Source organism: Mesoplodon bidens (assembly GCF_964165515.1).
Source record: "Mesoplodon bidens genome assembly, chromosome: 6".
Classification (NCBI taxonomy): Eukaryota; Metazoa; Chordata; class Mammalia; order Artiodactyla; family Ziphiidae; genus Mesoplodon; species Mesoplodon bidens.
Window position 1 is genome coordinate 78,483,140 of NC_138162.1, and position 72,089 is coordinate 78,555,228.

Genomic DNA, 72,089 nt, shown 5'->3' on the forward strand with positions numbered 1-72,089 from the left:
TGTTTGCTTTTGAAATTTAATTTTTATGAATGATCAGAGCAAATTTGATAAAAATGTAGATTCTCCTGGGTGTACAGTTTCTGGTTCATCCTATCAATGTATCTGTCTATTCCTCTTTGGATCCTTTCCCATGTATGTTATTATAGAGTGTTGAGTAGACCTCTCTTTGTATTCCATAGGTATTTTGTGATTATATATATATATATATCATATGCATTAGTACATGTCTGTTGAACCCCATAACCTAATTCATACATTCCCTACACCTTTCCATTTGGTTATACATAATTTGGTTTTCTGAATCTATGCGTGTCCTTCTCTTGGAAATTATTGCATGGGTATCAAGTTTTAGGTAACACGTATAAGTGATGTCATAGGATATCTGTCTTTCGGTTTCTTTCTTCAAGTTGGGTGATTATCTCTAGATCCTTCTGTAGTGGTGGCAACGGCACTGTTCCATGCTTTTTCATGGCTAATATTCCATTGTGTACATGGACGACTTCTTCTTGGTACATTTTTCTGTTGGTGGACATTTTGGTTTCCTCCAGGTCTTGGCTATGGTACATGTTGCTGAATTGAAGGCCTGGCAGGCTGTGTCTTTTTGATTCTGGTCTACTCAGGTGATAGGCCCATCAGTGGGCCTACCAGATCACATGGTAGCTCAATTTTTACCTTGAAACGCACCTCCGTTCTGTTCTCACTACTGGCTCTTACCAGGTTACATCCCACCAGCAGCTAAAGGGTATGCAGTTCTCTAAAACCCCTTCAGCACTTATTTTTTGTAGAGTTTTCTTGCTGATGATCATTCTGACGGCTGTGAGGTGAACGTTTTGGTACACTGGATTTGCATGGCTTTATTAATTCCTGATGTTCAGCCTTTTTCCATTCCCGTTTTTTTAACGAAAGAAAGAAAGAAAGAAAGAAAGAAAAAGAATCATAAGACAAATGTGCATAAAATATGCCTCTTGAAACTGTCGTTTTGAAATGTGGACGTCTTTCGAATTTTTTGGTCGATATACGGCCCCAGGATTTGTTTTCAGGGCAGGTGTCATTTACACGCCTGCAATTATTTTGAATATCAACTGACCATTAGCACTGGGTTAAAAGCTGCTGTTGTGTGAAACGGCCACAAGGTGGCAGCAGCTGTCCTTTACTAAATCTGGTTACTAGGGCAACAGAACGTCAATGGAAGTCGTGTTCTAGGTTGTAATTTAGAATGGAATTTGCCAGGAAAAAGCCCCTTAAGTTTATGTCCCTACTTCTTGTTCGTTTCTTTAATTGAATTTATATTTTTTATCACAGCAAGTTTGATTACAATGCTTTGCTTGTTCTAGGTGTGCAAGATGTGGTTCTTTTACACATATACCTATGTCTATTCTTCCTGGGATCCTTTTCCCATGTACGTTATGAGAGAATGTTGAGTAGTCTTCTCTTGGTATTCCGTAGGTTTTTGGTGATTATATATTTCACCTGTGTTTGTATGAGTCTCTTAACCCCAATGACCGAATGTATCGAATCCTCACACCTTTCCATTGGTAAACCATAAGTTTGTTTAATGAATCTGTGATTGCCCTTCTCTGTGGAAATATCTTCACTGGTATCAATTTTTAGGCAACACCTATAAGTGATACCATACAATATGTGTCTTTCTCTTTCTGACTTACTACATGTTGCGTGATTACCTGTAGACTCATCTACAGTGCTGCAAATGACATTGTGTCCTTTTTTTCCTTGGCTAATATTCCGTCTGTACATGTACCAGTTCTTCTTTGTCCACTCATCTGTTGATGGACTTTTTGGTTGCTTCCATGTCTTGGCTATTGTAATACTGCAGCAATGCACATTTGCCTGCCTGTGTCTTTCCAATTCTGTCTTCTTACGTTATAGGCCCAGGAGTGGGCCTGCTGGATCTTATGGTAGCCAAATGTTTACCTTATAACGGCACCTCCATTCTGTTCTCATTAGTGGCTCTTACCAGGTTACGTCCCACTTCAAGGTGAGGGTACGCACTTCTCCACAACACCTTCAGCATTTATTGTTTGTAGTTTTTTTGCTGATGTTTATTCTGACTAGTGTGAGCTGATACCTCTTTGTGGTTGGATTTGCATGCGTCTCATAATCCCTTGAAATTGAGCTTTCTGGCATGTCCTTTTTTCCTTGAAACTGTGAGTACAGCCTAGCTCTTCAAATTGTTTTCTTGAAGTATGTGTGACATTTTGAACTATTTTGGCCATTACTTCCCTCAAGACACTTTGAGGGCAGGTTTCATTTACAGCCCTCCAGTACTGGTGCATAGGAAGTGACCCTTAACACAGGTTTTAAAGCTGCTGTTGCAGGTAACGGCCAGAGGGCGGCAGCATTTCTGCTCTTCCCAATCTGGTAACTAGGGAATCCGACCTTCCTGCCAGTGTTGGTCCTCGGTTATAAATTAGAGGGGAATGTGCCCGGATAAACCCCCCAAACCTGATGTCTCCTTACTTATCTTTGTTTTTTAAAATGAATTTATATTTTTTTATTGGAGTCATATTCCGGTGTGTACATGGACCACTTCTTCTTTGTGAATTCCTCTGTTGATGGACATTTTCATTGCTTCCAAGTGTTGGCTATGGTAAATATTGCTGGAGTGCAGGATTGCCGGCCTGTTTCTTTATTATTATTCTTATTTTTTGCGGTACGTGGGCCTCTCACTGCCAGGGCCCCTCCCGTTGCAGAGCACAGGCTCCCGACACGCAGGCCCAGCAGCCATAGCTCATGGGACTAGCCGCTCCGCCGCATGTGGGTTCTTCCCGCACCAGGGCACGAACCCGTGTCGCCTGCATCGGCAGGCGGACTCTCAACCACTGCGCCACGAGTGAAGCCCAGGCTGTGACCTTTTGATTCACATCCTCTCAGGCGATAGGCCCAGAAGTGGGTATGCTTGATTGAATGGTAGCTCAATATTTACCTTTTCAAGGCACCTCCTTTGTGTTTTCATTACTGGCTCTTACCATGTTCCACGTTGAACCAAGGGTAGGCGTTTCTCCACAACCCCTTCAGCATTTATTGTTTGCAGAATTTTTGCTGATTGCCCTTCTGACTGGTGTGAGCTGATAGGTTTTTGTAATTTGGATTTGCATGTGTTTAATTATTCCTAATGTTCAGCATTTTCCACACCGTTTTAAATTTCTGTTAAACAAACAAACAAAACAAACGGTGAGTACAATAGACCGGTTGAAATTGCCTTCTTGGAAGGTGGCCCTATTATGAATTTTTTGGTCTATTTTCGACCCAATGTTTTTTTTTTTGGGGGGGGGCCGGTGTCATTTACAGGCCTGCAATGAGTGTGAATATTTAGTGACCATTAGCCCTGGGCTTAAAGCTGCTGTTGTGGGAAACGGCCACAAGGCGACAGCATTTCTCCATTCCCAAATCTGGTTACTAGGGCAGCAGAGCCTTTCTGGAAGTCCTGTTCCTAGGTTGTAAATTACAATGGAATGTGCCAGGAAAAACCCCCATAAGTTTATGTCACATTAATTCATGTTTTAATTTTTTATCGCGGTAATGATTAGAATATTGTTTGTCCTAGGTGTACACAATCTGGTTCATTTGTACATTACATATACATGTTCACGTACAGATCCACTTCCCATGTAAATTATTGCCGAGTGTTCCATAGACCTCCCTTGCTATATGTTCGGTCTTTTTGATATACGTATTTAATAGGTATCTGTACACGTATGGTAAGTGTACTCTTAATTTTTCCATTCCCCCCACCTTTCTTTTTAGATAAGCATAGTTTGTTTTCTAAGTCTGTGAGTGTCTTTCTCTGTGGAAATATGTTCATTTGTGTCAGTTCTTAGATAACGCCTATAAGTGGTATCATAAGATATGTCTTTTGCTTTCCGACTTACCTCATGTTCTGTGATTATCTCTAGGCTCATCTATGGTGCCTCAAAGAGAAGTGTTTCATTGTTTTCCATGGCTAATATTCCATTGTGTACATGGACTACTTCTTCTTTATCCATTCATTCGTTTTATGGACATTTTGGTTGCTTCCGTGCCTTGGCTATTGTGAAAGTTCCTGCAGTGCAGCTGTTGAAGCCTGTGCCTTCTCGACTCTGGACTTCTCAGGTGAGAGGCTCATCGGTGGGCCTGCTGAATGGAATGGTGGCTCAAGTTTTACTTTTAAACGCAGCTCCTTTCTGTTCTCAGTATTGGCTGTTACCACTTTACATCTCACCAGCAGCTAGAGGGTACACAGTTCTCTAAATCCCCTTCAGCATTTATTGTTTGTAAACTTTTTGCTGATGGTAGTTGACATGTGTGAGTTGAAACCGTTTTGGAGGTTAGATTTTCATGAGTCTAATGATTCCCGATGTTGAGCTTTTATCCATTTTCCTCATTGTTGAAAAAGAGTGAGTAAAACTTTCCCCTCCATACTATCTCCTTGAAAATTTTGCCAGTTTTGAATTTTTTTGGCCATTCCCTACCTCAGGACATTTTTTGACGGCAGGTGTCCTTTAGAGCCCCGAGTCCTTGTGAACGTTAAGTGACCATTAGCTGTGGGTTTAAAGCCGCCCTTGCGGGAAACGGCCACAAGGCGGCAGCGTTTCTTCATTTCCAACTCTGGGATTTGGGGCAACAGAGCTTTCCTGGAAATCATGTTAGAACGCTGCAAATTAGAGTGGAATGTGCCAGCGCAAACCCCCAAGAGCTTATATCTCCTAAATTGTTGTTTGCTTTTGAAATTTAATTTTTATGAATGATCAGAGCAAATTTGATAAAAATGTAGATTCTCCTGGGTGTACAGTTTCTGGTTCATCCTATCAATGTATCTGTCTATTCCTCTTTGGATCCTTTCCCATGTATGTTATTATAGAGTGTTGAGTAGACCTCTCTTTGTATTCCATAGGTATTTTGTGATTATATATATATATATCATATGCATTAGTACATGTCTGTTGAACCCCATAACCTAATTCATACATTCCCTACACCTTTCCATTTGGTTATACATAATTTGGTTTTCTGAATCTATGCGTGTCCTTCTCTTGGAAATTATTGCATGGGTATCAAGTTTTAGGTAACACGTATAAGTGATGTCATAGGATATCTGTCTTTCGGTTTCTTTCTTCAAGTTGGGTGATTATCTCTAGATCCTTCTGTAGTGGTGGCAACGGCACTGTTCCATGCTTTTTCATGGCTAATATTCCATTGTGTACATGGACGACTTCTTCTTGGTACATTTTTCTGTTGGTGGACATTTTGGTTTCCTCCAGGTCTTGGCTATGGTACATGTTGCTGAATTGAAGGCCTGGCAGGCTGTGTCTTTTTGATTCTGGTCTACTCAGGTGATAGGCCCATCAGTGGGCCTACCAGATCACATGGTAGCTCAATTTTTACCTTGAAACGCACCTCCGTTCTGTTCTCACTACTGGCTCTTACCAGGTTACATCCCACCAGCAGCTAAAGGGTATGCAGTTCTCTAAAACCCCTTCAGCACTTATTTTTTGTAGAGTTTTCTTGCTGATGATCATTCTGACGGCTGTGAGGTGAACGTTTTGGTACACTGGATTTGCATGGCTTTATTAATTCCTGATGTTCAGCCTTTTTCCATTCCCGTTTTTTTAACGAAAGAAAGAAAGAAAGAAAGAAAGAAAAAGAATCATAAGACAAATGTGCATAAAATATGCCTCTTGAAACTGTCGTTTTGAAATGTGGACGTCTTTCGAATTTTTTGGTCGATATACGGCCCCAGGATTTGTTTTCAGGGCAGGTGTCATTTACACGCCTGCAATTATTTTGAATATCAACTGACCATTAGCACTGGGTTAAAAGCTGCTGTTGTGTGAAACGGCCACAAGGTGGCAGCAGCTGTCCTTTACTAAATCTGGTTACTAGGGCAACAGAACGTCAATGGAAGTCGTGTTCTAGGTTGTAATTTAGAATGGAATTTGCCAGGAAAAAGCCCCTTAAGTTTATGTCCCTACTTCTTGTTCGTTTCTTTAAATGAATTTATATTTTTTATCACAGCAAGTTTGATTACAATGCTTTGCTTGTTCTAGGTGTGCAAGATGTGGTTCTTTTACACATATACCTATGTCTATTCTTCCTGGGATCCTTTTCCCATGTACGTTATGAGAGAATGTTGAGTAGTCTTCTCTTGGTATTCCGTAGGTTTTTGGTGATTATATATTTCACCTGTGTTTGTATGAGTCTCTTAACCCCAATGACCGAATGTATCGAATCCTCACACCTTTCCATTGGTAAACCATAAGTTTGTTTAATGAATCTGTGATTGCCCTTCTCTGTGGAAATATCTTCACTGGTATCAATTTTTAGGCAACACCTATAAGTGATACCATACAATATGTGTCTTTCTCTTTCTGACTTACTACATGTTGCGTGATTACCTGTAGACTCATCTACAGTGCTGCAAATGACATTGTGTCCTTTTTTTCCTTGGCTAATATTCCGTCTGTACATGTACCAGTTCTTCTTTGTCCACTCATCTGTTGATGGACTTTTTGGTTGCTTCCATGTCTTGGCTATTGTAATACTGCAGCAATGCACATTTGCCTGCCTGTGTCTTTCCAATTCTGTCTTCTTACATTATAGGCCCAGGAGTGGGCCTGCTGGATCTTATGGTAGCCAAATGTTTACCTTATAACGGCACCTCCATTCTGTTCTCATTAGTGGCTCTTACCAGGTTACGTCCCACTTCAAGGTGAGGGTACGCACTTCTCCACAACACCTTCAGCATTTATTGTTTGTAGTTTTTTTGCTGATGTTTATTCTGACTAGTGTGAGCTGATACCTCTTTGTGGTTGGATTTGCATGCGTCTCATAATCCCTTGAAATTGAGCTTTCTGGCATGTCCTTTTTTCCTTGAAACTGTGAGTACAGCCTAGCTCTTCAAATTGTTTTCTTGAAGTATGTGTGACATTTTGAACTATTTTGGCCATTACTTCCCTCAAGACACTTTGAGGGCAGGTTTCATTTACAGCCCTCCAGTACTGGTGCATAGGAAGTGACCCTTAACACAGGTTTTAAAGCTGCTGTTGCAGGTAACGGCCAGAGGGCGGCAGCATTTCTGCTCTTCCCAATCTGGTAACTAGGGAATCCGACCTTCCTGCCAGTGTTGGTCCTCGGTTATAAATTAGAGGGGAATGTGCCCGGATAAACCCCCCAAACCTGATGTCTCCTTACTTATCTTTGTTTTTTAAAATGAATTTATATTTTTTTATTGGAGTCATATTCCGGTGTGCACATGGACCACTTCTTCTTTGTGAATTCCTCTGTTGATGGACATTTTCATTGCTTCCAAGTGTTGGCTATGGTAAATATTGCTGGAGTGCAGGATTGCCGGCCTGTTTCTTTATTATTATTTTTATTTTTTGCGGTACGTGGGCCTCTCACTGCCAGGGCCCCTCCCGTTGCAGAGCACAGGCTCCAGACACGCAGGCCCAGCAGCCATAGCTCATGGGACTAGCCGCTCCGCAGCATGTGGGTTCTTCCCGGACCGGGGCACGAACCCGTGTCGCCTGCATCGGCAGGCGGACTCTCAACCACTGCGCCACGAGTGAAGCCCAGGCTGTGACCTTTTGATTCACATCCTCTCAGGCGATAGGCCCAGAAGTGGGTATGCTTGATTGAATGGTAGCTCAATATTTACCTTTTCAAGGCACCTCCTTTGTGTTTTCATTACTGGCTCTTACCATGTTCCATGTTGAACCAAGGGTAGGCGTTTCTCCACAACCCCTTCAGCATTTATTGTTTGCAGAATTTTTGCTGATTGCCCTTCTGACTGGTGTGAGCTGATAGGTTTTTGTAATTTGGATTTGCATGTGTTTAATTATTCCTAATGTTCAGCATTTTCCACACCGTTTTAAATTTCTGTTAAACAAACAACCAAAACAAATGGTGAGTACAATAGACCGGTTGAAATTGCCTTCTTGAAAGGTGGCCCTCTTTTGAATTTCTCGGTCTATTTTCGACCCCAGGTTTCTTTTTTGAGGGCGGGTGTCATTTACAGGCCTGCAATGAGTGTGAATATTTAGTGACCATTAGCCCTGGGCTTAAAGCTGCTGTTGTGGGAAACGGCCACAAGGCGGCAGCATTTCTCCATTCCCAAATCTGGTTACTAGGGCAGCAGAGCCTTTCTGGAAGTCCTGTTCCTAGGTTGTAAATTACAATGGAATGTGCCAGGAAAAACCCCCATAAGTTTATGTCACATTAATTCATGTTTTAATTTTTTATCGCGGTAATGATTAGAATATTGTTTGTCCTAGGTGTACACAATCTGGTTCATTTGTACATTACATATACATGTTCACGTACAGATCCACTTCCCATGTAAATTATTGCAGAGTGTTCCATAGACCTCCCTTGCTATATGTTCGGTCTTTTTGATATACGTATTTAATAGGTATCTGTACACGTATGGTAAGTGTACTCTTAATTTTTCCATTCCCCCCACCTTTCTTTTTAGATAAGCATAGTTTGTTTTCTAAGTCTGTGAGTGTCTTTCTCTGTGGAAATATGTTCATTTGTGTCAGTTCTTAGATAACGCCTATAAGTGGTATCATAAGATATGTCTTTTGCTTTCCGACTTACCTCATGTTCTGTGATTATCTCTAGGCTCATCTATGGTGCCTCAAAGAGAAGTGTTTCATTGTTTTCCATGGCTAATATTCCATTGTGTACATGGACTACTTCTTCTTTATCCATTCATTCGTTTTATGGACATTTTGGTTGCTTCCGTGCCTTGGCTATTGTGAAAGTTCCTGCAGTGCAGCTGTTGAAGCCTGTGCCTTCTCGACTCTGGACTTCTCAGGTGAGAGGCTCATCGGTGGGCCTGCTGAATGGAATGGTGGCTCAAGTTTTACTTTTAAACGCAGCTCCTTTCTGTTCTCAGTATTGGCTGTTACCACTTTACATCTCACCAGCAGCTAGAGGGTACACAGTTCTCTAAATCCCCTTCAGCATTTATTGTTTGTAAACTTTTTGCTGATGGTAGTTGACATGTGTGAGTTGAAACCGTTTTGGAGGTTAGATTTTCATGAGTCTAATGATTCCTGATGTTGAGCTTTTATCCATTTTCCTCATTGTTGAAAAAGAGTGAGTAAAACTTTCCCCTCCATACTATCTCCTTGAAAATTTTGCCAGTTTTGAATTTTTTTGGCCATTCCCTACCTCAGGACATTTTTTGACGGCAGGTGTCCTTTAGAGCCCCGAGTCCCTGTGAACGTTAAGTGACCATTAGCTGTGGGTTTAAAGCTGCCCTTGTGGGAAACGGCCACAAGGCGGCAGCATTTCTTCATTTCCAACTCTGGGATTTGGGGCAACAGAGCTTTCCTGGAAATCATGTTAGAACGCTGCAAATTAGAGTGGAATGTGCCAGCGCAAACCCCCAAGAGCTTATATCTCCTAAATTGTTGTTTGCTTTTGAAATTTAATTTTTATGAATGATCAGAGCAAATTTGATAAAAATGTAGATTCTCCTGGGTGTACAGTTTCTGGTTCATCCTATCAATGTATCTGTCTATTCCTCTTTGGATCCTTTCCCATGTATGTTATTATAGAGTGTTGAGTAGACCTCTCTTTGTATTCCATAGGTATTTTGTGATTATATATATATATATCATATGCATTAGTACATGTCTGTTGAACCCCATAACCTAATTCATACATTCCCTACACCTTTCCATTTGGTTATACATAATTTGGTTTTCTGAATCTATGCGTGTCCTTCTCTTGGAAATTATTGCATGGGTATCAAGTTTTAGGTAACACGTATAAGTGATGTCATAGGATATCTGTCTTTCGGTTTCTTTCTTCAAGTTGGGTGATTATCTCTAGATCCTTCTGTAGTGGTGGCAACGGCACTGTTCCATGCTTTTTCATGGCTAATATTCCATTGTGTACATGGACGACTTCTTCTTGGTACATTTTTCTGTTGGTGGACATTTTGGTTTCCTCCAGGTCTTGGCTATGGTACATGTTGCTGAATTGAAGGCCTGGCAGGCTGTGTCTTTTTGATTCTGGTCTACTCAGGTGATAGGCCCATCAGTGGGCCTACCAGATCACATGGTAGCTCAATTTTTACCTTGAAACGCACCTCCGTTCTGTTCTCACTACTGGCTCTTACCAGGTTACATCCCACCAGCAGCTAAAGGGTATGCAGTTCTCTAAAACCCCTTCAGCACTTATTTTTTGTAGAGTTTTCTTGCTGATGATCATTCTGACGGCTGTGAGGTGAACGTTTTGGTACACTGGATTTGCATGGCTTTATTAATTCCTGATGTTCAGCCTTTTTCCATTCCCGTTTTTTTAACGAAAGAAAGAAAGAAAGAAAGAAAGAAAAAGAATCATAAGACAAATGTGCATAAAATATGCCTCTTGAAACTGTCGTTTTGAAATGTGGACGTCTTTCGAATTTTTTGGTCGATATACGGCCCCAGGATTTGTTTTCAGGGCAGGTGTCATTTACACGCCTGCAATTATTTTGAATATCAACTGACCATTAGCACTGGGTTAAAAGCTGCTGTTGTGTGAAACGGCCACAAGGTGGCAGCAGCTGTCCTTTACTAAATCTGGTTACTAGGGCAACAGAACGTCAATGGAAGTCGTGTTCTAGGTTGTAATTTAGAATGGAATTTGCCAGGAAAAAGCCCCTTAAGTTTATGTCCCTACTTCTTGTTCGTTTCTTTAAATGAATTTATATTTTTTATCACAGCAAGTTTGATTACAATGCTTTGCTTGTTCTAGGTGTGCAAGATGTGGTTCTTTTACACATATACCTATGTCTATTCTTCCTGGGATCCTTTTCCCATGTACGTTATGAGAGAATGTTGAGTAGTCTTCTCTTGGTATTCCGTAGGTTTTTGGTGATTATATATTTCACCTGTGTTTGTATGAGTCTCTTAACCCCAATGACCGAATGTATCGAATCCTCACACCTTTCCATTGGTAAACCATAAGTTTGTTTAATGAATCTGTGATTGCCCTTCTCTGTGGAAATATCTTCACTGGTATCAATTTTTAGGCAACACCTATAAGTGATACCATACAATATGTGTCTTTCTCTTTCTGACTTACTACATGTTGCGTGATTACCTGTAGACTCATCTACAGTGCTGCAAATGACATTGTGTCCTTTTTTTCCTTGGCTAATATTCCGTCTGTACATGTACCAGTTCTTCTTTGTCCACTCATCTGTTGATGGACTTTTTGGTTGCTTCCATGTCTTGGCTATTGTAATACTGCAGCAATGCACATTTGCCTGCCTGTGTCTTTCCAATTCTGTCTTCTTACATTATAGGCCCAGGAGTGGGCCTGCTGGATCTTATGGTAGCCAAATGTTTACCTTATAACGGCACCTCCATTCTGTTCTCATTAGTGGCTCTTACCAGGTTACGTCCCACTTCAAGGTGAGGGTACGCACTTCTCCACAACACCTTCAGCATTTATTGTTTGTAGTTTTTTTGCTGATGTTTATTCTGACTAGTGTGAGCTGATACCTCTTTGTGGTTGGATTTGCATGCGTCTCATAATCCCTTGAAATTGAGCTTTCTGGCATGTCCTTTTTTCCTTGAAACTGTGAGTACAGCCTAGCTCTTCAAATTGTTTTCTTGAAGTATGTGTGACATTTTGAACTATTTTGGCCATTACTTCCCTCAAGACACTTTGAGGGCAGGTTTCATTTACAGCCCTCCAGTACTGGTGCATAGGAAGTGACCCTTAACACAGGTTTTAAAGCTGCTGTTGCAGGTAACGGCCAGAGGGCGGCAGCATTTCTGCTCTTCCCAATCTGGTAACTAGGGAATCCGACCTTCCTGCCAGTGTTGGTCCTCGGTTATAAATTAGAGGGGAATGTGCCCGGATAAACCCCCCAAACCTGATGTCTCCTTACTTATCTTTGTTTTTTAAAATGAATTTATATTTTTTTATTGGAGTCATATTCCGGTGTGCACATGGACCACTTCTTCTTTGTGAATTCCTCTGTTGATGGACATTTTCATTGCTTCCAAGTGTTGGCTATGGTAAATATTGCTGGAGTGCAGGATTGCCGGCCTGTTTCTTTATTATTATTTTTATTTTTTGCGGTACGTGGGCCTCTCACTGCCAGGGCCCCTCCCGTTGCAGAGCACAGGCTCCAGACACGCAGGCCCAGCAGCCATAGCTCATGGGACTAGCCGCTCCGCAGCATGTGGGTTCTTCCCGGACCGGGGCACGAACCCGTGTCGCCTGCATCGGCAGGCGGACTCTCAACCACTGCGCCACGAGTGAAGCCCAGGCTGTGACCTTTTGATTCACATCCTCTCAGGCGATAGGCCCAGAAGTGGGTATGCTTGATTGAATGGTAGCTCAATATTTACCTTTTCAAGGCACCTCCTTTGTGTTTTCATTACTGGCTCTTACCATGTTCCATGTTGAACCAAGGGTAGGCGTTTCTCCACAACCCCTTCAGCATTTATTGTTTGCAGAATTTTTGCTGATTGCCCTTCTGACTGGTGTGAGCTGATAGGTTTTTGTAATTTGGATTTGCATGTGTTTAATTATTCCTAATGTTCAGCATTTTCCACACCGTTTTAAATTTCTGTTAAACAAACAACCAAAACAAATGGTGAGTACAATAGACCGGTTGAAATTGCCTTCTTGAAAGGTGGCCCTCTTTTGAATTTCTCGGTCTATTTTCGACCCCAGGTTTCTTTTTTGAGGGCGGGTGTCATTTACAGGCCTGCAATGAGTGTGAATATTTAGTGACCATTAGCCCTGGGCTTAAAGCTGCTGTTGTGGGAAACGGCCACAAGGCGGCAGCATTTCTCCATTCCCAAATCTGGTTACTAGGGCAGCAGAGCCTTTCTGGAAGTCCTGTTCCTAGGTTGTAAATTACAATGGAATGTGCCAGGAAAAACCCCCATAAGTTTATGTCACATTAATTCATGTTTTAATTTTTTATCGCGGTAATGATTAGAATATTGTTTGTCCTAGGTGTACACAATCTGGTTCATTTGTACATTACATATACATGTTCACGTACAGATCCACTTCCCATGTAAATTATTGCAGAGTGTTCCATAGACCTCCCTTGCTATATGTTCGGTCTTTTTGATATACGTATTTAATAGGTATCTGTACACGTATGGTAAGTGTACTCTTAATTTTTCCATTCCCCCCACCTTTCTTTTTAGATAAGCATAGTTTGTTTTCTAAGTCTGTGAGTGTCTTTCTCTGTGGAAATATGTTCATTTGTGTCAGTTCTTAGATAACGCCTATAAGTGGTATCATAAGATATGTCTTTTGCTTTCCGACTTACCTCATGTTCTGTGATTATCTCTAGGCTCATCTATGGTGCCTCAAAGAGAAGTGTTTCATTGTTTTCCATGGCTAATATTCCATTGTGTACATGGACTACTTCTTCTTTATCCATTCATTCGTTTTATGGACATTTTGGTTGCTTCCGTGCCTTGGCTATTGTGAAAGTTCCTGCAGTGCAGCTGTTGAAGCCTGTGCCTTCTCGACTCTGGACTTCTCAGGTGAGAGGCTCATCGGTGGGCCTGCTGAATGGAATGGTGGCTCAAGTTTTACTTTTAAACGCAGCTCCTTTCTGTTCTCAGTATTGGCTGTTACCACTTTACATCTCACCAGCAGCTAGAGGGTACACAGTTCTCTAAATCCCCTTCAGCATTTATTGTTTGTAAACTTTTTGCTGATGGTAGTTGACATGTGTGAGTTGAAACCGTTTTGGAGGTTAGATTTTCATGAGTCTAATGATTCCTGATGTTGAGCTTTTATCCATTTTCCTCATTGTTGAAAAAGAGTGAGTAAAACTTTCCCCTCCATACTATCTCCTTGAAAATTTTGCCAGTTTTGAATTTTTTTGGCCATTCCCTACCTCAGGACATTTTTTGACGGCAGGTGTCCTTTAGAGCCCCGAGTCCCTGTGAACGTTAAGTGACCATTAGCTGTGGGTTTAAAGCTGCCCTTGTGGGAAACGGCCACAAGGCGGCAGCATTTCTTCATTTCCAACTCTGGGATTTGGGGCAACAGAGCTTTCCTGGAAATCATGTTAGAACGCTGCAAATTAGAGTGGAATGTGCCAGCGCAAACCCCCAAGAGCTTATATCTCCTAAATTGTTGTTTGCTTTTGAAATTTAATTTTTATGAATGATCAGAGCAAATTTGATAAAAATGTAGATTCTCCTGGGTGTACAGTTTCTGGTTCATCCTATCAATGTATCTGTCTATTCCTCTTTGGATCCTTTCCCATGTATGTTATTATAGAGTGTTGAGTAGACCTCTCTTTGTATTCCATAGGTATTTTGTGATTATATATATATATATATATATATCATATGCCTTAGTACATGTCTGTTGAACCCCATAACCTAATTCATACATTCCCTACACCTTTCCATTTGGTTATACATAATTTGGTTTTCTGAATCTATGCGTGTCCTTCTCTTGGAAATTATTGCATGGGTATCAAGTTTTAGGTAACACGTATAAGTGATGTCATAGGATATCTGTCTTTCGGTTTCTTTCTTCAAGTTGGGTGATTATCTCTAGATCCTTCTGTAGTGGTGGCAACGGCACTGTTCCATGCTTTTTCATGGCTAATATTCCATTGTGTACATGGACGACTTCTTCTTGGTACATTTTTCTGTTGGTGGACATTTTGGTTTCCTCCAGGTCTTGGCTATGGTACATGTTGCTGAATTGAAGGCCTGGCAGGCTGTGTCTTTTTGATTCTGGTCTACTCAGGTGATAGGCCCATCAGTGGGCCTACCAGATCACATGGTAGCTCAATTTTTACCTTGAAACGCACCTCCGTTCTGTTCTCACTACTGGCTCTTACCAGGTTACATCCCACCAGCAGCTAAAGGGTATGCAGTTCTCTAAAACCCCTTCAGCACTTATTTTTTGTAGAGTTTTCTTGCTGATGATCATTCTGACGGCTGTGAGGTGAACGTTTTGGTACACTGGATTTGCATGGCTTTATTAATTCCTGATGTTCAGCCTTTTTCCATTCCCGTTTTTTTAACGAAAGAAAGAAAGAAAGAAAGAAAGAAAAAGAATCATAAGACAAATGTGCATAAAATATGCCTCTTGAAACTGTCGTTTTGAAATGTGGACGTCTTTCGAATTTTTTGGTCGATATACGGCCCCAGGATTTGTTTTCAGGGCAGGTGTCATTTACACGCCTGCAATTATTTTGAATATCAACTGACCATTAGCACTGGGTTAAAAGCTGCTGTTGTGTGAAACGGCCACAAGGTGGCAGCAGCTGTCCTTTACTAAATCTGGTTACTAGGGCAACAGAACGTCAATGGAAGTCGTGTTCTAGGTTGTAATTTAGAATGGAATTTGCCAGGAAAAAGCCCCTTAAGTTTATGTCCCTACTTCTTGTTCGTTTCTTTAATTGAATTTATATTTTTTATCACAGCAAGTTTGATTACAATGCTTTGCTTGTTCTAGGTGTGCAAGATGTGGTTCTTTTACACATATACCTATGTCTATTCTTCCTGGGATCCTTTTCCCATGTACGTTATGAGAGAATGTTGAGTAGTCTTCTCTTGGTATTCCGTAGGTTTTTGGTGATTATATATTTCACCTGTGTTTGTATGAGTCTCTTAACCCCAATGACCGAATGTATCGAATCCTCACACCTTTCCATTGGTAAACCATAAGTTTGTTTAATGAATCTGTGATTGCCCTTCTCTGTGGAAATATCTTCACTGGTATCAATTTTTAGGCAACACCTATAAGTGATACCATACAATATGTGTCTTTCTCTTTCTGACTTACTACATGTTGCGTGATTACCTGTAGACTCATCTACAGTGCTGCAAATGACATTGTGTCCTTTTTTTCCTTGGCTAATATTCCGTCTGTACATGTACCAGTTCTTCTTTGTCCACTCATCTGTTGATGGACTTTTTGGTTGCTTCCATGTCTTGGCTATTGTAATACTGCAGCAATGCACATTTGCCTGCCTGTGTCTTTCCAATTCTGTGTTCTTACGTTATAGGCCCAGGAGTGGGCCTGCTGGATCTTATGGTAGCCAAATGTTTACCTTATAACGGCACCTCCATTCTGTTCTCATTAGTGGCTCTTACCAGGTTACGTCCCACTTCAAGGTGAGGGTACGCACTTCTCCACAACACCTTCAGCATTTATTGTTTGTAGTTTTTTTGCTGATGTTTATTCTGACTAGTGTGAGCTGATACCTCTTTGTGGTTGGATTTGCATGCGTCTCATAATCCCTTGAAATTGAGCTTTCTGGCATGTCCTTTTTTCCTTGAAACTGTGAGTACAGCCTAGCTCTTCAAATTGTTTTCTTGAAGTATGTGTGACATTTTGAACTATTTTGGCCATTACTTCCCTCAAGACACTTTGAGGGCAGGTTTCATTTACAGCCCTCCAGTACTGGTGCATAGGAAGTGACCCTTAACACAGGTTTTAAAGCTGCTGTTGCAGGTAACGGCCAGAGGGCGGCAGCATTTCTGCTTTTCCCAATCTGGTAACTAGGGTATCTGACCTTCCTGCCAGCGTTGGTCCTCGGTTATAAATTAGAGGGGAATGTGCCCGGATAAACCCCCAAAACCTGATGTCTCCTTACTTATCTTTGTTTTTTAAAATGAATTTTTATTTTTTTATTGGAGTCATATTCTGCTGTGTACGTGGACCACTTCTTCTTTGTGAATTCCTCTGTTGATGGACATTTTCATTGCTTCCAAGTGTTGGCTATGGTAAATATTGCTGGAGTGCAGGATTGCCGGCCTGTTTCTTTATTATTATTATTAATTTTTGTGGTACGTGGGCTTCTCACTGCCGTGGCCCCTCCCGTTGCAGAGCACAGGCTCCAGACACGCAGGCCCAGCAGCCATAGCTCATGGGACTAGCCGCTCCGCAGCATGTGGGTTCTTCCCGGACCGGGGCACGAACCCGTGTCCCCTGCATCGGCAGGCGGACTCTCAACCACTGCGCCACCAGTGAAGCCCAGCCTGTGACCTTTTGATTCACATCCTCTCAGGCGATAGGCCCAGAAGTGGGTATGCTTGATTGAATGGTAGCTCAATATTTACCTTTTCAAGGCACCTCCTTTGTGTTTTCATTACTGGCTCTTACCATGTTCCACGTTGAACCAAGGGTAGGCATTTCTCCACAACCCCTTCAGCATTTATTGTTTGCAGAATTTTTGCTGATTGCCCTTCTGACTGGTGTGAGCTGATAGGTTTTTGTAATTTGGATTTGCATGTGTTTAATTATTCCTAATGTTCAGCATTTTCCACACCGTTTTAAATTTCTGTTAAACAAACAACCAAAACAAACGGTGAGTACAATAGACCGGTTGAAATTGCCTTCTTGAAAGGTGGCCCTCTTTTGAATTTCTCGGTCTATTTTCGACCCCAGGTTTCTTTTTTGAGGGCGGGTGTCATTTACAGGCCTGCAATGAGTGTGAATATTTAGTGACCATTAGCCCTGGGCTTAAAGCTGCTGTTGTGGGAAACGGCCACAAGGCGGCAGCATTTCTCCATTCCCAAATCTGGTTACTAGGGCAGCAGAGCCTTTCTGGAAGTCCTGTTCCTAGGTTGTAAATTACAATGGAATGTGCCAGGAAAAACCCCCATAAGTTTATGTCACATTAATTCATGTTTTAATTTTTTATCGCGGTAATGATTAGAATATTGTTTGTCCTAGGTGTACACAATCTGGTTCATTTGTACATTACATATACATGTTCACGTACAGATCCACTTCCCATGTAAATTATTGCAGAGTGTTCCATAGACCTCCCTTGCTATATGTTCGGTCTTTTTGATATACGTATTTAATAGGTATCTGTACACGTATGGTAAGTGTACTCTTAATTTTTCCATTCCCCCCACCTTTCTTTTTAGATAAGCATAGTTTGTTTTCTAAGTCTGTGAGTGTCTTTCTCTGTGGAAATATGTTCATTTGTGTCAGTTCTTAGATAACGCCTATAAGTGGTATCATAAGATATGTCTTTTGCTTTCCGACTTACCTCATGTTCTGTGATTATCTCTAGGCTCATCTATGGTGCCTCAAAGAGAAGTGTTTCATTGTTTTCCATGGCTAATATTCCATTGTGTACATGGACTACTTCTTCTTTATCCATTCATTCGTTTTATGGACATTTTGGTTGCTTCCGTGCCTTGGCTATTGTGAAAGTTCCTGCAGTGCAGCTGTTGAAGCCTGTGCCTTCTCGACTCTGGACTTCTCAGGTGAGAGGCTCATCGGTGGGCCTGCTGAATGGAATGGTGGCTCAAGTTTTACTTTTAAACGCAGCTCCTTTCTGTTCTCAGTATTGGCTGTTACCACTTTACATCTCACCAGCAGCTAGAGGGTACACAGTTCTCTAAATCCCCTTCAGCATTTATTGTTTGTAAACTTTTTGCTGATGGTAGTTGACATGTGTGAGTTGAAACCGTTTTGGAGGTTAGATTTTCATGAGTCTAATGATTCCTGATGTTGAGCTTTTATCCATTTTCCTCATTGTTGAAAAAGAGTGAGTAAAACTTTCCCCTCCATACTATCTCCTTGAAAATTTTGCCAGTTTTGAATTTTTTTGGCCATTCCCTACCTCAGGACATTTTTTGACGGCAGGTGTCCTTTAGAGCCCCGAGTCCCTGTGAACGTTAAGTGACCATTAGCTGTGGGTTTAAAGCTGCCCTTGTGGGAAACGGCCACAAGGCGGCAGCATTTCTTCATTTCCAACTCTGGGATTTGGGGCAACAGAGCTTTCCTGGAAATCATGTTAGAACGCTGCAAATTAGAGTGGAATGTGCCAGCGCAAACCCCCAAGAGCTTATATCTCCTAAATTGTTGTTTGCTTTTGAAATTTAATTTTTATGAATGATCAGAGCAAATTTGATAAAAATGTAGATTCTCCTGGGTGTACAGTTTCTGGTTCATCCTATCAATGTATCTGTCTATTCCTCTTTGGATCCTTTCCCATGTATGTTATTATAGAGTGTTGAGTAGACCTCTCTTTGTATTCCATAGGTATTTTGTGATTATATATATATATATATATATCATATGCCTTAGTACATGTCTGTTGAACCCCATAACCTAATTCATACATTCCCTACACCTTTCCATTTGGTTATACATAATTTGGTTTTCTGAATCTATGCGTGTCCTTCTCTTGGAAATTATTGCATGGGTATCAAGTTTTAGGTAACACGTATAAGTGATGTCATAGGATATCTGTCTTTCGGTTTCTTTCTTCAAGTTGGGTGATTATCTCTAGATCCTTCTGTAGTGGTGGCAACGGCACTGTTCCATGCTTTTTCATGGCTAATATTCCATTGTGTACATGGACGACTTCTTCTTGGTACATTTTTCTGTTGGTGGACATTTTGGTTTCCTCCAGGTCTTGGCTATGGTACATGTTGCTGAATTGAAGGCCTGGCAGGCTGTGTCTTTTTGATTCTGGTCTACTCAGGTGATAGGCCCATCAGTGGGCCTACCAGATCACATGGTAGCTCAATTTTTACCTTGAAACGCACCTCCGTTCTGTTCTCACTACTGGCTCTTACCAGGTTACATCCCACCAGCAGCTAAAGGGTATGCAGTTCTCTAAAACCCCTTCAGCACTTATTTTTTGTAGAGTTTTCTTGCTGATGATCATTCTGACGGCTGTGAGGTGAACGTTTTGGTACACTGGATTTGCATGGCTTTATTAATTCCTGATGTTCAGCCTTTTTCCATTCCCGTTTTTTTAACGAAAGAAAGAAAGAAAGAAAGAAAGAAAAAGAATCATAAGACAAATGTGCATAAAATATGCCTCTTGAAACTGTCGTTTTGAAATGTGGACGTCTTTCGAATTTTTTGGTCGATATACGGCCCCAGGATTTGTTTTCAGGGCAGGTGTCATTTACACGCCTGCAATTATTTTGAATATCAACTGACCATTAGCACTGGGTTAAAAGCTGCTGTTGTGTGAAACGGCCACAAGGTGGCAGCAGCTGTCCTTTACTAAATCTGGTTACTAGGGCAACAGAACGTCAATGGAAGTCGTGTTCTAGGTTGTAATTTAGAATGGAATTTGCCAGGAAAAAGCCCCTTAAGTTTATGTCCCTACTTCTTGTTCGTTTCTTTAATTGAATTTATATTTTTTATCACAGCAAGTTTGATTACAATGCTTTGCTTGTTCTAGGTGTGCAAGATGTGGTTCTTTTACACATATACCTATGTCTATTCTTCCTGGGATCCTTTTCCCATGTACGTTATGAGAGAATGTTGAGTAGTCTTCTCTTGGTATTCCGTAGGTTTTTGGTGATTATATATTTCACCTGTGTTTGTATGAGTCTCTTAACCCCAATGACCGAATGTATCGAATCCTCACACCTTTCCATTGGTAAACCATAAGTTTGTTTAATGAATCTGTGATTGCCCTTCTCTGTGGAAATATCTTCACTGGTATCAATTTTTAGGCAACACCTATAAGTGATACCATACAATATGTGTCTTTCTCTTTCTGACTTACTACATGTTGCGTGATTACCTGTAGACTCATCTACAGTGCTGCAAATGACATTGTGTCCTTTTTTTCCTTGGCTAATATTCCGTCTGTACATGTACCAGTTCTTCTTTGTCCACTCATCTGTTGATGGACTTTTTGGTTGCTTCCATGTCTTGGCTATTGTAATACTGCAGCAATGCACATTTGCCTGCCTGTGTCTTTCCAATTCTGTCTTCTTACGTTATAGGCCCAGGAGTGGGCCTGCTGGATCTTATGGTAGCCAAATGTTTACCTTATAACGGCACCTCCATTCTGTTCTCATTAGTGGCTCTTACCAGGTTACGTCCCACTTCAAGGTGAGGGTACGCACTTCTCCACAACACCTTCAGCATTTATTGTTTGTAGTTTTTTTGCTGATGTTTATTCTGACTAGTGTGAGCTGATACCTCTTTGTGGTTGGATTTGCATGCGTCTCATAATCCCTTGAAATTGAGCTTTCTGGCATGTCCTTTTTTCCTTGAAACTGTGAGTACAGCCTAGCTCTTCAAATTGTTTTCTTGAAGTATGTGTGACATTTTGAACTATTTTGGCCATTACTTCCCTCAAGACACTTTGAGGGCAGGTTTCATTTACAGCCCTCCAGTACTGGTGCATAGGAAGTGACCCTTAACACAGGTTTTAAAGCTGCTGTTGCAGGTAACGGCCAGAGGGCGGCAGCATTTCTGCTTTTCCCAATCTGGTAACTAGGGTATCTGACCTTCCTGCCAGCGTTGGTCCTCGGTTATAAATTAGAGGGGAATGTGCCCGGATAAACCCCCAAAACCTGATGTCTCCTTACTTATCTTTGTTTTTTAAAATGAATTTTTATTTTTTTATTGGAGTCATATTCTGCTGTGTACGTGGACCACTTCTTCTTTGTGAATTCCTCTGTTGATGGACATTTTCATTGCTTCCAAGTGTTGGCTATGGTAAATATTGCTGGAGTGCAGGATTGCCGGCCTGTTTCTTTATTATTATTATTAATTTTTGTGGTACGTGGGCTTCTCACTGCCGTGGCCCCTCCCGTTGCAGAGCACAGGCTCCAGACACGCAGGCCCAGCAGCCATAGCTCATGGGACTAGCCGCTCCGCAGCATGTGGGTTCTTCCCGGACCGGGGCACGAACCCGTGTCCCCTGCATCGGCAGGCGGACTCTCAACCACTGCGCCACCAGTGAAGCCCAGCCTGTGACCTTTTGATTCACATCCTCTCAGGCGATAGGCCCAGAAGTGGGTATGCTTGATTGAATGGTAGCTCAATATTTACCTTTTCAAGGCACCTCCTTTGTGTTTTCATTACTGGCTCTTACCATGTTCCACGTTGAACCAAGGGTAGGCATTTCTCCACAACCCCTTCAGCATTTATTATTTGCAGAATTTTTGCTGATTGCCCTTCTGACTGGTGTGAGCTGATAGGTTTTCGTAATTTGGATTTGCATGTGTTTAATTATTCCTAATGTTCAGCATTTTCCACACCGTTTTAAATTTCTGTTAAACAAACAACCAAAACAAACGGTGAGTACAATAGACCGGTTGAAATTGCCTTCTTGAAAGGTGGCCCTCTTTTGAATTTCTCGGTCTATTTTCGACCCCAGGTTTCTTTTTTGAGGGCGGGTGTCATTTACAGGCCTGCAATGAGTGTGAATATTTAGTGACCATTAGCCCTGGGCTTAAAGCTGCTGTTGTGGGAAACGGCCACAAGGCGGCAGCATTTCTCCATTCCCAAATCTGGTTACTAGGGCAGCAGAGCCTTTCTGGAAGTCCTGTTCCTAGGTTGTAAATTACAATGGAATGTGCCAGGAAAAACCCCCATAAGTTTATGTCACATTAATTCATGTTTTAATTTTTTATCGCGGTAATGATTAGAATATTGTTTGTCCTAGGTGTACACAATCTGGTTCATTTGTACATTACATATACATGTTCACGTACAGATCCACTTCCCATGTAAATTATTGCAGAGTGTTCCATAGACCTCCCTTGCTATATGTTCGGTCTTTTTGATATACGTATTTAATAGGTATCTGTACACGTATGGTAAGTGTACTCTTAATTTTTCCATTCCCCCCACCTTTCTTTTTAGATAAGCATAGTTTGTTTTCTAAGTCTGTGAGTGTCTTTCTCTGTGGAAATATGTTCATTTGTGTCAGTTCTTAGATAACGCCTATAAGTGGTATCATAAGATATGTCTTTTGCTTTCCGACTTACCTCATGTTCTGTGATTATCTCTAGGCTCATCTATGGTGCCTCAAAGAGAAGTGTTTCATTGTTTTCCATGGCTAATATTCCATTGTGTACATGGACTACTTCTTCTTTATCCATTCATTCGTTTATGGACATTTTGGTTGCTTCCGTGCCTTGGCTATTGTGAAAGTTCCTGCAGTGCAGCTGTTGAAGCCTGTGCCTTCTCGACTCTGGACTTCTCAGGTGAGAGGCTCATCGGTGGGCCTGCTGAATGGAATGGTGGCTCAAGTTTTACTTTTAAACGCAGCTCCTTTCTGTTCTCAGTATTGGCTGTTACCACTTTACATCTCACCAGCAGCTAGAGGGTACACAGTTCTCTAAATCCCCTTCAGCATTTATTGTTTGTAAACTTTTTGCTGATGGTAGTTGACATGTGTGAGTTGAAACCGTTTTGGAGGTTAGATTTTCATGAGTCTAATGATTCCTGATGTTGAGCTTTTATCCATTTTCCTCATTGTTGAAAAAGAGTGAGTAAAACTTTCCCCTCCATACTATCTCCTTGAAAATTTTGCCAGTTTTGAATTTTTTTGGCCATTCCCTACCTCAGGACATTTTTTGACGGCAGGTGTCCTTTAGAGCCCCGAGTCCCTGTGAACGTTAAGTGACCATTAGCTGTGGGTTTAAAGCTGCCCTTGTGGGAAACGGCCACAAGGCGGCAGCATTTCTTCATTTCCAACTCTGGGATTTGGGGCAACAGAGCTTTCCTGGAAATCATGTTAGAACGCTGCAAATTAGAGTGGAATGTGCCAGCGCAAACCCCCAAGAGCTTATATCTCCTAAATTGTTGTTTGCTTTTGAAATTTAATTTTTATGAATGATCAGAGCAAATTTGATAAAAATGTAGATTCTCCTGGGTGTACAGTTTCTGGTTCATCCTATCAATGTATCTGTCTATTCCTCTTTGGATCCTTTCCCATGTATGTTATTATAGAGTGTTGAGTAGACCTCTCTTTGTATTCCATAGGTATTTTGTGATTATATATATATATATATCATATGCATTAGTACATGTCTGTTGAACCCCATAACCTAATTCATACATTCCCTACACCTTTCCATTTGGTTATACATAATTTGGTTTTCTGAATCTATGCGTGTCCTTCTCTTGGAAATTATTGCATGGGTATCAAGTTTTAGGTAACACGTATAAGTGATGTCATAGGATATCTGTCTTTCGGTTTCTTTCTTCAAGTTGGGTGATTATCTCTAGATCCTTCTGTAGTGGTGGCAACGGCACTGTTCCATGCTTTTTCATGGCTAATATTCCATTGTGTACATGGACGACTTCTTCTTGGTACATTTTTCTGTTGGTGGACATTTTGGTTTCCTCCAGGTCTTGGCTATGGTACATGTTGCTGAATTGAAGGCCTGGCAGGCTGTGTCTTTTTGATTCTGGTCTACTCAGGTGATAGGCCCATCAGTGGGCCTACCAGATCACATGGTAGCTCAATTTTTACCTTGAAACGCACCTCCGTTCTGTTCTCACTACTGGCTCTTACCAGGTTACATCCCACCAGCAGCTAAAGGGTATGCAGTTCTCTAAAACCCCTTCAGCACTTATTTTTTGTAGAGTTTTCTTGCTGATGATCATTCTGACGGCTGTGAGGTGAACGTTTTGGTACACTGGATTTGCATGGCTTTATTAATTCCTGATGTTCAGCCTTTTTCCATTCCCGTTTTTTTAACGAAAGAAAGAAAGAAAGAAAGAAAGAAAAAGAATCATAAGACAAATGTGCATAAAATATGCCTCTTGAAACTGTCGTTTTGAAATGTGGACGTCTTTCGAATTTTTTGGTCGATATACGGCCCCAGGATTTGTTTTCAGGGCAGGTGTCATTTACACGCCTGCAATTATTTTGAATATCAACTGACCATTAGCACTGGGTTAAAAGCTGCTGTTGTGTGAAACGGCCACAAGGTGGCAGCAGCTGTCCTTTACTAAATCTGGTTACTAGGGCAACAGAACGTCAATGGAAGTCGTGTTCTAGGTTGTAATTTAGAATGGAATTTGCCAGGAAAAAGCCCCTTAAGTTTATGTCCCTACTTCTTGTTCGTTTCTTTAATTGAATTTATATTTTTTATCACAGCAAGTTTGATTACAATGCTTTGCTTGTTCTAGGTGTGCAAGATGTGGTTCTTTTACACATATACCTATGTCTATTCTTCCTGGGATCCTTTTCCCATGTACGTTATGAGAGAATGTTGAGTAGTCTTCTCTTGGTATTCCGTAGGTTTTTGGTGATTATATATTTCACCTGTGTTTGTATGAGTCTCTTAACCCCAATGACCGAATGTATCGAATCCTCACACCTTTCCATTGGTAAACCATAAGTTTGTTTAATGAATCTGTGATTGCCCTTCTCTGTGGAAATATCTTCACTGGTATCAATTTTTAGGCAACACCTATAAGTGATACCATACAATATGTGTCTTTCTCTTTCTGACTTACTACATGTTGCGTGATTACCTGTAGACTCATCTACAGTGCTGCAAATGACATTGTGTCCTTTTTTTCCTTGGCTAATATTCCGTCTGTACATGTACCAGTTCTTCTTTGTCCACTCATCTGTTGATGGACTTTTTGGTTGCTTCCATGTCTTGGCTATTGTAATACTGCAGCAATGCACATTTGCCTGCCTGTGTCTTTCCAATTCTGTCTTCTTACGTTATAGGCCCAGGAGTGGGCCTGCTGGATCTTATGGTAGCCAAATGTTTACCTTATAACGGCACCTCCATTCTGTTCTCATTAGTGGCTCTTACCAGGTTACGTCCCACTTCAAGGTGAGGGTACGCACTTCTCCACAACACCTTCAGCATTTATTGTTTGTAGTTTTTTTGCTGATGTTTATTCTGACTAGTGTGAGCTGATACCTCTTTGTGGTTGGATTTGCATGCGTCTCATAATCCCTTGAAATTGAGCTTTCTGGCATGTCCTTTTTTCCTTGAAACTGTGAGTACAGCCTAGCTCTTCAAATTGTTTTCTTGAAGTATGTGTGACATTTTGAACTATTTTGGCCATTACTTCCCTCAAGACACTTTGAGGGCAGGTTTCATTTACAGCCCTCCAGTACTGGTGCATAGGAAGTGACCCTTAACACAGGTTTTAAAGCTGCTGTTGCAGGTAACGGCCAGAGGGCGGCAGCATTTCTGCTCTTCCCAATCTGGTAACTAGGGAATCCGACCTTCCTGCCAGTGTTGGTCCTCGGTTATAAATTAGAGGGGAATGTGCCCGGATAAACCCCCCAAACCTGATGTCTCCTTACTTATCTTTGTTTTTTAAAATGAATTTATATTTTTTTATTGGAGTCATATTCCGGTGTGTACATGGACCACTTCTTCTTTGTGAATTCCTCTGTTGATGGACATTTTCATTGCTTCCAAGTGTTGGCTATGGTAAATATTGCTGGAGTGCAGGATTGCCGGCCTGTTTCTTTATTATTATTCTTATTTTTTGCGGTACGTGGGCCTCTCACTGCCAGGGCCCCTCCCGTTGCAGAGCACAGGCTCCCGACACGCAGGCCCAGCAGCCATAGCTCATGGGACTAGCCGCTCCGCCGCATGTGGGTTCTTCCCGCACCAGGGCACGAACCCGTGTCGCCTGCATCGGCAGGCGGACTCTCAACCACTGCGCCACGAGTGAAGCCCAGGCTGTGACCTTTTGATTCACATCCTCTCAGGCGATAGGCCCAGAAGTGGGTATGCTTGATTGAATGGTAGCTCAATATTTACCTTTTCAAGGCACCTCCTTTGTGTTTTCATTACTGGCTCTTACCATGTTCCACGTTGAACCAAGGGTAGGCGTTTCTCCACAACCCCTTCAGCATTTATTGTTTGCAGAATTTTTGCTGATTGCCCTTCTGACTGGTGTGAGCTGATAGGTTTTTGTAATTTGGATTTGCATGTGTTTAATTATTCCTAATGTTCAGCATTTTCCACACCGTTTTAAATTTCTGTTAAACAAACAAACAAAACAAACGGTGAGTACAATAGACCGGTTGAAATTGCCTTCTTGGAAGGTGGCCCTATTATGAATTTTTTGGTCTATTTTCGACCCAATGTTTTTTTTTTTGGGGGGGGGCCGGTGTCATTTACAGGCCTGCAATGAGTGTGAATATTTAGTGACCATTAGCCCTGGGCTTAAAGCTGCTGTTGTGGGAAACGGCCACAAGGCGACAGCATTTCTCCATTCCCAAATCTGGTTACTAGGGCAGCAGAGCCTTTCTGGAAGTCCTGTTCCTAGGTTGTAAATTACAATGGAATGTGCCAGGAAAAACCCCCATAAGTTTATGTCACATTAATTCATGTTTTAATTTTTTATCGCGGTAATGATTAGAATATTGTTTGTCCTAGGTGTACACAATCTGGTTCATTTGTACATTACATATACATGTTCACGTACAGATCCACTTCCCATGTAAATTATTGCCGAGTGTTCCATAGACCTCCCTTGCTATATGTTCGGTCTTTTTGATATACGTATTTAATAGGTATCTGTACACGTATGGTAAGTGTACTCTTAATTTTTCCATTCCCCCCACCTTTCTTTTTAGATAAGCATAGTTTGTTTTCTAAGTCTGTGAGTGTCTTTCTCTGTGGAAATATGTTCATTTGTGTCAGTTCTTAGATAACGCCTATAAGTGGTATCATAAGATATGTCTTTTGCTTTCCGACTTACCTCATGTTCTGTGATTATCTCTAGGCTCATCTATGGTGCCTCAAAGAGAAGTGTTTCATTGTTTTCCATGGCTAATATTCCATTGTGTACATGGACTACTTCTTCTTTATCCATTCATTCGTTTTATGGACATTTTGGTTGCTTCCGTGCCTTGGCTATTGTGAAAGTTCCTGCAGTGCAGCTGTTGAAGCCTGTGCCTTCTCGACTCTGGACTTCTCAGGTGAGAGGCTCATCGGTGGGCCTGCTGAATGGAATGGTGGCTCAAGTTTTACTTTTAAACGCAGCTCCTTTCTGTTCTCAGTATTGGCTGTTACCACTTTACATCTCACCAGCAGCTAGAGGGTACACAGTTCTCTAAATCCCCTTCAGCATTTATTGTTTGTAAACTTTTTGCTGATGGTAGTTGACATGTGTGAGTTGAAACCGTTTTGGAGGTTAGATTTTCATGAGTCTAATGATTCCCGATGTTGAGCTTTTATCCATTTTCCTCATTGTTGAAAAAGAGTGAGTAAAACTTTCCCCTCCATACTATCTCCTTGAAAATTTTGCCAGTTTTGAATTTTTTTGGCCATTCCCTACCTCAGGACATTTTTTGACGGCAGGTGTCCTTTAGAGCCCCGAGTCCTTGTGAACGTTAAGTGACCATTAGCTGTGGGTTTAAAGCCGCCCTTGCGGGAAACGGCCACAAGGCGGCAGCGTTTCTTCATTTCCAACTCTGGGATTTGGGGCAACAGAGCTTTCCTGGAAATCATGTTAGAACGCTGCAAATTAGAGTGGAATGTGCCAGCGCAAACCCCCAAGAGCTTATATCTCCTAAATTGTTGTTTGCTTTTGAAATTTAATTTTTATGAATGATCAGAGCAAATTTGATAAAAATGTAGATTCTCCTGGGTGTACAGTTTCTGGTTCATCCTATCAATGTATCTGTCTATTCCTCTTTGGATCCTTTCCCATGTATGTTATTATAGAGTGTTGAGTAGACCTCTCTTTGTATTCCATAGGTATTTTGTGATTATATATATATATATCATATGCATTAGTACATGTCTGTTGAACCCCATAACCTAATTCATACATTCCCTACACCTTTCCATTTGGTTATACATAATTTGGTTTTCTGAATCTATGCGTGTCCTTCTCTTGGAAATTATTGCATGGGTATCAAGTTTTAGGTAACACGTATAAGTGATGTCATAGGATATCTGTCTTTCGGTTTCTTTCTTCAAGTTGGGTGATTATCTCTAGATCCTTCTGTAGTGGTGGCAACGGCACTGTTCCATGCTTTTTCATGGCTAATATTCCATTGTGTACATGGACGACTTCTTCTTGGTACATTTTTCTGTTGGTGGACATTTTGGTTTCCTCCAGGTCTTGGCTATGGTACATGTTGCTGAATTGAAGGCCTGGCAGGCTGTGTCTTTTTGATTCTGGTCTACTCAGGTGATAGGCCCATCAGTGGGCCTACCAGATCACATGGTAGCTCAATTTTTACCTTGAAACGCACCTCCGTTCTGTTCTCACTACTGGCTCTTACCAGGTTACATCCCACCAGCAGCTAAAGGGTATGCAGTTCTCTAAAACCCCTTCAGCACTTATTTTTTGTAGAGTTTTCTTGCTGATGATCATTCTGACGGCTGTGAGGTGAACGTTTTGGTACACTGGATTTGCATGGCTTTATTAATTCCTGATGTTCAGCCTTTTTCCATTCCCGTTTTTTTAACGAAAGAAAGAAAGAAAGAAAGAAAGAAAAAGAATCATAAGACAAATGTGCATAAAATATGCCTCTTGAAACTGTCGTTTTGAAATGTGGACGTCTTTCGAATTTTTTGGTCGATATACGGCCCCAGGATTTGTTTTCAGGGCAGGTGTCATTTACACGCCTGCAATTATTTTGAATATCAACTGACCATTAGCACTGGGTTAAAAGCTGCTGTTGTGTGAAACGGCCACAAGGTGGCAGCAGCTGTCCTTTACTAAATCTGGTTACTAGGGCAACAGAACGTCAATGGAAGTCGTGTTCTAGGTTGTAATTTAGAATGGAATTTGCCAGGAAAAAGCCCCTTAAGTTTATGTCCCTACTTCTTGTTCGTTTCTTTAAATGAATTTATATTTTTTATCACAGCAAGTTTGATTACAATGCTTTGCTTGTTCTAGGTGTGCAAGATGTGGTTCTTTTACACATATACCTATGTCTATTCTTCCTGGGATCCTTTTCCCATGTACGTTATGAGAGAATGTTGAGTAGTCTTCTCTTGGTATTCCGTAGGTTTTTGGTGATTATATATTTCACCTGTGTTTGTATGAGTCTCTTAACCCCAATGACCGAATGTATCGAATCCTCACACCTTTCCATTGGTAAACCATAAGTTTGTTTAATGAATCTGTGATTGCCCTTCTCTGTGGAAATATCTTCACTGGTATCAATTTTTAGGCAACACCTATAAGTGATACCATACAATATGTGTCTTTCTCTTTCTGACTTACTACATGTTGCGTGATTACCTGTAGACTCATCTACAGTGCTGCAAATGACATTGTGTCCTTTTTTTCCTTGGCTAATATTCCGTCTGTACATGTACCAGTTCTTCTTTGTCCACTCATCTGTTGATGGACTTTTTGGTTGCTTCCATGTCTTGGCTATTGTAATACTGCAGCAATGCACATTTGCCTGCCTGTGTCTTTCCAATTCTGTCTTCTTACGTTATAGGCCCAGGAGTGGGCCTGCTGGATCTTATGGTAGCCAAATGTTTACCTTATAACGGCACCTCCATTCTGTTCTCATTAGTGGCTCTTACCAGGTTACGTCCCACTTCAAGGTGAGGGTACGCACTTCTCCACAACACCTTCAGCATTTATTGTTTGTAGTTTTTTTGCTGATGTTTATTCTGACTAGTGTGAGCTGATACCTCTTTGTGGTTGGATTTGCATGCGTCTCATAATCCCTTGAAATTGAGCTTTCTGGCATGTCCTTTTTTCCTTGAAACTGTGAGTACAGCCTAGCTCTTCAAATTGTTTTCTTGAAGTATGTGTGACATTTTGAACTATTTTGGCCATTACTTCCCTCAAGACACTTTGAGGGCAGGTTTCATTTACAGCCCTCCAGTACTGGTGCATAGGAAGTGACCCTTAACACAGGTTTTAAAGCTGCTGTTGCAGGTAACGGCCAGAGGGCGGCAGCATTTCTGCTCTTCCCAATCTGGTAACTAGGGAATCCGACCTTCCTGCCAGTGTTGGTCCTCGGTTATAAATTAGAGGGGAATGTGCCCGGATAAACCCCCCAAACCTGATGTCTCCTTACTTATCTTTGTTTTTTAAAATGAATTTATATTTTTTTATTGGAGTCATATTCCGGTGTGCACATGGACCACTTCTTCTTTGTGAATTCCTCTGTTGATGGACATTTTCATTGCTTCCAAGTGTTGGCTATGGTAAATATTGCTGGAGTGCAGGATTGCCGGCCTGTTTCTTTATTATTATTTTTATTTTTTGCGGTACGTGGGCCTCTCACTGCCAGGGCCCCTCCCGTTGCAGAGCACAGGCTCCAGACACGCAGGCCCAGCAGCCATAGCTCATGGGACTAGCCGCTCCGCAGCATGTGGGTTCTTCCCGGACCGGGGCACGAACCCGTGTCGCCTGCATCGGCAGGCGGACTCTCAACCACTGCGCCACGAGTGAAGCCCAGGCTGTGACCTTTTGATTCACATCCTCTCAGGCGATAGGCCCAGAAGTGGGTATGCTTGATTGAATGGTAGCTCAATATTTACCTTTTCAAGGCACCTCCTTTGTGTTTTCATTACTGGCTCTTACCATGTTCCATGTTGAACCAAGGGTAGGCGTTTCTCCACAACCCCTTCAGCATTTATTGTTTGCAGAATTTTTGCTGATTGCCCTTCTGACTGGTGTGAGCTGATAGGTTTTTGTAATTTGGATTTGCATGTGTTTAATTATTCCTAATGTTCAGCATTTTCCACACCGTTTTAAATTTCTGTTAAACAAACAACCAAAACAAATGGTGAGTACAATAGACCGGTTGAAATTGCCTTCTTGAAAGGTGGCCCTCTTTTGAATTTCTCGGTCTATTTTCGACCCCAGGTTTCTTTTTTGAGGGCGGGTGTCATTTACAGGCCTGCAATGAGTGTGAATATTTAGTGACCATTAGCCCTGGGCTTAAAGCTGCTGTTGTGGGAAACGGCCACAAGGCGGCAGCATTTCTCCATTCCCAAATCTGGTTACTAGGGCAGCAGAGCCTTTCTGGAAGTCCTGTTCCTAGGTTGTAAATTACAATGGAATGTGCCAGGAAAAACCCCCATATGTTTATGTCACATTAATTCATGTTTTAATTTTTTATCGCGGTAATGATTAGAATATTGTTTGTCCTAGGTGTACACAATCTGGTTCATTTGTACATTACATATACATGTTCACGTACAGATCCACTTCCCATGTAAATTATTGCAGAGTGTTCCATAGACCTCCCTTGCTATATGTTCGGTCTTTTTGATATACGTATTTAATAGGTATCTGTACACGTATGGTAAGTGTACTCTTAATTTTTCCATTCCCCCCACCTTTCTTTTTAGATAAGCATAGTTTGTTTTCTAAGTCTGTGAGTGTCTTTCTCTGTGGAAATATGTTCATTTGTGTCAGTTCTTAGATAACGCCTATAAGTGGTATCATAAGATATGTCTTTTGCTTTCCGACTTACCTCATGTTCTGTGATTATCTCTAGGCTCATCTATGGTGCCTCAAAGAGAAGTGTTTCATTGTTTTCCATGGCTAATATTCCATTGTGTACATGGACTACTTCTTCTTTATCCATTCATTCGTTTTATGGACATTTTGGTTGCTTCCGTGCCTTGGCTATTGTGAAAGTTCCTGCAGTGCAGCTGTTGAAGCCTGTGCCTTCTCGACTCTGGACTTCTCAGGTGAGAGGCTCATCGGTGGGCCTGCTGAATGGAATGGTGGCTCAAGTTTTACTTTTAAACGCAGCTCCTTTCTGTTCTCAGTATTGGCTGTTACCACTTTACATCTCACCAGCAGCTAGAGGGTACACAGTTCTCTAAATCCCCTTCAGCATTTATTGTTTGTAAACTTTTTGCTGATGGTAGTTGACATGTGTGAGTTGAAACCGTTTTGGAGGTTAGATTTTCATGAGTCTAATGATTCCTGATGTTGAGCTTTTATCCATTTTCCTCATTGTTGAAAAAGAGTGAGTAAAACTTTCCCCTCCATACTATCTCCTTGAAAATTTTGCCAGTTTTGAATTTTTTTGGCCATTCCCTACCTCAGGACATTTTTTGACGGCAGGTGTCCTTTAGAGCCCCGAGTCCCTGTGAACGTTAAGTGACCATTAGCTGTGGGTTTAAAGCTGCCCTTGTGGGAAACGGCCACAAGGCGGCAGCATTTCTTCATTTCCAACTCTGGGATTTGGGGCAACAGAGCTTTCCTGGAAATCATGTTAGAACGCTGCAAATTAGAGTGGAATGTGCCAGCGCAAACCCCCAAGAGCTTATATCTCCTAAATTGTTGTTTGCTTTTGAAATTTAATTTTTATGAATGATCAGAGCAAATTTGATAAAAATGTAGATTCTCCTGGGTGTACAGTTTCTGGTTCATCCTATCAATGTATCTGTCTATTCCTCTTTGGATCCTTTCCCATGTATGTTATTATAGAGTGTTGAGTAGACCTCTCTTTGTATTCCATAGGTATTTTGTGATTATATATATATATATATATATATCATATGCCTTAGTACATGTCTGTTGAACCCCATAACCTAATTCATACATTCCCTACACCTTTCCATTTGGTTATACATAATTTGGTTTTCTGAATCTATGCGTGTCCTTCTCTTGGAAATTATTGCATGGGTATCAAGTTTTAGGTAACACGTATAAGTGATGTCATAGGATATCTGTCTTTCGGTTTCTTTCTTCAAGTTGGGTGATTATCTCTAGATCCTTCTGTAGTGGTGGCAACGGCACTGTTCCATGCTTTTTCATGGCTAATATTCCATTGTGTACATGGACGACTTCTTCTTGGTACATTTTTCTGTTGGTGGACATTTTGGTTTCCTCCAGGTCTTGGCTATGGTACATGTTGCTGAATTGAAGGCCTGGCAGGCTGTGTCTTTTTGATTCTGGTCTACTCAGGTGATAGGCCCATCAGTGGGCCTACCAGATCACATGGTAGCTCAATTTTTACCTTGAAACGCACCTCCGTTCTGTTCTCACTACTGGCTCTTACCAGGTTACATCCCACCAGCAGCTAAAGGGTATGCAGTTCTCTAAAACCCCTTCAGCACTTATTTTTTGTAGAGTTTTCTTGCTGATGATCATTCTGACGGCTGTGAGGTGAACGTTTTGGTACACTGGATTTGCATGGCTTTATTAATTCCTGATGTTCAGCCTTTTTCCATTCCCGTTTTTTTAACGAAAGAAAGAAAGAAAGAAAGAAAGAAAAAGAATCATAAGACAAATGTGCATAAAATATGCCTCTTGAAACTGTCGTTTTGAAATGTGGACGTCTTTCGAATTTTTTGGTCGATATACGGCCCCAGGATTTGTTTTCAGGGCAGGTGTCATTTACACGCCTGCAATTATTTTGAATATCAACTGACCATTAGCACTGGGTTAAAAGCTGCTGTTGTGTGAAACGGCCACAAGGTGGCAGCAGCTGTCCTTTACTAAATCTGGTTACTAGGGCAACAGAACGTCAATGGAAGTCGTGTTCTAGGTTGTAATTTAGAATGGAATTTGCCAGGAAAAAGCCCCTTAAGTTTATGTCCCTACTTCTTGTTCGTTTCTTTAAATGAATTTATATTTTTTATCACAGCAAGTTTGATTACAATGCTTTGCTTGTTCTAGGTGTGCAAGATGTGGTTCTTTTACACATATACCTATGTCTATTCTTCCTGGGATCCTTTTCCCATGTACGTTATGAGAGAATGTTGAGTAGTCTTCTCTTGGTATTCCGTAGGTTTTTGGTGATTATATATTTCACCTGTGTTTGTATGAGTCTCTTAACCCCAATGACCGAATGTATCGAATCCTCACACCTTTCCATTGGTAAACCATAAGTTTGTTTAATGAATCTGTGATTGCCCTTCTCTGTGGAAATATCTTCACTGGTATCAATTTTTAGGCAACACCTATAAGTGATACCATACAATATGTGTCTTTCTCTTTCTGACTTACTACATGTTGCGTGATTACCTGTAGACTCATCTACAGTGCTGCAAATGACATTGTGTCCTTTTTTTCCTTGGCTAATATTCCGTCTGTACATGTACCAGTTCTTCTTTGTCCACTCATCTGTTGATGGACTTTTTGGTTGCTTCCATGTCTTGGCTATTGTAATACTGCAGCAATGCACATTTGCCTGCCTGTGTCTTTCCAATTCTGTCTTCTTACGTTATAGGCCCAGGAGTGGGCCTGCTGGATCTTATGGTAGCCAAATGTTTACCTTATAACGGCACCTCCATTCTGTTCTCATTAGTGGCTCTTACCAGGTTACGTCCCACTTCAAGGTGAGGGTACGCACTTCTCCACAACACCTTCAGCATTTATTGTTTGTAGTTTTTTTGCTGATGTTTATTCTGACTAGTGTGAGCTGATACCTCTTTGTGGTTGGATTTGCATGCGTCTCATAATCCCTTGAAATTGAGCTTTCTGGCATGTCCTTTTTTCCTTGAAACTGTGAGTACAGCCTAGCTCTTCAAATTGTTTTCTTGAAGTATGTGTGACATTTTGAACTATTTTGGCCATTACTTCCCTCAAGACACTTTGAGGGCAGGTTTCATTTACAGCCCTCCAGTACTGGTGCATAGGAAGTGACCCTTAACACAGGTTTTAAAGCTGCTGTTGCAGGTAACGGCCAGAGGGCGGCAGCATTTCTGCTCTTCCCAATCTGGTAACTAGGGAATCCGACCTTCCTGCCAGTGTTGGTCCTCGGTTATAAATTAGAGGGGAATGTGCCCGGATAAACCCCCCAAACCTGATGTCTCCTTACTTATCTTTGTTTTTTAAAATGAATTTATATTTTTTTATTGGAGTCATATTCCGGTGTGCACATGGACCACTTCTTCTTTGTGAATTCCTCTGTTGATGGACATTTTCATTGCTTCCAAGTGTTGGCTATGGTAAATATTGCTGGAGTGCAGGATTGCCGGCCTGTTTCTTTATTATTATTTTTATTTTTTGCGGTACGTGGGCCTCTCACTGCCAGGGCCCCTCCCGTTGCAGAGCACAGGCTCCAGACACGCAGGCCCAGCAGCCATAGCTCATGGGACTAGCCGCTCCGCAGCATGTGGGTTCTTCCCGGACCGGGGCACGAACCCGTGTCGCCTGCATCGGCAGGCGGACTCTCAACCACTGCGCCACGAGTGAAGCCCAGGCTGTGACCTTTTGATTCACATCCTCTCAGGCGATAGGCCCAGAAGTGGGTATGCTTGATTGAATGGTAGCTCAATATTTACCTTTTCAAGGCACCTCCTTTGTGTTTTCATTACTGGCTCTTACCATGTTCCATGTTGAACCAAGGGTAGGCGTTTCTCCACAACCCCTTCAGCATTTATTGTTTGCAGAATTTTTGCTGATTGCCCTTCTGACTGGTGTGAGCTGATAGGTTTTTGTAATTTGGATTTGCATGTGTTTAATTATTCCTAATGTTCAGCATTTTCCACACCGTTTTAAATTTCTGTTAAACAAACAACCAAAACAAATGGTGAGTACAATAGACCGGTTGAAATTGCCTTCTTGAAAGGTGGCCCTCTTTTGAATTTCTCGGTCTATTTTCGACCCCAGGTTTCTTTTTTGAGGGCGGGTGTCATTTACAGGCCTGCAATGAGTGTGAATATTTAGTGACCATTAGCCCTGGGCTTAAAGCTGCTGTTGTGGGAAACGGCCACAAGGCGGCAGCATTTCTCCATTCCCAAATCTGGTTACTAGGGCAGCAGAGCCTTTCTGGAAGTCCTGTTCCTAGGTTGTAAATTACAATGGAATGTGCCAGGAAAAACCCCCATATGTTTATGTCACATTAATTCATGTTTTAATTTTTTATCGCGGTAATGATTAGAATATTGTTTGTCCTAGGTGTACACAATCTGGTTCATTTGTACATTACATATACATGTTCACGTACAGATCCACTTCCCATGTAAATTATTGCAGAGTGTTCCATAGACCTCCCTTGCTATATGTTCGGTCTTTTTGATATACGTATTTAATAGGTATCTGTACACGTATGGTAAGTGTACTCTTAATTTTTCCATTCCCCCCACCTTTCTTTTTAGATAAGCATAGTTTGTTTTCTAAGTCTGTGAGTGTCTTTCTCTGTGGAAATATGTTCATTTGTGTCAGTTCTTAGATAACGCCTATAAGTGGTATCATAAGATATGTCTTTTGCTTTCCGACTTACCTCATGTTCTGTGATTATCTCTAGGCTCATCTATGGTGCCTCAAAGAGAAGTGTTTCATTGTTTTCCATGGCTAATATTCCATTGTGTACATGGACTACTTCTTCTTTATCCATTCATTCGTTTTATGGACATTTTGGTTGCTTCCGTGCCTTGGCTATTGTGAAAGTTCCTGCAGTGCAGCTGTTGAAGCCTGTGCCTTCTCGACTCTGGACTTCTCAGGTGAGAGGCTCATCGGTGGGCCTGCTGAATGGAATGGTGGCTCAAGTTTTACTTTTAAACGCAGCTCCTTTCTGTTCTCAGTATTGGCTGTTACCACTTTACATCTCACCAGCAGCTAGAGGGTACACAGTTCTCTAAATCCCCTTCAGCATTTATTGTTTGTAAACTTTTTGCTGATGGTAGTTGACATGTGTGAGTTGAAACCGTTTTGGAGGTTAGATTTTCATGAGTCTAATGATTCCTGATGTTGAGCTTTTATCCATTTTCCTCATTGTTGAAAAAGAGTGAGTAAAACTTTCCCCTCCATACTATCTCCTTGAAAATTTTGCCAGTTTTGAATTTTTTTGGCCATTCCCTACCTCAGGACATTTTTTGACGGCAGGTGTCCTTTAGAGCCCCGAGTCCCTGTGAACGTTAAGTGACCATTAGCTGTGGGTTTAAAGCTGCCCTTGTGGGAAACGGCCACAAGGCGGCAGCATTTCTTCATTTCCAACTCTGGGATTTGGGGCAACAGAGCTTTCCTGGAAATCATGTTAGAACGCTGCAAATTAGAGTGGAATGTGCCAGCGCAAACCCCCAAGAGCTTATATCTCCTAAATTGTTGTTTGCTTTTGAAATTTAATTTTTATGAATGATCAGAGCAAATTTGATAAAAATGTAGATTCTCCTGGGTGTACAGTTTCTGGTTCATCCTATCAATGTATCTGTCTATTCCTCTTTGGATCCTTTCCCATGTATGTTATTATAGAGTGTTGAGTAGACCTCTCTTTGTATTCCATAGGTATTTTGTGATTATATATATATATATATATATATCATATGCCTTAGTACATGTCTGTTGAACCCCATAACCTAATTCATACATTCCCTACACCTTTCCATTTGGTTATACATAATTTGGTTTTCTGAATCTATGCGTGTCCTTCTCTTGGAAATTATTGCATGGGTATCAAGTTTTAGGTAACACGTATAAGTGATGTCATAGGATATCTGTCTTTCGGTTTCTTTCTTCAAGTTGGGTGATTATCTCTAGATCCTTCTGTAGTGGTGGCAACGGCACTGTTCCATGCTTTTTCATGGCTAATATTCCATTGTGTACATGGACGACTTCTTCTTGGTACATTTTTCTGTTGGTGGACATTTTGGTTTCCTCCAGGTCTTGGCTATGGTACATGTTGCTGAATTGAAGGCCTGGCAGGCTGTGTCTTTTTGATTCTGGTCTACTCAGGTGATAGGCCCATCAGTGGGCCTACCAGATCACATGGTAGCTCAATTTTTACCTTGAAACGCACCTCCGTTCTGTTCTCACTACTGGCTCTTACCAGGTTACATCCCACCAGCAGCTAAAGGGTATGCAGTTCTCTAAAACCCCTTCAGCACTTATTTTTTGTAGAGTTTTCTTGCTGATGATCATTCTGACGGCTGTGAGGTGAACGTTTTGGTACACTGGATTTGCATGGCTTTATTAATTCCTGATGTTCAGCCTTTTTCCATTCCCGTTTTTTTAACGAAAGAAAGAAAGAAAGAAAGAAAGAAAAAGAATCATAAGACAAATGTGCATAAAATATGCCTCTTGAAACTGTCGTTTTGAAATGTGGACGTCTTTCGAATTTTTTGGTCGATATACGGCCCCAGGATTTGTTTTCAGGGCAGGTGTCATTTACACGCCTGCAATTATTTTGAATATCAACTGACCATTAGCACTGGGTTAAAAGCTGCTGTTGTGTGAAACGGCCACAAGGTGGCAGCAGCTGTCCTTTACTAAATCTGGTTACTAGGGCAACAGAACGTCAATGGAAGTCGTGTTCTAGGTTGTAATTTAGAATGGAATTTGCCAGGAAAAAGCCCCTTAAGTTTATGTCCCTACTTCTTGTTCGTTTCTTTAATTGAATTTATATTTTTTATCACAGCAAGTTTGATTACAATGCTTTGCTTGTTCTAGGTGTGCAAGATGTGGTTCTTTTACACATATACCTATGTCTATTCTTCCTGGGATCCTTTTCCCATGTACGTTATGAGAGAATGTTGAGTAGTCTTCTCTTGGTATTCCGTAGGTTTTTGGTGATTATATATTTCACCTGTGTTTGTATGAGTCTCTTAACCCCAATGACCGAATGTATCGAATCCTCACACCTTTCCATTGGTAAACCATAAGTTTGTTTAATGAATCTGTGATTGCCCTTCTCTGTGGAAATATCTTCACTGGTATCAATTTTTAGGCAACACCTATAAGTGATACCATACAATATGTGTCTTTCTCTTTCTGACTTACTACATGTTGCGTGATTACCTGTAGACTCATCTACAGTGCTGCAAATGACATTGTGTCCTTTTTTTCCTTGGCTAATATTCCGTCTGTACATGTACCAGTTCTTCTTTGTCCACTCATCTGTTGATGGACTTTTTGGTTGCTTCCATGTCTTGGCTATTGTAATACTGCAGCAATGCACATTTGCCTGCCTGTGTCTTTCCAATTCTGTCTTCTTACGTTATAGGCCCAGGAGTGGGCCTGCTGGATCTTATGGTAGCCAAATGTTTACCTTATAACGGCACCTCCATTCTGTTCTCATTAGTGGCTCTTACCAGGTTACGTCCCACTTCAAGGTGAGGGTACGCACTTCTCCACAACACCTTCAGCATTTATTGTTTGTAGTTTTTTTGCTGATGTTTATTCTGACTAGTGTGAGCTGATACCTCTTTGTGGTTGGATTTGCATGCGTCTCATAATCCCTTGAAATTGAGCTTTCTGGCATGTCCTTTTTTCCTTGAAACTGTGAGTACAGCCTAGCTCTTCAAATTGTTTTCTTGAAGTATGTGTGACATTTTGAACTATTTTGGCCATTACTTCCCTCAAGACACTTTGAGGGCAGGTTTCATTTACAGCCCTCCAGTACTGGTGCATAGGAAGTGACCCTTAACACAGGTTTTAAAGCTGCTGTTGCAGGTAACGGCCAGAGGGCGGCAGCATTTCTGCTCTTCCCAATCTGGTAACTAGGGAATCCGACCTTCCTGCCAGTGTTGGTCCTCGGTTATAAATTAGAGGGGAATGTGCCCGGATAAACCCCCAAAACCTGATGTCTCCTTACTTATCTTTGTTTTTTAAAATGAATTTTTATTTTTTTATTGGAGTCATATTCTGCTGTGTACGTGGACCACTTCTTCTTTGTGAATTCCTCTGTTGATGGACATTTTCATTGCTTCCAAGTGTTGGCTATGGTAAATATTGCTGGAGTGCAGGATTGCCGGCCTGTTTCTTTATTATTATTATTAATTTTTGTGGTACGTGGGCTTCTCACTGCCGTGGCCCCTCCCGTTGCAGAGCACAGGCTCCAGACACGCAGGCCCAGCAGCCATAGCTCATGGGACTAGCCGCTCCGCAGCATGTGGGTTCTTCCCGGACCGGGGCACGAACCCGTGTCCCCTGCATCGGCAGGCGGACTCTCAACCACTGCGCCACCAGTGAAGCCCAGCCTGTGACCTTTTGATTCACATCCTCTCAGGCGATAGGCCCAGAAGTGGGTATGCTTGATTGAATGGTAGCTCAATATTTACCTTTTCAAGGCACCTCCTTTGTGTTTTCATTACTGGCTCTTACCATGTTCCACGTTGAACCAAGGGTAGGCATTTCTCCACAACCCCTTCAGCATTTATTATTTGCAGAATTTTTGCTGATTGCCCTTCTGACTGGTGTGAGCTGATAGGTTTTCGTAATTTGGATTTGCATGTGTTTAATTATTCCTAATGTTCAGCATTTTCCACACCGTTTTAAATTTCTGTTAAACAAACAACCAAAACAAACGGTGAGTACAATAGACCGGTTGAAATTGCCTTCTTGAAAGGTGGCCCTCTTTTGAATTTCTCGGTCTATTTTCGACCCCAGGTTTCTTTTTTGAGGGCGGGTGTCATTTACAGGCCTGCAATGAGTGTGAATATTTAGTGACCATTAGCCCTGGGCTTAAAGCTGCTGTTGTGGGAAACGGCCACAAGGCGGCAGCATTTCTCCATTCCCAAATCTGGTTACTAGGGCAGCAGAGCCTTTCTGGAAGTCCTGTTCCTAGGTTGTAAATTACAATGGAATGTGCCAGGAAAAACCCCCATAAGTTTATGTCACATTAATTCATGTTTTAATTTTTTATCGCGGTAATGATTAGAATATTGTTTGTCCTAGGTGTACACAATCTGGTTCATTTGTACATTACATATACATGTTCACGTACAGATCCACTTCCCATGTAAATTATTGCAGAGTGTTCCATAGACCTCCCTTGCTATATGTTCGGTCTTTTTGATATACGTATTTAATAGGTATCTGTACACGTATGGTAAGTGTACTCTTAATTTTTCCATTCCCCCCACCTTTCTTTTTAGATAAGCATAGTTTGTTTTCTAAGTCTGTGAGTGTCTTTCTCTGTGGAAATATGTTCATTTGTGTCAGTTCTTAGATAACGCCTATAAGTGGTATCATAAGATATGTCTTTTGCTTTCCGACTTACCTCATGTTCTGTGATTATCTCTAGGCTCATCTATGGTGCCTCAAAGAGAAGTGTTTCATTGTTTTCCATGGCTAATATTCCATTGTGTACATGGACTACTTCTTCTTTATCCATTCATTCGTTTTATGGACATTTTGGTTGCTTCCGTGCCTTGGCTATTGTGAAAGTTCCTGCAGTGCAGCTGTTGAAGCCTGTGCCTTCTCGACTCTGGACTTCTCAGGTGAGAGGCTCATCGGTGGGCCTGCTGAATGGAATGGTGGCTCAAGTTTTACTTTTAAACGCAGCTCCTTTCTGTTCTCAGTATTGGCTGTTACCACTTTACATCTCACCAGCAGCTAGAGGGTACACAGTTCTCTAAATCCCCTTCAGCATTTATTGTTTGTAAACTTTTTGCTGATGGTAGTTGACATGTGTGAGTTGAAACCGTTTTGGAGGTTAGATTTTCATGAGTCTAATGATTCCTGATGTTGAGCTTTTATCCATTTTCCTCATTGTTGAAAAAGAGTGAGTAAAACTTTCCCCTCCATACTATCTCCTTGAAAATTTTGCCAGTTTTGAATTTTTTTGGCCATTCCCTACCTCAGGACATTTTTTGACGGCAGGTGTCCTTTAGAGCCCCGAGTCCCTGTGAACGTTAAGTGACCATTAGCTGTGGGTTTAAAGCTGCCCTTGTGGGAAACGGCCACAAGGCGGCAGCATTTCTTCATTTCCAACTCTGGGATTTGGGGCAACAGAGCTTTCCTGGAAATCATGTTAGAACGCTGCAAATTAGAGTGGAATGTGCCAGCGCAAACCCCCAAGAGCTTATATCTCCTAAATTGTTGTTTACTTTTGAAATTTAATTTTTATGAATGATCAGAGCAAATTTGATAAAAATGTAGATTCTCCTGGGTGTACAGTTTCTGGTTCATCCTATCAATGTATCTGTCTATTCCTCTTTGGATCCTTTCCCATGTATGTTATTATAGAGTGTTGAGTAGACCTCTCTTTGTATTCCATAGGTATTTTGTGATTATATATATATATATATATATATATCATATGCCTTAGTACATGTCTGTTGAACCCCATAACCTAATTCATACATTCCCTACACCTTTCCATTTGGTTATACATAATTTGGTTTTCTGAATCTATGCGTGTCCTTCTCTTGGAAATTATTGCATGGGTATCAAGTTTTAGGTAACACGTATAAGTGATGTCATAGGATATCTGTCTTTCGGTTTCTTTCTTCAAGTTGGGTGATTATCTCTAGATCCTTCTGTAGTGGTGGCAACGGCACTGTTCCATGCTTTTTCATGGCTAATATTCCATTGTGTACATGGACGACTTCTTCTTGGTACATTTTTCTGTTGGTGGACATTTTGGTTTCCTCCAGGTCTTGGCTATGGTACATGTTGCTGAATTGAAGGCCTGGCAGGCTGTGTCTTTTTGATTCTGGTCTACTCAGGTGATAGGCCCATCAGTGGGCCTACCAGATCACATGGTAGCTCAATTTTTACCTTGAAACGCACCTCCGTTCTGTTCTCACTACTGGCTCTTACCAGGTTACATCCCACCAGCAGCTAAAGGGTATGCAGTTCTCTAAAACCCCTTCAGCACTTATTTTTTGTAGAGTTTTCTTGCTGATGATCATTCTGACGGCTGTGAGGTGAACGTTTTGGTACACTGGATTTGCATGGCTTTATTAATTCCTGATGTTCAGCCTTTTTCCATTCCCGTTTTTTTAACGAAAGAAAGAAAGAAAGAAAGAAAGAAAGAAAGAAAAAGAATCATAAGACAAATGTGCATAAAATATGCCTCTTGAAACTGTCGTTTTGAAATGTGGACGTCTTTCGAATTTTTTGGTCGATATACGGCCCCAGGATTTGTTTTCAGGGCAGGTGTCATTTACACGCCTGCAATTATTTTGAATATCAACTGACCATTAGCACTGGGTTAAAAGCTGCTGTTGTGTGAAACGGCCACAAGGTGGCAGCAGCTGTCCTTTACTAAATCTGGTTACTAGGGCAACAGAACGTCAATGGAAGTCGTGTTCTAGGTTGTAATTTAGAATGGAATTTGCCAGGAAAAAGCCCCTTAAGTTTATGTCCCTACTTCTTGTTCGTTTCTTTAATTGAATTTATATTTTTTATCACAGCAAGTTTGATTACAATGCTTTGCTTGTTCTAGGTGTGCAAGATGTGGTTCTTTTACACATATACCTATGTCTATTCTTCCTGGGATCCTTTTCCCATGTACGTTATGAGAGAATGTTGAGTAGTCTTCTCTTGGTATTCCGTAGGTTTTTGGTGATTATATATTTCACCTGTGTTTGTATGAGTCTCTTAACCCCAATGACCGAATGTATCGAATCCTCACACCTTTCCATTGGTAAACCATAAGTTTGTTTAATGAATCTGTGATTGCCCTTCTCTGTGGAAATATCTTCACTGGTATCAATTTTTAGGCAACACCTATAAGTGATACCATACAATATGTGTCTTTCTCTTTCTGACTTACTACATGTTGCGTGATTACCTGTAGACTCATCTACAGTGCTGCAAATGACATTGTGTCCTTTTTTTCCTTGGCTAATATTCCGTCTGTACATGTACCAGTTCTTCTTTGTCCACTCATCTGTTGATGGACTTTTTGGTTGCTTCCATGTCTTGGCTATTGTAATACTGCAGCAATGCACATTTGCCTGCCTGTGTCTTTCCAATTCTGTCTTCTTACGTTATAGGCCCAGGAGTGGGCCTGCTGGATCTTATGGTAGCCAAATGTTTACCTTATAACGGCACCTCCATTCTGTTCTCATTAGTGGCTCTTACCAGGTTACGTCCCACTTCAAGGTGAGGGTACGCACTTCTCCACAACACCTTCAGCATTTATTGTTTGTAGTTTTTTTGCTGATGTTTATTCTGACTAGTGTGAGCTGATACCTCTTTGTGGTTGGATTTGCATGCGTCTCATAATCCCTTGAAATTGAGCTTTCTGGCATGTCCTTTTTTCCTTGAAACTGTGAGTACAGCCTAGCTCTTCAAATTGTTTTCTTGAAGTATGTGTGACATTTTGAACTATTTTGGCCATTACTTCCCTCAAGACACTTTGAGGGCAGGTTTCATTTACAGCCCTCCAGTACTGGTGCATAGGAAGTGACCCTTAACACAGGTTTTAAAGCTGCTGTTGCAGGTAACGGCCAGAGGGCGGCAGCATTTCTGCTTTTCCCAATCTGGTAACTAGGGTATCTGACCTTCCTGCCAGCGTTGGTCCTCGGTTATAAATTAGAGGGGAATGTGCCCGGATAAACCCCCAAAACCTGATGTCTCCTTACTTATCTTTGTTTTTTAAAATGAATTTTTATTTTTTTATTGGAGTCATATTCTGCTGTGTACGTGGACCACTTCTTCTTTGTGAATTCCTCTGTTGATGGACATTTTCATTGCTTCCAAGTGTTGGCTATGGTAAATATTGCTGGAGTGCAGGATTGCCGGCCTGTTTCTTTATTATTATTATTAATTTTTGTGGTACGTGGGCTTCTCACTGCCGTGGCCCCTCCCGTTGCAGAGCACAGGCTCCAGACACGCAGGCCCAGCAGCCATAGCTCATGGGACTAGCCGCTCCGCAGCATGTGGGTTCTTCCCGGACCGGGGCACGAACCCGTGTCCCCTGCATCGGCAGGCGGACTCTCAACCACTGCGCCACCAGTGAAGCCCAGCCTGTGACCTTTTGATTCACATCCTCTCAGGCGATAGGCCCAGAAGTGGGTATGCTTGATTGAATGGTAGCTCAATATTTACCTTTTCAAGGCACCTCCTTTGTGTTTTCATTACTGGCTCTTACCATGTTCCACGTTGAACCAAGGGTAGGCATTTCTCCACAACCCCTTCAGCATTTATTATTTGCAGAATTTTTGCTGATTGCCCTTCTGACTGGTGTGAGCTGATAGGTTTTCGTAATTTGGATTTGCATGTGTTTAATTATTCCTAATGTTCAGCATTTTCCACACCGTTTTAAATTTCTGTTAAACAAACAACCAAAACAAACGGTGAGTACAATAGACCGGTTGAAATTGCCTTCTTGAAAGGTGGCCCTCTTTTGAATTTCTCGGTCTATTTTCGACCCCAGGTTTCTTTTTTGAGGGCGGGTGTCATTTACAGGCCTGCAATGAGTGTGAATATTTAGTGACCATTAGCCCTGGGCTTAAAGCTGCTGTTGTGGGAAACGGCCACAAGGCGGCAGCATTTCTCCATTCCCAAATCTGGTTACTAGGGCAGCAGAGCCTTTCTGGAAGTCCTGTTCCTAGGTTGTAAATTACAATGGAATGCGCCAGGAAAAACCCCCATAAGTTTATGTCACATTAATTCATGTTTTAATTTTTTATCGCGGTAATGATTAGAATATTGTTTGTCCTAGGTGTACACAATCTGGTTCATTTGTACATTACATATACATGTTCACGTACAGATCCACTTCCCATGTAAATTATTGCCGAGTGTTCCATAGACCTCCCTTGCTATATGTTCGGTCTTTTTGATATACGTATTTAATAGGTATCTGTACACGTATGGTAAGTGTACTCTTAATTTTTCCATTCCCCCCACCTTTCTTTTTAGATAAGCATAGTTTGTTTTCTAAGTCTGTGAGTGTCTTTCTCTGTGGAAATATGTTCATTTGTGTCAGTTCTTAGATAACGCCTATAAGTGGTATCATAAGATATGTCTTTTGCTTTCCGACTTACCTCATGTTCTGTGATTATCTCTAGGCTCATCTATGGTGCCTCAAAGAGAAGTGTTTCATTGTTTTCCATGGCTAATATTCCATTGTGTACATGGACTACTTCTTCTTTATCCATTCATTCGTTTTATGGACATTTTGGTTGCTTCCGTGCCTTGGCTATTGTGAAAGTTCCTGCAGTGCAGCTGTTGAAGCCTGTGCCTTCTCGACTCTGGACTTCTCAGGTGAGAGGCTCATCGGTGGGCCTGCTGAATGGAATGGTGGCTCAAGTTTTACTTTTAAACGCAGCTCCTTTCTGTTCTCAGTATTGGCTGTTACCACTTTACATCTCACCAGCAGCTAGAGGGTACACAGTTCTCTAAATCCCCTTCAGCATTTATTGTTTGTAAACTTTTTGCTGATGGTAGTTGACATGTGTGAGTTGAAACCGTTTTGGAGGTTAGATTTTCATGAGTCTAATGATTCCCGATGTTGAGCTTTTATCCATTTTCCTCATTGTTGAAAAAGAGTGAGTAAAACTTTCCCCTCCATACTATCTCCTTGAAAATTTTGCCAGTTTTGAATTTTTTTGGCCATTCCCTACCTCAGGACATTTTTTGACGGCAGGTGTCCTTTAGAGCCCCGAGTCCCTGTGAACGTTAAGTGACCATTAGCTGTGGGTTTAAAGCTGCCCTTGTGGGAAACGGCCACAAGGCGGCAGCATTTCTTCATTTCCAACTCTGGGATTTGGGGCAACAGAGCTTTCCTGGAAATCATGTTAGAACGCTGCAAATTAGAGTGGAATGTGCCAGCGCAAACCCCCAAGAGCTTATATCTCCTAAATTGTTGTTTGCTTTTGAAATTTAATTTTTATGAATGATCAGAGCAAATTTGATAAAAATGTAGATTCTCCTGGGTGTACAGTTTCTGGTTCATCCTATCAATGTATCTGTCTATTCCTCTTTGGATCCTTTCCCATGTATGTTATTATAGAGTGTTGAGTAGACCTCTCTTTGTATTCCATAGGTATTTTGTGATTATATATATATATATATATATCATATGCATTAGTACATGTCTGTTGAACCCCATAACCTAATTCATACATTCCCTACACCTTTCCATTTGGTTATACATAATTTGGTTTTCTGAATCTATGCGTGTCCTTCTCTTGGAAATTATTGCATGGGTATCAAGTTTTAGGTAACACGTATAAGTGATGTCATAGGATATCTGTCTTTCGGTTTCTTTCTTCAAGTTGGGTGATTATCTCTAGATCCTTCTGTAGTGGTGGCAACGGCACTGTTCCATGCTTTTTCATGGCTAATATTCCATTGTGTACATGGACGACTTCTTCTTGGTACATTTTTCTGTTGGTGGACATTTTGGTTTCCTCCAGGTCTTGGCTATGGTACATGTTGCTGAATTGAAGGCCTGGCAGGCTGTGTCTTTTTGATTCTGGTCTACTCAGGTGATAGGCCCATCAGTGGGCCTACCAGATCACATGGTAGCTCAATTTTTACCTTGAAACGCACCTCCGTTCTGTTCTCACTACTGGCTCTTACCAGGTTACATCCCACCAGCAGCTAAAGGGTATGCAGTTCTCTAAAACCCCTTCAGCACTTATTTTTTGTAGAGTTTTCTTGCTGATGATCATTCTGACGGCTGTGAGGTGAACGTTTTGGTACACTGGATTTGCATGGCTTTATTAATTCCTGATGTTCAGCCTTTTTCCATTCCCGTTTTTTTAACGAAAGAAAGAAAGAAAGAAAGAAAGAAAAAGAATCATAAGACAAATGTGCATAAAATATGCCTCTTGAAACTGTCGTTTTGAAATGTGGACGTCTTTCGAATTTTTTGGTCGATATACGGCCCCAGGATTTGTTTTCAGGGCAGGTGTCATTTACACGCCTGCAATTATTTTGAATATCAACTGACCATTAGCACTGGGTTAAAAGCTGCTGTTGTGTGAAACGGCCACAAGGTGGCAGCAGCTGTCCTTTACTAAATCTGGTTACTAGGGCAACAGAACGTCAATGGAAGTCGTGTTCTAGGTTGTAATTTAGAATGGAATTTGCCAGGAAAAAGCCCCTTAAGTTTATGTCCCTACTTCTTGTTCGTTTCTTTAATTGAATTTATATTTTTTATCACAGCAAGTTTGATTACAATGCTTTGCTTGTTCTAGGTGTGCAAGATGTGGTTCTTTTACACATATACCTATGTCTATTCTTCCTGGGATCCTTTTCCCATGTACGTTATGAGAGAATGTTGAGTAGTCTTCTCTTGGTATTCCGTAGGTTTTTGGTGATTATATATTTCACCTGTGTTTGTATGAGTCTCTTAACCCCAATGACCGAATGTATCGAATCCTCACACCTTTCCATTGGTAAACCATAAGTTTGTTTAATGAATCTGTGATTGCCCTTCTCTGTGGAAATATCTTCACTGGTATCAATTTTTAGGCAACACCTATAAGTGATACCATACAATATGTGTCTTTCTCTTTCTGACTTACTACATGTTGCGTGATTACCTGTAGACTCATCTACAGTGCTGCAAATGACATTGTGTCCTTTTTTTCCTTGGCTAATATTCCGTCTGTACATGTACCAGTTCTTCTTTGTCCACTCATCTGTTGATGGACTTTTTGGTTGCTTCCATGTCTTGGCTATTGTAATACTGCAGCAATGCACATTTGCCTGCCTGTGTCTTTCCAATTCTGTCTTCTTACGTTATAGGCCCAGGAGTGGGCCTGCTGGATCTTATGGTAGCCAAATGTTTACCTTATAACAGCACCTCCATTCTGTTCTCATTAGTGGCTCTTACCAGGTTACGTCCCACTTCAAGGTGAGGGTACGCACTTCTCCACAACACCTTCAGCATTTATTGTTTGTAGTTTTTTTGCTGATGTTTATTCTGACTAGTGTGAGCTGATACCTCTTTGTGGTTGGATTTGCATGCGTCTCATAATCCCTTGAAATTGAGCTTTCTGGCATGTCCTTTTTTCCTTGAAACTGTGAGTACAGCCTAGCTCTTCAAATTGTTTTCTTGAAGTATGTGTGACATTTTGAACTATTTTGGCCATTACTTCCCTCAAGACACTTTGAGGGCAGGTTTCATTTACAGCCCTCCAGTACTGGTGCATAGGAAGTGACCCTTAACACAGGTTTTAAAGCTGCTGTTGCAGGTAACGGCCAGAGGGCGGCAGCATTTCTGCTTTTCCCAATCTGGTAACTAGGGTATCTGACCTTCCTGCCAGCGTTGGTCCTCGGTTATAAATTAGAGGGGAATGTGCCCGGATAAACCCCCAAAACCTGATGTCTCCTTACTTATCTTTGTTTTTTAAAATGAATTTTTATTTTTTTATTGGAGTCATATTCTGCTGTGTACGTGGACCACTTCTTCTTTGTGAATTCCTCTGTTGATGGACATTTTCATTGCTTCCAAGTGTTGGCTATGGTAAATATTGCTGGAGTGCAGGATTGCCGGCCTGTTTCTTTATTATTATTATTAATTTTTGTGGTACGTGGGCTTCTCACTGCCGTGGCCCCTCCCGTTGCAGAGCACAGGCTCCAGACACGCAGGCCCAGCAGCCATAGCTCATGGGACTAGCCGCTCCGCAGCATGTGGGTTCTTCCCGGACCGGGGCACGAACCCGTGTCCCCTGCATCGGCAGGCGGACTCTCAACCACTGCGCCACCAGTGAAGCCCAGCCTGTGACCTTTTGATTCACATCCTCTCAGGCGATAGGCCCAGAAGTGGGTATGCTTGATTGAATGGTAGCTCAATATTTACCTTTTCAAGGCACCTCCTTTGTGTTTTCATTACTGGCTCTTACCATGTTCCACATTGAACCAAGGGTAGGCATTTCTCCACAACCCCTTCAGCATTTATTATTTGCAGAATTTTTGCTGATTGCCCTTCTGACTGGTGTGAGCTGATAGGTTTTCGTAATTTGGATTTGCATGTGTTTAATTATTCCTAATGTTCAGCATTTTCCACACCGTTTTAAATTTCTGTTAAACAAACAACCAAAACAAACGGTGAGTACAATAGACCGGTTGAAATTGCCTTCTTGAAAGGTGGCCCTCTTTTGAATTTCTCGGTCTATTTTCGACCCCAGGTTTCTTTTTTGAGGGCGGGTGTCATTTACAGGCCTGCAATGAGTGTGAATATTTAGTGACCATTAGCCCTGGGCTTAAAGCTGCTGTTGTGGGAAACGGCCACAAGGCGGCAGCATTTCTCCATTCCCAAATCTGGTTACTAGGGCAGCAGAGCCTTTCTGGAAGTCCTGTTCCTAGGTTGTAAATTACAATGGAATGTGCCAGGAAAAACCCCCATAAGTTTATGTCACATTAATTCATGTTTTAATTTTTTATCGCGGTAATGATTAGAATATTGTTTGTCCTAGGTGTACACAATCTGGTTCATTTGTACATTACATATACATGTTCACGTACAGATCCACTTCCCATGTAAATTATTGCCGAGTGTTCCATAGACCTCCCTTGCTATATGTTCGGTCTTTTTGATATACGTATTTAATAGGTATCTGTACACGTATGGTAAGTGTACTCTTAATTTTTCCATTCCCCCCACCTTTCTTTTTAGATAAGCATAGTTTGTTTTCTAAGTCTGTGAGTGTCTTTCTCTGTGGAAATATGTTCATTTGTGTCAGTTCTTAGATAACGCCTATAAGTGGTATCATAAGATATGTCTTTTGCTTTCCGACTTACCTCATGTTCTGTGATTATCTCTAGGCTCATCTATGGTGCCTCAAAGAGAAGTGTTTCATTGTTTTCCATGGCTAATATTCCATTGTGTACATGGACTACTTCTTCTTTATCCATTCATTCGTTTTATGGACATTTTGGTTGCTTCCGTGCCTTGGCTATTGTGAAAGTTCCTGCAGTGCAGCTGTTGAAGCCTGTGCCTTCTCGACTCTGGACTTCTCAGGTGAGAGGCTCATCGGTGGGCCTGCTGAATGGAATGGTGGCTCAAGTTTTACTTTTAAACGCAGCTCCTTTCTGTTCTCAGTATTGGCTGTTACCACTTTACATCTCACCAGCAGCTAGAGGGTACACAGTTCTCTAAATCCCCTTCAGCATTTATTGTTTGTAAACTTTTTGCTGATGGTAGTTGACATGTGTGAGTTGAAACCGTTTTGGAGGTTAGATTTTCATGAGTCTAATGATTCCCGATGTTGAGCTTTTATCCATTTTCCTCATTGTTGAAAAAGAGTGAGTAAAACTTTCCCCTCCATACTATCTCCTTGAAAATTTTGCCAGTTTTGAATTTTTTTGGCCATTCCCTACCTCAGGACATTTTTTGACGGCAGGTGTCCTTTAGAGCCCCGAGTCCCTGTGAACGTTAAGTGACCATTAGCTGTGGGTTTAAAGCTGCCCTTGTGGGAAACGGCCACAAGGCGGCAGCATTTCTTCATTTCCAACTCTGGGATTTGGGGCAACAGAGCTTTCCTGGAAATCATGTTAGAACGCTGCAAATTAGAGTGGAATGTGCCAGCGCAAACCCCCAAGAGCTTATATCTCCTAAATTGTTGTTTGCTTTTGAAATTTAATTTTTATGAATGATCAGAGCAAATTTGATAAAAATGTAGATTCTCCTGGGTGTACAGTTTCTGGTTCATCCTATCAATGTATCTGTCTATTCCTCTTTGGATCCTTTCCCATGTATGTTATTATAGAGTGTTGAGTAGACCTCTCTTTGTATTCCATAGGTATTTTGTGATTATATATATATATATATATATCATATGCATTAGTACATGTCTGTTGAACCCCATAACCTAATTCATACATTCCCTACACCTTTCCATTTGGTTATACATAATTTGGTTTTCTGAATCTATGCGTGTCCTTCTCTTGGAAATTATTGCATGGGTATCAAGTTTTAGGTAACACGTATAAGTGATGTCATAGGATATCTGTCTTTCGGTTTCTTTCTTCAAGTTGGGTGATTATCTCTAGATCCTTCTGTAGTGGTGGCAACGGCACTGTTCCATGCTTTTTCATGGCTAATATTCCATTGTGTACATGGACGACTTCTTCTTGGTACATTTTTCTGTTGGTGGACATTTTGGTTTCCTCCAGGTCTTGGCTATGGTACATGTTGCTGAATTGAAGGCCTGGCAGGCTGTGTCTTTTTGATTCTGGTCTACTCAGGTGATAGGCCCATCAGTGGGCCTACCAGATCACATGGTAGCTCAATTTTTACCTTGAAACGCACCTCCGTTCTGTTCTCACTACTGGCTCTTACCAGGTTACATCCCACCAGCAGCTAAAGGGTATGCAGTTCTCTAAAACCCCTTCAGCACTTATTTTTTGTAGAGTTTTCTTGCTGATGATCATTCTGACGGCTGTGAGGTGAACGTTTTGGTACACTGGATTTGCATGGCTTTATTAATTCCTGATGTTCAGCCTTTTTCCATTCCCGTTTTTTTAACGAAAGAAAGAAAGAAAGAAAGAAAGAAAAAGAATCATAAGACAAATGTGCATAAAATATGCCTCTTGAAACTGTCGTTTTGAAATGTGGACGTCTTTCGAATTTTTTGGTCGATATACGGCCCCAGGATTTGTTTTCAGGGCAGGTGTCATTTACACGCCTGCAATTATTTTGAATATCAACTGACCATTAGCACTGGGTTAAAAGCTGCTGTTGTGTGAAACGGCCACAAGGTGGCAGCAGCTGTCCTTTACTAAATCTGGTTACTAGGGCAACAGAACGTCAATGGAAGTCGTGTTCTAGGTTGTAATTTAGAATGGAATTTGCCAGGAAAAAGCCCCTTAAGTTTATGTCCCTACTTCTTGTTCGTTTCTTTAATTGAATTTATATTTTTTATCACAGCAAGTTTGATTACAATGCTTTGCTTGTTCTAGGTGTGCAAGATGTGGTTCTTTTACACATATACCTATGTCTATTCTTCCTGGGATCCTTTTCCCATGTACGTTATGAGAGAATGTTGAGTAGTCTTCTCTTGGTATTCCGTAGGTTTTTGGTGATTATATATTTCACCTGTGTTTGTATGAGTCTCTTAACCCCAATGACCGAATGTATCGAATCCTCACACCTTTCCATTGGTAAACCATAAGTTTGTTTAATGAATCTGTGATTGCCCTTCTCTGTGGAAATATCTTCACTGGTATCAATTTTTAGGCAACACCTATAAGTGATACCATACAATATGTGTCTTTCTCTTTCTGACTTACTACATGTTGCGTGATTACCTGTAGACTCATCTACAGTGCTGCAAATGACATTGTGTCCTTTTTTTCCTTGGCTAATATTCCGTCTGTACATGTACCAGTTCTTCTTTGTCCACTCATCTGTTGATGGACTTTTTGGTTGCTTCCATGTCTTGGCTATTGTAATACTGCAGCAATGCACATTTGCCTGCCTGTGTCTTTCCAATTCTGTCTTCTTACGTTATAGGCCCAGGAGTGGGCCTGCTGGATCTTATGGTAGCCAAATGTTTACCTTATAACGGCACCTCCATTCTGTTCTCATTAGTGGCTCTTACCAGGTTACGTCCCACTTCAAGGTGAGGGTACGCACTTCTCCACAACACCTTCAGCATTTATTGTTTGTAGTTTTTTTGCTGATGTTTATTCTGACTAGTGTGAGCTGATACCTCTTTGTGGTTGGATTTGCATGCGTCTCATAATCCCTTGAAATTGAGCTTTCTGGCATGTCCTTTTTTCCTTGAAACTGTGAGTACAGCCTAGCTCTTCAAATTGTTTTCTTGAAGTATGTGTGACATTTTGAACTATTTTGGCCATTACTTCCCTCAAGACACTTTGAGGGCAGGTTTCATTTACAGCCCTCCAGTACTGGTGCATAGGAAGTGACCCTTAACACAGGTTTTAAAGCTGCTGTTGCAGGTAACGGCCAGAGGGCGGCAGCATTTCTGCTTTTCCCAATCTGGTAACTAGGGTATCTGACCTTCCTGCCAGCGTTGGTCCTCGGTTATAAATTAGAGGGGAATGTGCCCGGATAAACCCCCAAAACCTGATGTCTCCTTACTTATCTTTGTTTTTTAAAATGAATTTTTATTTTTTTATTGGAGTCATATTCTGCTGTGTACGTGGACCACTTCTTCTTTGTGAATTCCTCTGTTGATGGACATTTTCATTGCTTCCAAGTGTTGGCTATGGTAAATATTGCTGGAGTGCAGGATTGCCGGCCTGTTTCTTTATTATTATTATTAATTTTTGTGGTACGTGGGCTTCTCACTGCCGTGGCCCCTCCCGTTGCAGAGCACAGGCTCCAGACACGCAGGCCCAGCAGCCATAGCTCATGGGACTAGCCGCTCCGCAGCATGTGGGTTCTTCCCGGACCGGGGCACGAACCCGTGTCCCCTGCATCGGCAGGCGGACTCTCAACCACTGCGCCACCAGTGAAGCCCAGCCTGTGACCTTTTGATTCACATCCTCTCAGGCGATAGGCCCAGAAGTGGGTATGCTTGATTGAATGGTAGCTCAATATTTACCTTTTCAAGGCACCTCCTTTGTGTTTTCATTACTGGCTCTTACCATGTTCCACGTTGAACCAAGGGTAGGCATTTCTCCACAACCCCTTCAGCATTTATTATTTGCAGAATTTTTGCTGATTGCCCTTCTGACTGGTGTGAGCTGATAGGTTTTCGTAATTTGGATTTGCATGTGTTTAATTATTCCTAATGTTCAGCATTTTCCACACCGTTTTAAATTTCTGTTAAACAAACAACCAAAACAAACGGTGAGTACAATAGACCGGTTGAAATTGCCTTCTTGAAAGGTGGCCCTCTTTTGAATTTCTCGGTCTATTTTCGACCCCAGGTTTCTTTTTTGAGGGCGGGTGTCATTTACAGGCCTGCAATGAGTGTGAATATTTAGTGACCATTAGCCCTGGGCTTAAAGCTGCTGTTGTGGGAAACGGCCACAAGGCGGCAGCATTTCTCCATTCCCAAATCTGGTTACTAGGGCAGCAGAGCCTTTCTGGAAGTCCTGTTCCTAGGTTGTAAATTACAATGGAATGTGCCAGGAAAAACCCCCATAAGTTTATGTCACATTAATTCATGTTTTAATTTTTTATCGCGGTAATGATTAGAATATTGTTTGTCCTAGGTGTACACAATCTGGTTCATTTGTACATTACATATACATGTTCACGTACAGATCCACTTCCCATGTAAATTATTGCAGAGTGTTCCATAGACCTCCCTTGCTATATGTTCGGTCTTTTTGATATACGTATTTAATAGGTATCTGTACACGTATGGTAAGTGTACTCTTAATTTTTCCATTCCCCCCACCTTTCTTTTTAGATAAGCATAGTTTGTTTTCTAAGTCTGTGAGTGTCTTTCTCTGTGGAAATATGTTCATTTGTGTCAGTTCTTAGATAACGCCTATAAGTGGTATCATAAGATATGTCTTTTGCTTTCCGACTTACCTCATGTTCTGTGATTATCTCTAGGCTCATCTATGGTGCCTCAAAGAGAAGTGTTTCATTGTTTTCCATGGCTAATATTCCATTGTGTACATGGACTACTTCTTCTTTATCCATTCATTCGTTTTATGGACATTTTGGTTGCTTCCGTGCCTTGGCTATTGTGAAAGTTCCTGCAGTGCAGCTGTTGAAGCCTGTGCCTTCTCGACTCTGGACTTCTCAGGTGAGAGGCTCATCGGTGGGCCTGCTGAATGGAATGGTGGCTCAAGTTTTACTTTTAAACGCAGCTCCTTTCTGTTCTCAGTATTGGCTGTTACCACTTTACATCTCACCAGCAGCTAGAGGGTACACAGTTCTCTAAATCCCCTTCAGCATTTATTGTTTGTAAACTTTTTGCTGATGGTAGTTGACATGTGTGAGTTGAAACCGTTTTGGAGGTTAGATTTTCATGAGTCTAATGATTCCTGATGTTGAGCTTTTATCCATTTTCCTCATTGTTGAAAAAGAGTGAGTAAAACTTTCCCCTCCATACTATCTCCTTGAAAATTTTGCCAGTTTTGAATTTTTTTGGCCATTCCCTACCTCAGGACATTTTTTGACGGCAGGTGTCCTTTAGAGCCCCGAGTCCCTGTGAACGTTAAGTGACCATTAGCTGTGGGTTTAAAGCTGCCCTTGTGGGAAACGGCCACAAGGCGGCAGCATTTCTTCATTTCCAACTCTGGGATTTGGGGCAACAGAGCTTTCCTGGAAATCATGTTAGAACGCTGCAAATTAGAGTGGAATGTGCCAGCGCAAACCCCCAAGAGCTTATATCTCCTAAATTGTTGTTTGCTTTTGAAATTTAATTTTTATGAATGATCAGAGCAAATTTGATAAAAATGTAGATTCTCCTGGGTGTACAGTTTCTGGTTCATCCTATCAATGTATCTGTCTATTCCTCTTTGGATCCTTTCCCATGTATGTTATTATAGAGTGTTGAGTAGACCTCTCTTTGTATTCCATAGGTATTTTGTGATTATATATATATATATATATATATATATATATCATATGCCTTAGTACATGTCTGTTGAACCCCATAACCTAATTCATACATTCCCTACACCTTTCCATTTGGTTATACATAATTTGGTTTTCTGAATCTATGCGTGTCCTTCTCTTGGAAATTATTGCATGGGTATCAAGTTTTAGGTAACACGTATAAGTGATGTCATAGGATATCTGTCTTTCGGTTTCTTTCTTCAAGTTGGGTGATTATCTTTAGATCCTTCTGTAGTGGTGGCAACGGCACTGTTCCATGCTTTTTCATGGCTAATATTCCATTGTGTACATGGACGACTTCTTCTTGGTACATTTTTCTGTTGGTGGACATTTTGGTTTCCTCCAGGTCTTGGCTATGGTACATGTTGCTGAATTGAAGGCCTGGCAGGCTGTGTCTTTTTGATTCTGGTCTACTCAGGTGATAGGCCCATCAGTGGGCCTACCAGATCACATGGTAGCTCAATTTTTACCTTGAAACGCACCTCCGTTCTGTTCTCACTACTGGCTCTTACCAGGTTACATCCCACCAGCAGCTAAAGGGTATGCAGTTCTCTAAAACCCCTTCAGCACTTATTTTTTGTAGAGTTTTCTTGCTGATGATCATTCTGACGGCTGTGAGGTGAACGTTTTTGTACACTGGATTTGCATGGCTTTATTAATTCCTGATGTTCAGCCTTTTTCCATTCCCGTTTTTTTAACGAAAGAAAGAAAGAAAGAAAGAAAGAAAGAAAAAAAGAATCATAAGACAAATGTGCATAAAATATGCCTCTTGAAACTGTCGTTTTGAAATGTGGACGTCTTTCGAATTTTTTGGTCGATATACGGCCCCAGGATTTGTTTTCAGGGCAGGTGTCATTTACACGCCTGCAATTATTTTGAATATCAACTGACCATTAGCACTGGGTTAAAAGCTGCTGTTGTGTGAAACGGCCACAAGGTGGCAGCAGCTGTCCTTTACTAAATCTGGTTACTAGGGCAACAGAACGTCAATGGAAGTCGTGTTCTAGGTTGTAATTTAGAATGGAATTTGCCAGGAAAAAGCCCCTTAAGTTTATGTCCCTACTTCTTGTTCGTTTCTTTAATTGAATTTATATTTTTTATCACAGCAAGTTTGATTACAATGCTTTGCTTGTTCTAGGTGTGCAAGATGTGGTTCTTTTACACATATACCTATGTCTATTCTTCCTGGGATCCTTTTCCCATGTACGTTATGAGAGAATGTTGAGTAGTCTTCTCTTGGTATTCCGTAGGTTTTTGGTGATTATATATTTCACCTGTGTTTGTATGAGTCTCTTAACCCCAATGACCGAATGTATCGAATCCTCACACCTTTCCATTGGTAAACCATAAGTTTGTTTAATGAATCTGTGATTGCCCTTCTCTGTGGAAATATCTTCACTGGTATCAATTTTTAGGCAACACCTATAAGTGATACCATACAATATGTGTCTTTCTCTTTCTGACTTACTACATGTTGCGTGATTACCTGTAGACTCATCTACAGTGCTGCAAATGACATTGTGTCCTTTTTTTCCTTGGCTAATATTCCGTCTGTACATGTACCAGTTCTTCTTTGTCCACTCATCTGTTGATGGACTTTTTGGTTGCTTCCATGTCTTGGCTATTGTAATACTGCAGCAATGCACATTTGCCTGCCTGTGTCTTTCCAATTCTGTCTTCTTACGTTATAGGCCCAGGAGTGGGCCTGCTGGATCTTATGGTAGCCAAATGTTTACCTTATAACGGCACCTCCATTCTGTTCTCATTAGTGGCTCTTACCAGGTTACGTCCCACTTCAAGGTGAGGGTACGCACTTCTCCACAACACCTTCAGCATTTATTGTTTGTAGTTTTTTTGCTGATGTTTATTCTGACTAGTGTGAGCTGATACCTCTTTGTGGTTGGATTTGCATGCGTCTCATAATCCCTTGAAATTGAGCTTTCTGGCATGTCCTTTTTTCCTTGAAACTGTGAGTACAGCCTAGCTCTTCAAATTGTTTTCTTGAAGTATGTGTGACATTTTGAACTATTTTGGCCATTACTTCCCTCAAGACACTTTGAGGGCAGGTTTCATTTACAGCCCTCCAGTACTGGTGCATAGGAAGTGACCCTTAACACAGGTTTTAAAGCTGCTGTTGCAGGTAACGGCCAGAGGGCGGCAGCATTTCTGCTTTTCCCAATCTGGTAACTAGGGTATCTGACCTTCCTGCCAGCGTTGGTCCTCGGTTATAAATTAGAGGGGAATGTGCCCGGATAAACCCCCAAAACCTGATGTCTCCTTACTTATCTTTGTTTTTTAAAATGAATTTTTATTTTTTTATTGGAGTCATATTCTGCTGTGTACGTGGACCACTTCTTTGTGAATTCCTCTGTTGATGGACATTTTCATTGCTTCCAAGTGTTGGCTATGGTAAATATTGCTGGAGTGCAGGATTGCCGGCCTGTTTCTTTATTATTATTATTAATTTTTGTGGTACGTGGGCTTCTCACTGCCGTGGCCCCTCCCGTTGCAGAGCACAGGCTCCAGACACGCAGGCCCAGCAGCCATAGCTCATGGGACTAGCCGCTCCGCAGCATGTGGGTTCTTCCCGGACCGGGGCACGAACCCGTGTCCCCTGCATCGGCAGGCGGACTCTCAACCACTGCGCCACCAGTGAAGCCCAGCCTGTGACCTTTTGATTCACATCCTCTCAGGCGATAGGCCCAGAAGTGGGTATGCTTGATTGAATGGTAGCTCAATATTTACCTTTTCAAGGCACCTCCTTTGTGTTTTCATTACTGGCTCTTACCATGTTCCACGTTGAACCAAGGGTAGGCATTTCTCCACAACCCCTTCAGCATTTATTATTTGCAGAATTTTTGCTGATTGCCCTTCTGACTGGTGTGAGCTGATAGGTTTTCGTAATTTGGATTTGCATGTGTTTAATTATTCCTAATGTTCAGCATTTTCCACACCGTTTTAAATTTCTGTTAAACAAACAACCAAAACAAACGGTGAGTACAATAGACCGGTTGAAATTGCCTTCTTGGAAGGTGGCCCTCTTTTGAATTTCTCGGTCTATTTTCGACCCCAGGTTTCTTTTTTGAGGGCGGGTGTCATTTACAGGCCTGCAATGAGTGTGAATATTTAGTGACCATTAGCCCTGGGCTTAAAGCTGCTGTTGTGGGAAACGGCCACAAGGCGGCAGCATTTCTCCATTCCCAAATCTGGTTACTAGGGCAGCAGAGCCTTTCTGGAAGTCCTGTTCCTAGGTTGTAAATTACAATGGAATGTGCCAGGAAAAACCCCCATAAGTTTATGTCACATTAATTCATGTTTTAATTTTTTATCGCGGTAATGATTAGAATATTGTTTGTCCTAGGTGTACACAATCTGGTTCATTTGTACATTACATATACATGTTCACGTACAGATCCACTTCCCATGTAAATTATTGCCGAGTGTTCCATAGACCTCCCTTGCTATATGTTCGGTCTTTTTGATATACGTATTTAATAGGTATCTGTACACGTATGGTAAGTGTACTCTTAATTTTTCCATTCCCCCCACCTTTCTTTTTAGATAAGCATAGTTTGTTTTCTAAGTCTGTGAGTGTCTTTCTCTGTGGAAATATGTTCATTTGTGTCAGTTCTTAGATAACGCCTATAAGTGGTATCATAAGATATGTCTTTTGCTTTCCGACTTACCTCATGTTCTGTGATTATCTCTAGGCTCATCTATGGTGCCTCAAAGAGAAGTGTTTCATTGTTTTCCATGGCTAATATTCCATTGTGTACATGGACTACTTCTTCTTTATCCATTCATTCGTTTTATGGACATTTTGGTTGCTTCCGTGCCTTGGCTATTGTGAAAGTTCCTGCAGTGCAGCTGTTGAAGCCTGTGCCTTCTCGACTCTGGACTTCTCAGGTGAGAGGCTCATCGGTGGGCCTGCTGAATGGAATGGTGGCTCAAGTTTTACTTTTAAACGCAGCTCCTTTCTGTTCTCAGTATTGGCTGTTACCACTTTACATCTCACCAGCAGCTAGAGGGTACACAGTTCTCTAAATCCCCTTCAGCATTTATTGTTTGTAAACTTTTTGCTGATGGTAGTTGACATGTGTGAGTTGAAACCGTTTTGGAGGTTAGATTTTCATGAGTCTAATGATTCCTGATGTTGAGCTTTTATCCATTTTCCTCATTGTTGAAAAAGAGTGAGTAAAACTTTCCCCTCCATACTATCTCCTTGAAAATTTTGCCAGTTTTGAATTTTTTTGGCCATTCCCTACCTCAGGACATTTTTTGACGGCAGGTGTCCTTTAGAGCCCCGAGTCCCTGTGAACGTTAAGTGACCATTAGCTGTGGGTTTAAAGCTGCCCTTGTGGGAAACGGCCACAAGGCGGCAGCATTTCTTCATTTCCAACTCTGGGATTTGGGGCAACAGAGCTTTCCTGGAAATCATGTTAGAACGCTGCAAATTAGAGTGGAATGTGCCAGCGCAAACCCCCAAGAGCTTATATCTCCTAAATTGTTGTTTGCTTTTGAAATTTAATTTTTATGAATGATCAGAGCAAATTTGATAAAAATGTAGATTCTCCTGGGTGTACAGTTTCTGGTTCATCCTATCAATGTATCTGTCTATTCCTCTTTGGATCCTTTCCCATGTATGTTATTATAGAGTGTTGAGTAGACCTCTCTTTGTATTCCATAGGTATTTTGTGATTATATATATATATATATATATATATCATATGCCTTAGTACATGTCTGTTGAACCCCATAACCTAATTCATACATTCCCTACACCTTTCCATTTGGTTATACATAATTTGGTTTTCTGAATCTATGCGTGTCCTTCTCTTGGAAATTATTGCATGGGTATCAAGTTTTAGGTAACACGTATAAGTGATGTCATAGGATATCTGTCTTTCGGTTTCTTTCTTCAAGTTGGGTGATTATCTCTAGATCCTTCTGTAGTGGTGGCAACGGCACTGTTCCATGCTTTTTCATGGCTAATATTCCATTGTGTACATGGACGACTTCTTCTTGGTACATTTTTCTGTTGGTGGACATTTTGGTTTCCTCCAGGTCTTGGCTATGGTACATGTTGCTGAATTGAAGGCCTGGCAGGCTGTGTCTTTTTGATTCTGGTCTACTCAGGTGATAGGCCCATCAGTGGGCCTACCAGATCACATGGTAGCTCAATTTTTACCTTGAAACGCACCTCCGTTCTGTTCTCACTACTGGCTCTTACCAGGTTACATCCCACCAGCAGCTAAAGGGTATGCAGTTCTCTAAAACCCCTTCAGCACTTATTTTTTGTAGAGTTTTCTTGCTGATGATCATTCTGACGGCTGTGAGGTGAACGTTTTGGTACACTGGATTTGCATGGCTTTATTAATTCCTGATGTTCAGCCTTTTTCCATTCCCGTTTTTTTAACGAAAGAAAGAAAGAAAGAAAGAAAGAAAGAAAGAAAGAAAAAGAATCATAAGACAAATGTGCATAAAATATGCCTCTTGAAACTGTCGTTTTGAAATGTGGACGTCTTTCGAATTTTTTGGTCGATATACGGCCCCAGGATTTGTTTTCAGGGCAGGTGTCATTTACACGCCTGCAATTATTTTGAATATCAACTGACCATTAGCACTGGGTTAAAAGCTGCTGTTGTGTGAAACGGCCACAAGGTGGCAGCAGCTGTCCTTTACTAAATCTGGTTACTAGGGCAACAGAACGTCAATGGAAGTCGTGTTCTAGGTTGTAATTTAGAATGGAATTTGCCAGGAAAAAGCCCCTTAAGTTTATGTCCCTACTTCTTGTTCGTTTCTTTAATTGAATTTATATTTTTTATCACAGCAAGTTTGATTACAATGCTTTGCTTGTTCTAGGTGTGCAAGATGTGGTTCTTTTACACATATACCTATGTCTATTCTTCCTGGGATCCTTTTCCCATGTACGTTATGAGAGAATGTTGAGTAGTCTTCTCTTGGTATTCCGTAGGTTTTTGGTGATTATATATTTCACCTGTGTTTGTATGAGTCTCTTAACCCCAATGACCGAATGTATCGAATCCTCACACCTTTCCATTGGTAAACCATAAGTTTGTTTAATGAATCTGTGATTGCCCTTCTCTGTGGAAATATCTTCACTGGTATCAATTTTTAGGCAACACCTATAAGTGATACCATACAATATGTGTCTTTCTCTTTCTGACTTACTACATGTTGCGTGATTACCTGTAGACTCATCTACAGTGCTGCAAATGACATTGTGTCCTTTTTTTCCTTGGCTAATATTCCGTCTGTACATGTACCAGTTCTTCTTTGTCCACTCATCTGTTGATGGACTTTTTGGTTGCTTCCATGTCTTGGCTATTGTAATACTGCAGCAATGCACATTTGCCTGCCTGTGTCTTTCCAATTCTGTCTTCTTACGTTATAGGCCCAGGAGTGGGCCTGCTGGATCTTATGGTAGCCAAATGTTTACCTTATAACGGCACCTCCATTCTGTTCTCATTAGTGGCTCTTACCAGGTTACGTCCCACTTCAAGGTGAGGGTACGCACTTCTCCACAACACCTTCAGCATTTATTGTTTGTAGTTTTTTTGCTGATGTTTATTCTGACTAGTGTGAGCTGATACCTCTTTGTGGTTGGATTTGCATGCGTCTCATAATCCCTTGAAATTGAGCTTTCTGGCATGTCCTTTTTTCCTTGAAACTGTGAGTACAGCCTAGCTCTTCAAATTGTTTTCTTGAAGTATGTGTGACATTTTGAACTATTTTGGCCATTACTTCCCTCAAGACACTTTGAGGGCAGGTTTCATTTACAGCCCTCCAGTACTGGTGCATAGGAAGTGACCCTTAACACAGGTTTTAAAGCTGCTGTTGCAGGTAACGGCCAGAGGGCGGCAGCATTTCTGCTTTTCCCAATCTGGTAACTAGGGTATCTGACCTTCCTGCCAGCGTTGGTCCTCGGTTATAAATTAGAGGGGAATGTGCCCGGATAAACCCCCAAAACCTGATGTCTCCTTACTTATCTTTGTTTTTTAAAATGAATTTTTATTTTTTTATTGGAGTCATATTCTGCTGTGTACGTGGACCACTTCTTCTTTGTGAATTCCTCTGTTGATGGACATTTTCATTGCTTCCAAGTGTTGGCTATGGTAAATATTGCTGGAGTGCAGGATTGCCGGCCTGTTTCTTTATTATTATTATTAATTTTTGTGGTACGTGGGCTTCTCACTGCCGTGGCCCCTCCCGTTGCAGAGCACAGGCTCCAGACACGCAGGCCCAGCAGCCATAGCTCATGGGACTAGCCGCTCCGCAGCATGTGGGTTCTTCCCGGACCGGGGCACGAACCCGTGTCCCCTGCATCGGCAGGCGGACTCTCAACCACTGCGCCACCAGTGAAGCCCAGCCTGTGACCTTTTGATTCACATCCTCTCAGGCGATAGGCCCAGAAGTGGGTATGCTTGATTGAATGGTAGCTCAATATTTACCTTTTCAAGGCACCTCCTTTGTGTTTTCATTACTGGCTCTTACCATGTTCCACGTTGAACCAAGGGTAGGCATTTCTCCACAACCCCTTCAGCATTTATTATTTGCAGAATTTTTGCTGATTGCCCTTCTGACTGGTGTGAGCTGATAGGTTTTCGTAATTTGGATTTGCATGTGTTTAATTATTCCTAATGTTCAGCATTTTCCACACCGTTTTAAATTTCTGTTAAACAAACAACCAAAACAAACGGTGAGTACAATAGACCGGTTGAAATTGCCTTCTTGAAAGGTGGCCCTCTTTTGAATTTCTCGGTCTATTTTCGACCCCAGGTTTCTTTTTTGAGGGCGGGTGTCATTTACAGGCCTGCAATGAGTGTGAATATTTAGTGACCATTAGCCCTGGGCTTAAAGCTGCTGTTGTGGGAAACGGCCACAAGGCGGCAGCATTTCTCCATTCCCAAATCTGGTTACTAGGGCAGCAGAGCCTTTCTGGAAGTCCTGTTCCTAGGTTGTAAATTACAATGGAATGTGCCAGGAAAAACCCCCATAAGTTTATGTCACATTAATTCATGTTTTAATTTTTTATCGCGGTAATGATTAGAATATTGTTTGTCCTAGGTGTACACAATCTGGTTCATTTGTACATTACATATACATGTTCACGTACAGATCCACTTCCCATGTAAATTATTGCCGAGTGTTCCATAGACCTCCCTTGCTATATGTTCGGTCTTTTTGATATACGTATTTAATAGGTATCTGTACACGTATGGTAAGTGTACTCTTAATTTTTCCATTCCCCCCACCTTTCTTTTTAGATAAGCATAGTTTGTTTTCTAAGTCTGTGAGTGTCTTTCTCTGTGGAAATATGTTCATTTGTGTCAGTTCTTAGATAACGCCTATAAGTGGTATCATAAGATATGTCTTTTGCTTTCCGACTTACCTCATGTTCTGTGATTATCTCTAGGCTCATCTATGGTGCCTCAAAGAGAAGTGTTTCATTGTTTTCCATGGCTAATATTCCATTGTGTACATGGACTACTTCTTCTTTATCCATTCATTCGTTTTATGGACATTTTGGTTGCTTCCGTGCCTTGGCTATTGTGAAAGTTCCTGCAGTGCAGCTGTTGAAGCCTGTGCCTTCTCGACTCTGGACTTCTCAGGTGAGAGGCTCATCGGTGGGCCTGCTGAATGGAATGGTGGCTCAAGTTTTACTTTTAAACGCAGCTCCTTTCTGTTCTCAGTATTGGCTGTTACCACTTTACATCTCACCAGCAGCTAGAGGGTACACAGTTCTCTAAATCCCCTTCAGCATTTATTGTTTGTAAACTTTTTGCTGACGGTAGTTGACATGTGTGAGTTGAAACCGTTTTGGAGGTTAGATTTTCATGAGTCTAATGATTCCTGATGTTGAGCTTTTATCCATTTTCCTCATTGTTGAAAAAGAGTGAGTAAAACTTTCCCCTCCATACTATCTCCTTGAAAATTTTGCCAGTTTTGAATTTTTTTGGCCATTCCCTACCTCAGGACATTTTTTGACGGCAGGTGTCCTTTAGAGCCCCGAGTCCCTGTGAACGTTAAGTGACCATTAGCTGTGGGTTTAAAGCTGCCCTTGTGGGAAACGGCCACAAGGCGGCAGCATTTCTTCATTTCCAACTCTGGGATTTGGGGCAACAGAGCTTTCCTGGAAATCATGTTAGAACGCTGCAAATTAGAGTGGAATGTGCCAGCGCAAACCCCCAAGAGCTTATATCTCCTAAATTGTTGTTTGCTTTTGAAATTTAATTTTTATGAATGATCAGAGCAAATTTGATAAAAATGTAGATTCTCCTGGGTGTACAGTTTCTGGTTCATCCTATCAATGTATCTGTCTATTCCTCTTTGGATCCTTTCCCATGTATGTTATTATAGAGTGTTGAGTAGACCTCTCTTTGTATTCCATAGGTATTTTGTGATTATATATATATATATATATATATCATATGCCTTAGTACATGTCTGTTGAACCCCATAACCTAATTCATACATTCCCTACACCTTTCCATTTGGTTATACATAATTTGGTTTTCTGAATCTATGCGTGTCCTTCTCTTGGAAATTATTGCATGGGTATCAAGTTTTAGGTAACACGTATAAGTGATGTCATAGGATATCTGTCTTTCGGTTTCTTTCTTCAAGTTGGGTGATTATCTCTAGATCCTTCTGTAGTGGTGGCAACGGCACTGTTCCATGCTTTTTCATGGCTAATATTCCATTGTGTACATGGACGACTTCTTCTTGGTACATTTTTCTGTTGGTGGACATTTTGGTTTCCTCCAGGTCTTGGCTATGGTACATGTTGCTGAATTGAAGGCCTGGCAGGCTGTGTCTTTTTGATTCTGGTCTACTCAGGTGATAGGCCCATCAGTGGGCCTACCAGATCACATGGTAGCTCAATTTTTACCTTGAAACGCACCTCCGTTCTGTTCTCACTACTGGCTCTTACCAGGTTACATCCCACCAGCAGCTAAAGGGTATGCAGTTCTCTAAAACCCCTTCAGCACTTATTTTTTGTAGAGTTTTCTTGCTGATGATCATTCTGACGGCTGTGAGGTGAACGTTTTGGTACACTGGATTTGCATGGCTTTATTAATTCCTGATGTTCAGCCTTTTTCCATTCCCGTTTTTTTAACGAAAGAAAGAAAGAAAGAAAGAAAGAAAAAGAATCATAAGACAAATGTGCATAAAATATGCCTCTTGAAACTGTCGTTTTGAAATGTGGACGTCTTTCGAATTTTTTGGTCGATATACGGCCCCAGGATTTGTTTTCAGGGCAGGTGTCATTTACACGCCTGCAATTATTTTGAATATCAACTGACCATTAGCACTGGGTTAAAAGCTGCTGTTGTGTGAAACGGCCACAAGGTGGCAGCAGCTGTCCTTTACTAAATCTGGTTACTAGGGCAACAGAACGTCAATGGAAGTCGTGTTCTAGGTTGTAATTTAGAATGGAATTTGCCAGGAAAAAGCCCCTTAAGTTTATGTCCCTACTTCTTGTTCGTTTCTTTAATTGAATTTATATTTTTTATCACAGCAAGTTTGATTACAATGCTTTGCTTGTTCTAGGTGTGCAAGATGTGGTTCTTTTACACATATACCTATGTCTATTCTTCCTGGGATCCTTTTCCCATGTACGTTATGAGAGAATGTTGAGTAGTCTTCTCTTGGTATTCCGTAGGTTTTTGGTGATTATATATTTCACCTGTGTTTGTATGAGTCTCTTAACCCCAATGACCGAATGTATCGAATCCTCACACCTTTCCATTGGTAAACCATAAGTTTGTTTAATGAATCTGTGATTGCCCTTCTCTGTGGAAATATCTTCACTGGTATCAATTTTTAGGCAACACCTATAAGTGATACCATACAATATGTGTCTTTCTCTTTCTGACTTACTACATGTTGCGTGATTACCTGTAGACTCATCTACAGTGCTGCAAATGACATTGTGTCCTTTTTTTCCTTGGCTAATATTCCGTCTGTACATGTACCAGTTCTTCTTTGTCCACTCATCTGTTGATGGACTTTTTGGTTGCTTCCATGTCTTGGCTATTGTAATACTGCAGCAATGCACATTTGCCTGCCTGTGTCTTTCCAATTCTGTCTTCTTACGTTATAGGCCCAGGAGTGGGCCTGCTGGATCTTATGGTAGCCAAATGTTTACCTTATAACGGCACCTCCATTCTGTTCTCATTAGTGGCTCTTACCAGGTTACGTCCCACTTCAAGGTGAGGGTACGCACTTCTCCACAACACCTTCAGCATTTATTGTTTGTAGTTTTTTTGCTGATGTTTATTCTGACTAGTGTGAGCTGATACCTCTTTGTGGTTGGATTTGCATGCGTCTCATAATCCCTTGAAATTGAGCTTTCTGGCATGTCCTTTTTTCCTTGAAACTGTGAGTACAGCCTAGCTCTTCAAATTGTTTTCTTGAAGTATGTGTGACATTTTGAACTATTTTGGCCATTACTTCCCTCAAGACACTTTGAGGGCAGGTTTCATTTACAGCCCTCCAGTACTGGTGCATAGGAAGTGACCCTTAACACAGGTTTTAAAGCTGCTGTTGCAGGTAACGGCCAGAGGGCGGCAGCATTTCTGCTTTTCCCAATCTGGTAACTAGGGTATCTGACCTTCCTGCCAGCGTTGGTCCTCGGTTATAAATTAGAGGGGAATGTGCCCGGATAAACCCCCAAAACCTGATGTCTCCTTACTTATCTTTGTTTTTTAAAATGAATTTTTATTTTTTTATTGGAGTCATATTCTGCTGTGTACGTGGACCACTTCTTTGTGAATTCCTCTGTTGATGGACATTTTCATTGCTTCCAAGTGTTGGCTATGGTAAATATTGCTGGAGTGCAGGATTGCCGGCCTGTTTCTTTATTATTATTATTAATTTTTGTGGTACGTGGGCTTCTCACTGCCGTGGCCCCTCCCGTTGCAGAGCACAGGCTCCAGACACGCAGGCCCAGCAGCCATAGCTCATGGGACTAGCCGCTCCGCAGCATGTGGGTTCTTCCCGGACCGGGGCACGAACCCGTGTCCCCTGCATCGGCAGGCGGACTCTCAACCACTGCGCCACCAGTGAAGCCCAGCCTGTGACCTTTTGATTCACATCCTCTCAGGCGATAGGCCCAGAAGTGGGTATGCTTGATTGAATGGTAGCTCAATATTTACCTTTTCAAGGCACCTCCTTTGTGTTTTCATTACTGGCTCTTACCATGTTCCACGTTGAACCAAGGGTAGGCATTTCTCCACAACCCCTTCAGCATTTATTATTTGCAGAATTTTTGCTGATTGCCCTTCTGACTGGTGTGAGCTGATAGGTTTTCGTAATTTGGATTTGCATGTGTTTAATTATTCCTAATGTTCAGCATTTTCCACACCGTTTTAAATTTCTGTTAAACAAACAACCAAAACAAACGGTGAGTACAATAGACCGGTTGAAATTGCCTTCTTGGAAGGTGGCCCTCTTTTGAATTTCTCGGTCTATTTTCGACCCCAGGTTTCTTTTTTGAGGGCGGGTGTCATTTACAGGCCTGCAATGAGTGTGAATATTTAGTGACCATTAGCCCTGGGCTTAAAGCTGCTGTTGTGGGAAACGGCCACAAGGCGGCAGCATTTCTCCATTCCCAAATCTGGTTACTAGGGCAGCAGAGCCTTTCTGGAAGTCCTGTTCCTAGGTTGTAAATTACAATGGAATGTGCCAGGAAAAACCCCCATAAGTTTATGTCACATTAATTCATGTTTTAATTTTTTATCGCGGTAATGATTAGAATATTGTTTGTCCTAGGTGTACACAATCTGGTTCATTTGTACATTACATATACATGTTCACGTACAGATCCACTTCCCATGTAAATTATTGCCGAGTGTTCCATAGACCTCCCTTGCTATATGTTCGGTCTTTTTGATATACGTATTTAATAGGTATCTGTACACGTATGGTAAGTGTACTCTTAATTTTTCCATTCCCCCCACCTTTCTTTTTAGATAAGCATAGTTTGTTTTCTAAGTCTGTGAGTGTCTTTCTCTGTGGAAATATGTTCATTTGTGTCAGTTCTTAGATAACGCCTATAAGTGGTATCATAAGATATGTCTTTTGCTTTCCGACTTACCTCATGTTCTGTGATTATCTCTAGGCTCATCTATGGTGCCTCAAAGAGAAGTGTTTCATTGTTTTCCATGGCTAATATTCCATTGTGTACATGGACTACTTCTTCTTTATCCATTCATTCGTTTTATGGACATTTTGGTTGCTTCCGTGCCTTGGCTATTGTGAAAGTTCCTGCAGTGCAGCTGTTGAAGCCTGTGCCTTCTCGACTCTGGACTTCTCAGGTGAGAGGCTCATCGGTGGGCCTGCTGAATGGAATGGTGGCTCAAGTTTTACTTTTAAACGCAGCTCCTTTCTGTTCTCAGTATTGGCTGTTACCACTTTACATCTCACCAGCAGCTAGAGGGTACACAGTTCTCTAAATCCCCTTCAGCATTTATTGTTTGTAAACTTTTTGCTGATGGTAGTTGACATGTGTGAGTTGAAACCGTTTTGGAGGTTAGATTTTCATGAGTCTAATGATTCCTGATGTTGAGCTTTTATCCATTTTCCTCATTGTTGAAAAAGAGTGAGTAAAACTTTCCCCTCCATACTATCTCCTTGAAAATTTTGCCAGTTTTGAATTTTTTTGGCCATTCCCTACCTCAGGACATTTTTTGACGGCAGGTGTCCTTTAGAGCCCCGAGTCCCTGTGAACGTTAAGTGACCATTAGCTGTGGGTTTAAAGCTGCCCTTGTGGGAAACGGCCACAAGGCGGCAGCATTTCTTCATTTCCAACTCTGGGATTTGGGGCAACAGAGCTTTCCTGGAAATCATGTTAGAACGCTGCAAATTAGAGTGGAATGTGCCAGCGCAAACCCCCAAGAGCTTATATCTCCTAAATTGTTGTTTGCTTTTGAAATTTAATTTTTATGAATGATCAGAGCAAATTTGATAAAAATGTAGATTCTCCTGGGTGTACAGTTTCTGGTTCATCCTATCAATGTATCTGTCTATTCCTCTTTGGATCCTTTCCCATGTATGTTATTATAGAGTGTTGAGTAGACCTCTCTTTGTATTCCATAGGTATTTTGTGATTATATATATATATATATATATATCATATGCCTTAGTACATGTCTGTTGAACCCCATAACCTAATTCATACATTCCCTACACCTTTCCATTTGGTTATACATAATTTGGTTTTCTGAATCTATGCGTGTCCTTCTCTTGGAAATTATTGCATGGGTATCAAGTTTTAGGTAACACGTATAAGTGATGTCATAGGATATCTGTCTTTCGGTTTCTTTCTTCAAGTTGGGTGATTATCTCTAGATCCTTCTGTAGTGGTGGCAACGGCACTGTTCCATGCTTTTTCATGGCTAATATTCCATTGTGTACATGGACGACTTCTTCTTGGTACATTTTTCTGTTGGTGGACATTTTGGTTTCCTCCAGGTCTTGGCTATGGTACATGTTGCTGAATTGAAGGCCTGGCAGGCTGTGTCTTTTTGATTCTGGTCTACTCAGGTGATAGGCCCATCAGTGGGCCTACCAGATCACATGGTAGCTCAATTTTTACCTTGAAACGCACCTCCGTTCTGTTCTCACTACTGGCTCTTACCAGGTTACATCCCACCAGCAGCTAAAGGGTATGCAGTTCTCTAAAACCCCTTCAGCACTTATTTTTTGTAGAGTTTTCTTGCTGATGATCATTCTGACGGCTGTGAGGTGAACGTTTTGGTACACTGGATTTGCATGGCTTTATTAATTCCTGATGTTCAGCCTTTTTCCATTCCCGTTTTTTTAACGAAAGAAAGAAAGAAAGAAAGAAAGAAAGAAAGAAAGAAAAAGAATCATAAGACAAATGTGCATAAAATATGCCTCTTGAAACTGTCGTTTTGAAATGTGGACGTCTTTCGAATTTTTTGGTCGATATACGGCCCCAGGATTTGTTTTCAGGGCAGGTGTCATTTACACGCCTGCAATTATTTTGAATATCAACTGACCATTAGCACTGGGTTAAAAGCTGCTGTTGTGTGAAACGGCCACAAGGTGGCAGCAGCTGTCCTTTACTAAATCTGGTTACTAGGGCAACAGAACGTCAATGGAAGTCGTGTTCTAGGTTGTAATTTAGAATGGAATTTGCCAGGAAAAAGCCCCTTAAGTTTATGTCCCTACTTCTTGTTCGTTTCTTTAATTGAATTTATATTTTTTATCACAGCAAGTTTGATTACAATGCTTTGCTTGTTCTAGGTGTGCAAGATGTGGTTCTTTTACACATATACCTATGTCTATT